We start from the raw sequence: 72,089 nt of genomic DNA, 5'->3' as shown, positions 1-72,089 counted from the left end.
ACATTTGGACTCCTCACAAGATCAGATTAGAACAAAAGAAATTAAACCTACTTTTCCTTCTAGAAAGTCTATTTGCAATTTTCTAATGACAAAAAAAAGCATCAGTTTGGATAGGAAACTGAGAACTAAAATCAGAATACCTGGACTGGAAAAGGAGAATATCACTGACTGACCACATGCTCCAAAAGCAGTTCTAAGAAATCGATTGGTTTTTCAGTTGACTGTGGTGTGCAGTCATTGTTTGTAGTGTCAATATTCTCTTAGCTGAAGAGGGATCTGCAGCAAACTGACACCTAACTCTGGAGACAAATCTTTTTTCTCTTCAGCCAGTTTCTCTTTGCAATAATTAACAACTGTTACTACAGTAAATCCCTTTGGAATTCAAAATGTTCATCAAGAAAAACCCCAAAACCCTGGATACAGAAAAGACTTGACTTCTTGGAGCTCTAGCTTTCATTTTCCTCTCTTATTTGTTCCATGTGAAAACAAAGAGATCTCGGTATAGTTAGGAGAAATGTGAAACTCAGTTTGTGGGAGAACAAAACAGTGATCTCAAGATAACTAAGCAGGCACATCAGCTACAGTCTCAGTTTATTTGAGTGTGAATCATGAGCCTGATGAATGCAAACTGTTGACTCCAAGTGTTCCCTGAGCAGTTCAGAGGTCTCTTTGATCACACAAATTAATATCAAGGGGGCCACTGACTATATTGGTTATAAGTTGTGCCGAATTTTCAAAACTGGGCAAGGGAAGACCTTTAACATCAGGAAAATAAAAGACAAATAGACTCACATGAAAAACAAAAGTCTTTCTCAAAGACTTTTTCCTCTACATTTTTACAATGTATTCAACATCCATCTCTTATTAAGCTATTTGAAGAATGACAAATTTAGAATAACACAGTATGGCAGAAGTGGGCCACCGCTTAATTAAAGATGCATGACCAGTGGGAACCATTTCTGTGTGAAAAGTCATTTTATTTCCAGGGTTCTGGAGAAAGACAATTTTAATGAACATTTGGTTCACAAGCAGCTTAACTGATAGGTGGGCTGTGTCCAAAGACAGTAGATCTGTTAACTGAGACAGTAACAACCAATTTACTGCAAGTGATATTGTGAATACAGGCTAAAAAAACAGATTCCGAAGGACCTAATGGTCCTCATCATGTCAACCAAGAGCATTTGCTTAAGCTGTGCATGAAAAGGTGTCAGTGCCCCAAACTGGACTTGGACCTAACAAGACCTGCCAAGAGGTTGCTCTGATACAGGAGTCTCAGTCTCTCTTCCTGCATCAATTTTCCTCTGCTTGGCACACTAGTACCAAGTGGAATTATATGTCAAATTATAGCCACCAGATTTAGCACAGCAATCCATATTTGCTCCCTCTTTTTGGCCCACTTCATGGAAAGCAAACAGTCACAACCTCCTCACCCCAGAATAACCTGGAGCAATGTCTTCCTGCACACAAGAAATTGCTGGATCCAGACAGCAGTGATAAGAATTTTTTTTATTACTGTCACAATTAAAAAGAAAAGGAAAAAATGGTAAACATCTTTGAAGTCTTTTTCTGTCTTTTCTCTCAGAGTTCACAGTATCTCACTACTCAGCAGCTAATTAGCATCATGTTGAAAAACAGTGCTGTGAGTCAGTGCCAAGTGACAGGGGAGGGGAGAGGGCTGGAGGCTGGTTCAAGCACACACACTCCTTCCTCTGCAGCCTGACCACAGGCACGGGGAAGGGAGGAAACTGACTAAGAGAAAGCATTGTGATTTCTGATTTACTGGCAAGCCACAGACGTGATAATGGCTCTCTCAGTGCTTCTCTCACATCTTTTGCAATACTTTTCAAGCAGGAATTTGGAACTGAAATAATTAAACAACATAATTAGACATTTATTTTAACTCTGTGGGCCAACGTGTTGGCTGAGGCTTTGCAAATGACGAAAACCACAGCTGCCATGTTCAGCTTTGGGAGCAGCTCAGCTGCACTATGTGTCATCAGTTCCCATCCTGCTCTCTTGTTTTAATTAGACTCTCTTGCAGGCAACAAATCAGACTGATATTCTTCCTAAATGCTGCAAGTGCCCAGAGCAAACTGTGAATACTAAGGGAAAAACAAAGAGACAAACTAGATGTTTGTGTTCTCATATATGAGATACAAGAACTTTACCAATACAGCCAAATCTATCAAAAGAGCCACGTTCAAAAGTGGCAAGCTTCTGTTGCAGTAGTGTTACCTCAAAGTTGGTAGGCAGAAATTCTTCTGGCAAAGAGGCTTTCCATGTGCTCAGGCTTGGATTATGTAAGGCCTCTGGCCCAGGTCCTACCTCCACTGTTCCTCCTCCAACATCTCTTCCCACCAAGGGGATAATGCCAGACTATTGCCTGTGGTAGTAGCTAGGAAAGAATAGATGTGGCAATAGGGATGTGTTGTCCATGCCTCTTTCCAGTCTGCTCAGTAAATGCCACAACCCCTTTAATTTTAAAATCCTCCGTTGTCTCACTTTGTACCAAAACAAGGGATCAGATTGACTCCATTTAGTTAAAGTCAACATGAGAAAATAATTTGCCCTTCTTTAGGTAGGAGCACAGGGCACTCCAGACTCTAGAACAGAAACATTCCCCTTTGCTTTATTCATCCCTCTTTCCCCCCTCAAAAAAAAAAATTCTCCCCTGAAGTTAGGGAGATGGGAAATCACCAACCGTATGAAGTTTAACAAAGACAGGTGCTGGATCCTTTGCCTGGGATGGGGTAAGCCTGGATGTATGGATAGAGTGGGGAATGAGATTCTGGAGAGCAGGACCACTTACAGGGGGTCCTCATCAATGAGAAGATGAGTCAGCAGTGCCCTGGCAGCCAGGAGGGCCAAGCCTGTCCTGGGGGGCATCAGGCACAGCATCACCAGCCAGGCAAGGGAGGGGATTGCCCTGCTCTGCTCTGAGCTGGGGCGGCCTCACCTCAGTCCTGTATGCAGTTTTGGGCACGACCATTTGAGAAAGACAGAAAGATTAGATAGAAAGGGAGTGTCCAAAGAAGGGCTACAAATATGGTGAAGGGTCTGAAGAGAAAGCCTTATGAGGAGGTCACTTGGCTTGTTCAGCCTGGAGAAGAGAAGACTGAGGGGGCACCTCTTTGTGCTCTTCAACACCCTCACAAGGGCAAGTGGAGGGGCAGGCACCAATCTCTTTTCTCTAATGACCAGTGACAGCACCCGAGGGAATGGACTGAAGCTGTGTCAGGGGGGTTTACACTGGATTCTAGGAAAAGGTTTTTCATCCAAAGGCTTGTTGGAAGAAGCTTTTGGACAATGTTGTTGAGCACATAGTGTGATTCTTGAGGCTGTCCTGCGCAGGGCCAGGAGCTGGACTCAGTGATATTTGTGGGTCCCTTCCAATTCAGGATATTCTATGATTCTGATTCTTATAAAATTAAAACACTGAATCTTTCTTCTTCAATATTTTCCTCTTCTTGAAGAGGAGTTTTTTGAATCTGTGACCTGTTTCCCATCACCTGTGCTTCCTCATATTGGCCAGTAATTGTATTGCCTGTACTGTAAGTCAAAGGACTTTGTGAATTGCTCACATTTTCCCCTCTCATGATCTGCATCTGCCCACACAGTTCCCAGGAGCACACACACAGCAAAGCATGTTGTGCAAAAGGGACCAAGTGGAGGAAACAGCTGTAACAAATAGAAAAGAGAACTTACTGTGGAAGAAAAAGATGAAGCATGTCAGGGCCTTGGCACTGCATCTTGAGATGAATCTTAGCTCCCACAATTTCTCATCAGCTGCAGATGAGATATTCCTATAACAGGAGGGAAAGGGAGGGGAAACTCACAGTGTCCCAAAGCCCCCCAAAACTTAAGAAACCTATGCTAGTATTATAATAATTGGTTAAATAGTAATGAAATGTTAGTACAGATGTTAGATGTAAATTTCAATATAGATGTTATGTATAGTTATATAGATCTATATATATATTTAGTAATCTATATATGCAATATAAATGTTGTCAAAGATTCAAACTACAACCCCCATGACTAACAGACAACTGAAAGGAATAAATCCAGATCTCAAACATGCAATTATTCCATGCCAGACAGCAGTATATATTTGTTATCACACTATCAAAGTATTCTGAGTGCTGTAGCAGCCACTTTTCTTCAGAAAAAAGAGTTCCAGACATGATGTGAGAAAAAAATCCATTTTAGCAGGTTTCATTCTTTGAAAGAGTTGGGGGACTCTAATCTCTAATGTTTCTAAATTGGCTGAGACATAAAAAGCAGCTTCCACTTTTTTAATTATTTAAATTTTAAAAAAATTTATTCCCAAAGAAAATTATTTTAAGCCATTCTCAAATCAGCAGACCATTCTACATAAAATCTGAGCTACTGGTACACTGCATGAGCCATACAGTAACAAGTTAATTACTGAACAAACTGCACTTTTGAAGGATGATTACAACTGAGGCCCTGAGCATGCACAGAGAAAGATCCTATAATCTGAAATTATCTTGATTGGGAAAAACAGCGGAGAAGTTGCTTTTTTCCTAATGTTGTGGAGGTAAACTGTTTTACTGAGGCAGGAATACACTGTGACAGGGAAATTGGAAAAAAAAAATCTAGTGAAGACTCCCTCTGGAATGTCAATATCTGGGTTTTGAAAATATGGCACTCACATTCATAGTCATTATCATATAAGTAATACAAATTTCATGATCCTAGTTCTGAGATATATGTATTCTAATATAATTCTAAAAGAATGTAAAAGGTTGAAAACAAAATCATCAGAGCTGTGACTGCGTGAATCCACAGATGACAAATTCACAATTCTGGGCATCATCTGATTTTCTTAAGTGAGGGCATGTGAAAAAAATAGCCAATTGTTGGGCTGGGTTGAGGGAACTGAGGGAATAAACACTGCTGGAATAATTGCCTGTTGACATATTGAAAGGCATGTACATGTTTGCCAAGGCAGGCAGCTCCTAGGGATTATGCTTTTCTCTGAAAAGCTATCAGCCTGCAGCATGTATCTGAGTTTACTAAAAGAGGTTTAAGAAAATATGTTGAATTGCAAACAAAAATAGTACCAAGTGCAGGCACAGCTCAAACAGCTGCATTGCAGTAGATGTTTGCTTTGAACATCGTGACAGAACGGCATTCAACAAAACTGTCCAGTGCGTGCGCTCAGAAAGGATGCCAGGATGTTGCCAGCTCTTGTACTCCCACTTACTGCGATGACAAAGCCATGAAGCACAATTGTCAGGCAAAAAGAAGAAATGAAGAACTGTGCCGAGGTGCCTGGAACAAAGGAACATAAAGATTTCTGTGATCATCTTACGTGTCAGCAGACTATAAGGGGAGAAGAGGCACAGGGAAGAGTGAATGAACAGACTGATGAGAGCACTAAATACACACTGAAAGATAAAGGATTGGCACTGCAGAGAGGAAAATCTCTGCACAGCACTGAAAAGAAAGGCTGAGCAATAGATTATAAAAGAATGTAGAAAAACTAAATAATATTTAAAAATAAACTTTGAAAAGCTTGAAAGGTCTTTGGGTCAAAGTCTATATCCTCCTGTGTACCTTACCAAATATGACCGAGGCAGGGTCCCTGGCGCTGCAGCTACATGGCAGACATGGGTGTTAAAGCAATTGTGTTCCTCAGGGCCCCAGGATCTGTCAAATCTCTTGCCAGATATCCCTCTCTAATGAAGCAAAGTGCGCTGAAAAAGATTACAATGAATCCATTTGGTTGGCTGCTTTTAAGTGAATGATAGGAGCTCAGGTTAACAGCTCTTTACATGTTAAAAATTATCTGAGCTAACGGCTACATGCTAAATAGAAGAGGTAGGCAGGGTCCACAGCAGGACTTATCCAACCCAGTTTTTTCCCCAGAAAATTGCATTCAGGAGCCATCAAACTGTGAAAGTACTCAAACCCCTTTGAAAACACCCAAAATCCTCACTGACAGCCTTCTACCCTTCTGCATGTCTGCTTCAGCCTGCCTAATTCAGCATCTAGCTCCCACCCAAGTCTCAAGAGGATGCCAAATTACTCATTCATCCACCAAAGTCTTAAACAGAGACTGTTTGAACAGGTTTCATAATGCCCATAATTCACTCAGGACAAGACACTCTGTGAATACTACTTGCATTGAACTAGTGCAATTACACAGCTTCTCATTCAGAATTGGTGAATATACAAACAAAAATACCTGTACATTCAAGTCTAAGTCTAAGTCTGTATGTCTCTATCATTTATTGAATACAGCCTTTAAGCTAATTTAAAAATGAAAAATATCATGTTCCCATTTGTTGATTTTTTAAAATCTTATGTGATTTGTTTATGTTTATTTTTTTAAAATACAACATGATTTTTTTTTCTTGGAAGGATAGTAATGAAAAAAGCTGATTTTAATTGAGAGCTGGGTTGTTTTGGAGTTCAACATCCTTATTTTCTTTTTTAGAGATTCTGAATTCTCATCTATTTTTTATGGACCCATTAGCTTCTTAAAGCTTAATGGACCTATTTTCTCATTTTCTTACCTTCTTACTCTTGTCCACTTAGTTAATCTAACACCTGATTAGTGTCAACCAAAACAATTCATTATTCTTCTTATAATTTATATGTTGATTTTAATGGTTTCCTCAATACTCTTGCAAATGTCTCCTTTATTTTTTACCTGCCTCTAGTTTTGCATGGAGCTACTTTGCTTGCTTCTTTTTCCACTAAGCTGTCACATCATCCTTAATCATGCTTTCTCCATTATCATCACCCACAAGTTTTGACTCAGAAATCAAAGATCTTCTGTTAAATAGACTGCTATTTCAATCCCTGATGGGTAGATACTTCATTCTCATGACTTTACTCATGCATTTGTATAACCCTCTATTATTATTGTTATATTGTTTCTGTGTAATATTTCTCCATCCTAATACTATTTTTATATAATAAATGCCATTATCTCCTCTTTATTTACTGAGCAAAGGGCCCTTTGTTTTAACTCTGTGTTTGAGGTTGACTGTAATTTTCTTTACCCTACTCATTTTCTGATCCCTAAGGCATTTAACTCGAATCTTGTCTTTCTTTGACTGCTTGAAGGCGATCTAATTCTTCCCAAAACCTGAGAAGTTTACTAATTTAGAAAGATACAGAGTTATTTTGTACAATATTTGAATCACAAATTTCCTGATCTTTTCTTTCTTTCCTTAAGTAAATTCCATACACCTCATTCAAATCAGTTTCTGAGCTTCTTATTTCCATTTGTCTTCAGCTCAGTTTCCTTCATTCATTGTATCTCATAGTTTAGTCTGAGAATTGGACATCTTAATTATAGACCTACTTTTGTTTTCACAAAATTCAAAGAGAACTGACACATGTCAGTTTCATCTCAGGATGTTTTGTATTATCAGAACTTTTTTCACATTTCCAGTGTTTACCACACTATCTCTTGATACAAGTTTATGTTCAACCATATGTTCAGCAGTGAATTATAATATTAGAAAACAGAGGGAAGCCTGAACAGAAGAACATGTGACTACAGACAACCATCTATGTAGTAAACTCCACCTTCATTGGCAATAAAGATCTAACACCTAATCCTAAATATTTGCACCAATAAATATATTTCCAAGAGTATATGATACTAATGCACCCAATCTCTTCTTGTCCCTTATCCCACTGCACAGTGATACCAGTAGTGATGACAGCAGTAGTAATCAACAGTAATAACAGCTGTGACTCCAGTCCTTCACAGCTACCTTTCTTTAAACCAACAGGGTACAGGTTTGCTCCTCATTCTGAAGCATTCATTTTACTGATATTCCACTTTTTACCGTCACACATGGCTTCAATTAATTCACCTGCAGCTTTTGCTTCTTTGACATCACATCTGCTTCATACCACAGCCCATTCCATCATTGCGCTGCTGAAATATTTATTCAGAAAGTTGTGCAGGTGGAGGGCTGGCAAAAAGAGAAGAACAGGACCTTTTAGCTGCACCATCAGAAAATAAGGTAGGACATAACTGGAATTGCCTAGGTGAAACACAGTTTGGATCTCACCACTTGCCTCTACATTCTACATATTAAGACATACTAATTCAACATGGTAAAGCTGAGCTGTGGCACAGTCAAAAACTAAAAGCAATTTTGAGAACATCATAGTCTAAGAGAAGCTTTTGTGAAAGCTATATTTTTATTTTTAAAAAATTAGTATTTTGGTCATTTTATGTACAAATGTAGCCTCTTTATTTTTACCCAAGAAAAATGAATATATGGACCAAGAGTCTGAATGGAATTAGAAAAAAAAACTATGCAGACAAACTGTCAGTCACCAAATTACTCTATGTGACAAAGACTGTTGCAGAAAACCTTTTAACAAAGATGTAAACTCTTAAGAAACACAAGGAGTTATATTCACAAAAATATGAATCAAAATAATAATTTTTAAAACCCACACTTGATTATTTTATTTTTTTTACTGAATGAAGGAAATGCAGCTTATTTTTCTTGAAATATGGACCATAAGAGATCAGCTAATCTAGACACATAGTCAAGGCAGGACTGAAACACTTCTGATACAGGATTTTAAAAAAGAAAAAGCAATAAGAAAAAAACCCATAGACACTCCTGTGCTTGAATACAATAGCAGCCTTTACCCACGTCAAAGATTTTTCCCAATGCCAAAGGTATCTCTCCTTGCCTGAGTGCCAACCCATAAGTTTGAGCTGCTGGACAAACTGCAGAAGACTAAAGGGTAATCTTCTACGGACAGATAATTAAGAGAGCACATAAAGTCAGCAACATGAAAACATAATTAAAATCACTGAAACACAGAGTGGAGTTGAATAAGTGCAGTGGGACACAGTATTGTCTCACATGAATGTCTCTGTTTTGCCCCAGACACAGAGACACTGACCATCTTCTCAGTTTCAAGGCCTGACATAAAAAAATTTCTAGCAAAAACCACTCACTGGTGGACATGGGTCACAAGCACTGGGCTGTTTGATACCACCAGCAGAGAGCCATGAATCCCATAAAAGCTGATAAATCTAAAGGGGTACAGGAATTTAGGTCAGAGCAAGAATCAATTTTCAGTTCTGCCCTGCAAGTAAATTGTTTACTACCCCATACATCTCCAGTGATGCTACTACCTTCACATTTCAAGTTTTCATCAGGTGTATTACTTCACTTAATTGTTCTTAGCTGTTTAAAGGCCTCCAATAGGGATGTTTCACAAGGATTGTCTATACCGGCAATTGCCATTCCTGATATGAAGAAAGGTATAAAGCTTTTTTTCCTGTACTAGCTTGAAGTCAAGAGCATTTAGGGTTTGCTTTTTTTATCCCATACAATTTCCTGTTTGAGGATCATAGAAACTATTAACTTTATGTAATTGTTTCCTTAAATTGCTGTTTTCAATTTGCATAATGTATCATTTAAGTAAAGGTAAAGAAGCATTTCATCTTGATAATTTCTGCCACAGCTGAGATTGCAAAATTGCTTCTTGTTAGAAGGAAATTTTTAAAAAGTGCAATCACTGCAACTTTCCAGATGGCATCTAACATATTTTTCAGTCTGCTGCAATAGTATGTTATAGATATGCTTGCTATTCAGCTCAAGCTAGGAAACATTTTCTCTAGCTGAGGTAGGTCTTTTTGCCCCACGTTTTCATATTCTGTCACATTCCTTGATAATTTCCTGATTTATTAGTTCCATAGCTCTAAACATTTTCTTGTCTACAAAAAATTCTCTTCAAGCTGGACTTACCAAGACACTCTATTTCTCCACTACTAATTTCTTTGCTATTAAATCTGATTAATTCTTTTCTACAGCCTTATCTGAGAATACCATAATTTAGTCAAAATGCCATTCTACATTTATCAGTAACTTCTCCTAACTTCAATTCTCTTCTATTATTAATTGCAAGAACTGATACATGCTGTACCCTATACCTCAGATATACCCATAAGTCGAAATCCTCAAAACATAAAACTTCCCCATGCCTGACACTTCTCTGGAATTAGCCTTTAAATATAGTGTTTCTGGAAATATCAAAGTCATTGTATTGAATAGTTCTGTGAAGGTCAAAATCTGTCAATTGATCTATAAATATGTATTGTTTGTACACATTTACCCACATTCACCTGAGCTTTTGACTCAGCCAAGCATATGAGTCTTATACTTCTGTAAAGTCACTACTTACATGCCTAAACTTTGGCTCAGTGTGGCAATACCAGCACAGACATTCGACTATTTAAATAAATTTAAATTTTAAAAAAATCATTCCTTTATAGGTGATAAAGAACATATAGATCATGGTGACTTAAACAATCCTATTGCTTAAGACTGCAAATCAGACTCAGTGCCTGCCAGAGAGAGAAAAAAAAAAAACAGAGTTAGCCTCAAGCTCTTCACCTGGGTCAGGAATCATTCCTGTGCACCTGAACTCTCCCATTCTCCCTTTGCACTTCAAGGCAAGCAGGGTACAGATCCTTGTTGTATCTGCAGTACAGGGTCACAGGCCTGTGCAGATAGGCAGCAAAGTAAAACAAGATTTGTCCTTGATTCAATCATCTTCCTTTTCTTACATTTCGAATGCTGTATTTCTCTATCTCTCTACCACTTGCAAGTCTGCAAGCTGATGCAACCCCTCACTTGAAATTCTTTCATTAGATCAAGAGCATTAAAATGGGGCATGCATATCCCTACTTGGTTGCTATATTAATCTGTCTTTTTCCATCAGAACTGGACAAAATTTCCAAGTTTTTCATTAAAAAATTGAAAATCTTTGTTTGGTTGACTTGAAAACTTAGATGTTTTAAGGATTTCTTTTTCAATCACTCTTGTTTTCAGGCTTAATTTTAACACCAAAGAAAACAAAAATCTATGGTAATGTCATCTTTCATGACATCTTTCTTGGTCAAAGTAAGCTCTATGACACATTTCAGCTTCAAAGAACTCCAGTGTTTCCTTTATGTTTAATGATTATGACATGGACTCAAGTGATCTGCAAGATCTGCAAGAAGGCAGCAAAATCAGCCACCAGCACACAAGAGTCAGAACAGATTATTGTCAGACCTGAAAGATTACAAAGAGTGCAGAGTTTATCTAGATTGTGTGCACATCAGGCACGTGGTTAATGATTCACGAGGCTATCAGCATTTCTTAGTCTGGGTGGAAAATGCTGTGGGATGTCTCAAGTGAATTGTTGGTGTAGCACTGCTTGGATGCAGTCAGAGACTGTGGAGTTCACATGTGGCAGCACCAGCAAGATCATCTGAGATGTCTGAAATATTAAATAGCTTCATCTCAAACTGAAGGACTGTGTTAGGCTTATTTCCTTGACAATGAAAAGCGTTTGTAAAGAACCAAATTGTAATAATACATGCAATTTTATTTTGAAAGATAGGGACTAATGACGCACAATGCCAGTAATGGTAGCTTAATTTGGCTTCCAGCAAAGATTATGATAACCCTGTGAGGTATTTCTCTGCAAGTGCTTTTAAAAATTTTACTTCCAACAAAAAAGTTTGCTGCATCCCTCCATAGTCCTTTAAGGAGCACAAGAAGTCTTTTCTACCCTGCTGCAGCCTGGTGCACCTATACTATGAGGTTAAACCAGGACTGTGCCTCCTGCTTAGGCCAGCTGGCACTGAGTGATGAGTGATCTCATTTTCTCCTCTTGCCCTCCAGTGAGGACAACTATGTATTGAGAAAACTCCCATCAGGAACTCCCACTTGTGTCCAGAAACCACTTGACTAGCTGATGCAAACCAAAACCACCCCAAAGGCTAGCTAGGTGCTTACCTTCTAGCATGGAGATAGTCAAGAAGAAACAAAATGAAAAATTAAATAAAATTATGTCTTTCACACAATTGACAAGGTTGGAAGACACCTTCAAGATATTCTAGTCCAACTCTCATACCAGCACCACCATAATCACCACTAAACCACAATCCAGGTGTCACATTCAGATGCCTCTGGAGCCGCTCCAGTTACAGTGACTCCACCACCTACCTGGGGAGCTTACTTCAATGTTCAGCCACTCTTTTAATGAAAAAAATGTTTTAATATCTAATCTGAACCTCCCCTAGAGCAACTTAGCCTCATTTCCTCCTGTATTTTCATTTGAGACATGGCAAAAAAGACCAATCCCCACCTCACTACAACCTCCTGTCAGGTAGCTCCCTCAGCCACTCCTCACAGAATTGTGCTCCAGACCCTGCACCAGCTCCATTGCCCATCTTCAGACTCACTCCAGCACCTCAATGTCTTTTCTGAAGGGAAGACCCCAGAACTGAACACAGAACTTGAGGTGTGGCCTCGCCAGAGCCATTTACACAGGAGCAACCTCTTCTGTGGCCAAACTACTTCTAATACAGGCCAGGGTGCCATTGGCCTTCTTGGACACCTCGGCACATCTGGCTCATGTTCAGCCACTGTCAACCAGCATCTCCTGGTCATTCTCACTTGGGCAGCTTTCCTGACACTCTTCCCCCAGCCTGTAGCGCTGCCTGGGGTTGGTGTGACCCAGCTGCTGGATCCAGCACTTGGCCAACCTCATGCAATTGGCCTTGGCCCATGGATCCAGCCTTTCCAGACCCTCTGCAGAGCCTTCATGCCCTCCAGCAGATCAACGCCCCCACCCAACTTGGTGTTGTTTGTGAACTTACTGAGAATGTTCTCAATCCCCTCATCCAAATCATCACTAAAGATACCCAACAGAACCAGCCAAAACACTGATCCCTGAGGAGCACTGCTAGCAACCAGCTGCTGGCTGGATGTAACATCATTCACCACCATCTCTGGGCCCAGCAATCCAGTCAGCTTTTCACACAGTGAGGAGTTTCACTGTCCAAGCTCAGGACTGCAGAGTCTAGCTACTGCACTGGGGGATGCTGTTGGAGAATTTTGCTCAGAAATGGCTTATAGAGTTTTGTTCAGACATGCCATAATCATATACAGCTGATGGAAAAGTAAGAGGCAGCTGTGAGGAGCAAATTCTCACAGCCTGTTTCTGTAAACAGCTAAGTTCTCAGGCAGTCTTCTCATAACAGGCAAACATTCTGTCCTTGGCTGTTTTGGGAACAGACATGAAGGTTTTGAGAACCTTTCATATCAGGGTGAGAACAAAAATCTTGGTTTCAATAACAAACCACAGGTATTGAAAACAAAAGGAGGGGTTGGTGTGTAATCTGTGACCTATCATGAGCTTGGATTTTGCAATATGTATGAGCTTAATTAACACTGTTATAAAATATGCCTGGTGAATCAATAAATGGGAGTTCGATGCTCATCAATCAGATGGTTGTCTCCCTTCGCTATCAACAGGATGCCAGCAAAGGCTTCCAAATTAATATATAAGTGAGGTTTTTTCTCTTCTACAGCAGGTATCTGAGAGGTTTGTCTAGTTGTCTAAACAATTTATTAATAAAGTGCTTTGTGACAAAATTAACATAAACAAATTGTTCTTGCATTTATTCATAACTCAGAAAACTCCTCATAAATGTTATTTACTTCACAGACAATTTCACTCTGATTAACTAAAGCATCCTTCTTCAGGAGAGCACTTGAGCATGTCCTCAAGTTCCACTGAATCCAATTATTAGGTTAGTTGAGGGAATCAGTTACAAAGAGAGATTGGGGTGGAGCACTGGACAAAGAAAAGCAGGAACTAAATAGCCAAGAAGGACAGAAACAGAATATGGGACAAAGCCTAAACAAAAACCAAACAAAGCAAAACCAAACAAAGAAAAGGGCCAAAAACCCAGGACTTGAGATTAAATCTGGTGGCCTTGTGCCACTGTACTTCAGCTCTTGTTGGAATCTGTACCTCACTCTCCAGCAGTTTCAGCACACACAGTAGAAAATGTCTTCTTTACTTCTCTTGTGAGTTTCTTCATGACTCCTGCTAAATTCTTTATTTTATACAACTTTCCCTACAAAATTCTTTAAATAAACATGTTAGTAGCATAGCACAAAGACATTTGTAACCTGAATTAAGTACTTGTGATTTCATCCAAGTTTAAAGACATTCATGTAATATGTATTTACGAATTAGTGAAAAAACCTAAATAATGGTTACAGGCAAATGAAACAGCAATGCATTTGCAAGGACATAATGAATATTCATGGGGGAAAATCCATGACAATGAATTAAGCACATGATTAGTTAATGATTTGGCTGATTTGCTCCATTTAGCATACCCTGCTACTATGATAACAGAAGTAAGAGATGCTATATAATTTACTCAATTAATTTGTCTTTCATGTGAATAAAGAAACAATAAATCAAGGGCTGTGACACAAAAAAATGCTCAGGCTCATTCCCTCTGCTCTCACTTTAAGCCCCTGTAACCTGTCCCTGTCACAGGTCATTTCTTCCCATGATTGAACAACCAGACCAGAGCATGTGCAGGGAGAGAGGCTAGATAATTAACCAAAGACCTATTTTGGAGTTCAGCACATGTTCCTACATGACCAAACTTAAACGTTTTTTCAAGACTTGCATGGCATACTTGTTTAAGAAAAAGACATAAAAATAATGACCCCATTGAGAACAAATTTTTATATTGTTCAAATTATGCCAATATTACCTGAGAATAGAGTTATCTTTTCCTCCCATCCGTTGTCCAGCTTTACTTCCCTGTTACCTGCCTTTCTCTCCTCCTCCTCCCCATTCCTAGGAAAAAAATGGAGGAAGAAAGGCCTTTGCTATGGTATCAGTATGACATGGCATCTGCTTGGGTTCAAGTTTAGACTTTTACTATAGGTGTGGATGGATGCTGGATTTTAGTGGGAGGAACCAGCACATAAAGTGTTGTGCTGGTTTTATTCCAGGGTTTGCAAGGTTCAAAGGAGAAGCTGTTGGTTTTCCTCCTCTGGGATCCCTGACTCCTTATGTTTATTTGAGAGTTAGGATGTCTCAGAAAGGGATTTCAAAGACTAGGATGCTAAAGAGGGACTGTCTGGAGGTGGCTCAAAGGAAAACTGAGAACACAGTATATCCTAATCTTTCTTCAACCACTTCTTTGGGCTTCACGCAGGTTTACAGTGAGATGTGTTTTCTCCAGGTTAAAAACTCTGGGTGGGTTGCTGCTAACAGCATTTTTTTTTCCCCAGGAAACTCTGCAGGTCTCATGTTTCTAGCACACCTTCTCAATTTTTCTCTCTGATGAGAGCATACTTCTTCCTTTCTGGTAGCATTTATATGCACTGGTTTTGCATTCCAGCAGAGAGAGCACTCAATGCCTAAGCACTTAAAAGGCATATCCAGCACAGGAACAAAAATTTTCATATGTAAGTTTTGATGTGCCTACTTACCCAGTTTTGTCCACAGACACTTCAGAGAGAGAACTGAGCAATCCATTAGAGATCAGCTCTTTCCAGACCTTTCTCAGCATGTAGACACATGCATTTTTAACAAATTTCAGAATATACTAGAACAACTTCCCTGTTCATCACCTTTGTAGTATCAAAGTGGTGGCCATTTATTTTCATGTGATTCTATTCACATCCCAGAGAAGACTAATGGTTTGTATTTTAGAATGCATCTTATTGACAACAATGTTTGGAAATAAGGGAAAGATAAAACATGCATCATGTTTTGATTGAAAAAGACCTGACAAGTGGCATGATATGTAGGTGGCCACATGTTTGATAACTAAATATCTTCAGAAGCAACAATATTGGTATCTTAGCTAAAATTATTAAAGCCCAAGATATTGTTAGGATCCTAGGCTCTTAAAATTACAGGAAAGATGCTTCCAGTTAGAAAAATTAAGCAGATTGAACAATTACCCTCCTTGTGTTGTTACATTCATAAACAGTTACAATGTTTTCTTGAATTCAGGGATAGAATTCACCACATTTGCTCTCCAAAGTGGCATTTTTTGTAATCTTATATGATAAGTTTAAAACACAGTAAAAGGGCCTTAAAATAATGCCAGCTGTGCCAGTTCTCAGGCACAGCTTGGAGCCACGCAGAGAGAATGGAAACACATCTCAAATGCCTCTGTGTATAAACACCTCTGGGACCCCAGGGAATCTGGCAGGGCTCTGCTTCTGCATTCCTAAGGCATCCCAGTTTCTCGACCTTCAGCTGTCCATGTACAAAGCACAGCTCACACACACACTGTCACCAAAGCACTGCTGTGCTTTATAGCTCACAATGAATCACATAGCACAGATGCAGTGCTGTTAGAGGAGCTGGAGGTTTAGAAAAAACACAAGCACAACTTCCAGCCTGAACTGACAGACGTAATCCATTTCCATAAAAGCAAAGACTGTTATTAAGGAGGATAAATAGAGGAATTAAAGTCAAATGCATGGTAAAAAAAGAGGCTGGTATATTGCAGTAGCAAAAACAATTCAGACAGGCCCAGACTTGTGCAAATAATCAGGCCTGTTTAACTTCCAGCTAGACACCTCTACCCTTACAAATTATCTCTTTGAGCCCCATATCAACACCACGATAACACCTAGTCACGCCTAGTCACACCTAGTCATAAAGCTGCTGTGGAATTCCAAGGATGGTTGTGTCCCTGGGAAAAAATAGCCTTCCTATTGCCGGAATTGTGTCCATACAACCCACAGAGCATTTGGGCCTCTTCAGCTGAGTCCAGTTCCCTTCAGGGCCAAATCAGAAGGCATTCTAAAACATCCATTCCATCTCTATGTACATGACCTAGTGCTAAGGCTTCCTGGAGGTATAGGTTCCCTAAACAAGGGGTCCAGCAACACTGTGAAAAACGTGCAGGAAGTTATCATCTCCTGAAGCAGCAATGGAATCATACATCTCTTTTATCTTCAGATCCTGGACAGACTCCTGAAGCAAAATACCTTCTATTATGCTTCAAGGGATCCCACAGGTCCTTTCCTTTGCTATAATGGCCCACTGGCTGTGGTTACACACAGGTTACACACAGAGGTTTTTTATGGCAGCTGGGAGCTGACACCTATATACATGTTGTAAAACAGGCAGAAGACATTCAATGTCGTTTATGGGCAAGTGCTCTAATCATTAGCCTTGTAAAGGAAGGATGGAACAACACCTCCATCTGCAATCATTAAAAGAAAAAATCAACAAAACAAAACAAAAAACCAAACGAAAACCACCAAACACCAAAAAAAAAAAAAAAACCCCAGTAGATAAAACACCAGGGAGCTCCAAGTTTTTTGTGTCATTTTGGCAGGCTCTCCCATGCTGTGAACCACACTTCAGAGTAGCTTTTTATTCAGCTTCTTGTTATCTGAAAAAGAAAACACTTCAATGCATTTTTTAATGAATTTCCTGTAGTTTGAAATGAAATTTTCTCAGTTGAGAAAGTAAAAATCTCCACAGAACAAACAGAAAATGTCATTTAAGAAAAATAGCCAAAATTGCAATAATACAGTGAGTACATCTGGACACACTGCCCATCCTAGAATGCCTTTGGCAATTTGTCCCAATAGCTTCACACCTCCTAGGTCTCCAGCAAGTTTCCGTTCACACTATCCATCAGAGCTGACACATAAATTCCATCCAAAGGCTTTCATCAGCATTAAAGCACTTCAGCAATACAGGTAAGTTCTCTATTCCTCTTAGAGACCCTCCAGCACATCTGAAAAACAAGCCTTTGATCTATAATTTCTCTAAATTTTGCTGGCTTAATCACATCAACTCACACCTTCATCTTCCCTCCCCTAACAGCATGAGGGTGCTACCAGCTCCTTCCTGCACTCAGACTGGGATTACCCTCCACCTTGTATTTGGAATTTTTCTTCCAGGCTCACTTGGCTGTGCTGAAGTTGACGCAACTTCTGTCTCTCTGTGCCTGCACTGGCTGCCCTCCTGACATGAAAATTGCTAGCATAAACTATGAAATGTCACATGAGCTACAGCCAGCCTTTTCCCAGATGCTTCTTCACTTTTATCTGGAGCTGTCATCTTGCTGGATTCCTAGAAAAATTTAGTGCTACCATTTCAGACCACTGGACAGGCTGAGCAGGTTTTACCTTTATATACATACCAGGTCAGAGGCTGTTCAGTAGATGAACACTGATATTCTGCATTTGAGAGCAAATGCTGAATTTGGTCCATTTCATTTTGGTCCAAATTCAGCATTTAAGACCATAGTTGATTGTGTCTTCTCCAGGGCCATTCCAAAAGAGCATCCAAATATAAATTTGAGAATACAAACTTGAGACTCAACCCTGCAGAAAGGAAGAAGAGAAAAGGGCAGAAGGCAGTGGTAGGCAAAAAGCCAGAACCTGACTTCCACAACCAAGTCCTCCTCAGCTGTGCTGTTCTCCTAAGAGAAGTACTAAGTACTACATATAAAAGTAAATACATTTAATGGGAATTGAGAGCTCCTATTCCCAGCTCAATATCAAATATTTCATGGGCCCACAGTAAGACCACTCAGACAGAAAACACAGGCTCAATTCCCTTAAACTCAGACTGAAAATATATAAAACAGAAGTCTCATGCTCCTACAACCAGAAATGGATCTAATGCTCTTAAGAAGCACTAATCACACCCAGTACACAAAGAGGTATTAAAAATTAATTTAGGAAGTGTTTTTCACCCTCTCAAGTGAAGTTCCTGATGATTTTCAGCCTTCAGGTTGAATCCATCTTATAATACCAGTAGCCATAGTTCTAAATTACATAAAACCTGACCCCAGCATCCACTGAAACTCTCCTCAGATGCCAAACAGGCCTTGCCATAACCTAACAGCAGAAATCCCTATCTAATCAATGCAAGTGACGTGAGTAAAATGTGAGAGGTGGGGTAGGTAGTATCATGCCATGTAGCATTAAGTGGCAGCAGCAGCATGTATGACTAATTTGTGCTACAGGCTTAGAAATGACAGCCACAGAAGCTAGGAGAAAGGGCTGTAGTCTCCCAAATCTATGATCTAGCTGTGGTTGTCAAACATAGCAGATTTCTTGGCATCAACATCTGTCCCTGAAGCAAGCAGCAATTACAGCACTTTGCAGCACTGCAAGCCATTCTGACAGCTTTCAGCTCAGCCTGCAAAGAGATTTGATGGTCCTGGCCACACTTAGCAAAATAAACTAGGATTCCCCACTCCCTGCTTTGCATGGGCCACTACTCAGACCAAAATGATTTCTCCATACATGCCTCTATACACATATTTGTTGCAAGCTTAGTTAATTTTTGCTGAAACACCAATTTTAAAAGTCTGTGGCTTCTAATGTACAGAAACTTTGCCAGGCCCAAGTAAAGAATAATAGAAAATCACTTTAGGTCATGTTAAGAAATAGAGCAGCTGATGAATGTTCTGTTGGCAGGTAAGGCAAGAAGGAAGTGCTCTCTTGGATTATCTCACAGGAATAAAAAATAAATAAATTAGATAATAAAGTGAGCATTGCTAATCTGTGTATTATTTGTTTCTGCTGCTGTGAGAGAGGCAAGGTAATTCATGTTGCTTTTAGCTTGTTGACATAATGAGATACATCATGGCAATGATACATCAGTAACTGGTCTGCCATCTTAATAAATAATAAAGCAGATTAACATTCATCATATTGCTTATTGCTCATGAAACCCACTTTATCTATTCATATCTAAAACATCAGGTTGATGGAACCATTTAGCTAGCATCAATGTTGCAGCAATCATTTCAGGAGAATCCATATTAAAGAGGTTTACTGTATTCCTTTCTCTTTCTACTTCAGGCCACAATTAGAAAGACAACTGTTTAAGAACTCTCACAATTGTATTTTATTTGACATCAGCAATACACTGGAGTATAATAGGAACAATTTTTTTTGCACAATCTTTCTTGCAAGATGGATTTATTTTCCAAATACATAGATGTTCATAATACAGGAAGGTAACAGTTAAGCTGCACAATAGCAAAACAAGTTGACAGCTATCAAACCACCTTTTAAGTTTGTTAGTATAGTCAGGTGACCAGCATTGAACATATCATTCAAATAATTTAGTTAACCTCTGATTTTTCAAATCTTCCCAGCCACATTGTTCCATGCAACTAAAATGTGCACCAAGAACAGTGTAAAAGAATTCAACAAAAGGCTTCCCTTGCTTTGATTTCCTTTCAGTTTTTCCCCATGTATGAGCCAATACAAAGGGATAAACATCAGAATTTGGAATGGCACAGGAACTCTTGCAACATGCATCCAGGTCAGCCACATGTTGCAGAAGTAGTAAGTTATTGACAGAGAAGATAGAACTTTCCTACAGGGGGTGTTTAAAAAGCATTTTTACTGTGTTTGCTTTAAGTGTATTTTCTGCATGCCACTACTTTTACAGAAAAAAAAATATAAAAGTACTTCCAAAAGCTTCATATATTTCACTGGGAGTCTTCCTTGCAATGTCTAAGCCTAAACCCAGATGTTTTGGTTGCAATGGACAGGGCTTCTCAGGAAAAGAAAAGCTTACAGTAAAACAAAATATCAGTAAATATCACATTTTTTATTTAACTTCTTTTTATTTTCAGCTTAAAATGACACAATATATATGACATATAGCAGAAGCTACACATCACATATAAATATTTTTTTGGGGGGGGGAGGGGTTCCTGATACACAGGTCTTAAACTTCGAATTAGCACAGAAGTTGGTATCTCCCAGTCTGCCCCTCAGCTGTGAATTTGTGAGTAGAAAGAGTGAGAGAAAGGATCTCCATCATTTGGATTTTAACAGCTCATTCAAGTGCCCCAGCAGTTTGGAATATCAGGACTAGCAGAGTGCAAGGGTGGTAGATAAAGGTGAGAAAAAGGTACCCAGGGCAACTTCTAGGTGCCTTATTTACTTACTACCAGCAAGTCAACACTGTGTTTGCATATGGACTTTTAACACACTGTCTCTGCTCTGGATGCCTGCTAGTGATGCAGCACAGAGCACAAGTTAGTCATCCAGAAAATCAGAAACCTGAAAACTTTTGTCTGTTCTACAACTGACCCGTATCTCAAGCAGCCAAACTTGGTTTATGCCACTGCACTAGCACTGGATCTTGAAACCCACCCCTAAATCCTTACTCACCATTCCTTAGGACTCCAGCCCTACTAACACTGTGCCTTCTGCTTGACTGCCAGGGTTTATCTGCCCCTGGCATGGATGCACACCCTCTCCCTGCCCAGATTCTGCTGTCCACCTGGGGTGGAGATGTGATGCATAGAGAGCCTGTGGCCAAAGGGAAGGCGTGGGAATCCCACACCATCCCAGAAACTGCTGCTCCTCACCTCAGCCACTCAGCCACATAGCAAGGGAGCAAAGTCAGGGACAGAACTTGAGCAAACCAAAACAGTGCAAAAGTAGCAGAACACGCCAAAGATTGGTTTAGATTGTTCATTTTGGAAGTTTAGAACAGCTAATGAGAAGCCCTTAAACTCAATTCAACTCTAACATCTTACCTCAGGAAAATGCCTCAGCTGTTCTTATCCAGAACTGGGATACCTTGTCCTGCTGAACAGATTGCTCCACCACTTACAAAAACATGCTCCAAACTCAGCAAGGCCAGCACTGAGTGCTCTCTTAAATGGATTGATATATTGAACCTAAAAATTCCTAGGTCTTCCACAGTTCACCCATGGCATAGCAGAGAGAAATCATGGAAGTGTACAGGGAAGCTGGTTAATTGCATATTTAGTAAGATCAACTTAGAATGTGAAGATCAAAGACAGCCTTTTTTTCACTCACATATCTTTTCTTATCTGATTTCACTATATTTATGTATATGATAGCCAGAGAAGAAGCGAGAAGTAGCATTTTAAAACCTCTCCACAGAATCTTCCCACCTTTTGTTTATATATTGTCTCCACATTGTCCAAAGAGAAAAAATATAATCCATGTATTTATTAAATGGCTACTGAATATCCCACAGCTAAGCTTAACAGAAAATCCACATGCATTTCACCTTACTTTCCTAAGTGAAATGTCTACAAATAAAATTCACATTTTCGGTACAGAGAAAATATTTTTGTATATAAAATGTTTAAAGATTTAACTAAATATCCTCCAAATTAGAGATTTTCTTTGAAAACAAAAGCTATCTTTGTGAGATAATCATAGACAGAAGTTTGCATAGAAGTGTTTCCTACCTTCCTGAAGTTTGCAATGGAGCTTTTGATTTCCATGTCTGCAGGTGAGGAAGCCTCTTTTAAAAAAAAAGTTTAAAAATGAGAAGAATTCAGCTTGATTTTTTTCTTAATAATTATGCAACAAAATGGAAAAACGTGCATAATTATGCAACAAAATAGAGCATCAAAGAGAACCCCCTTTTCCCAGTGTTTAAGTTACAGGAGAGATGGTGGGGGCATAATAAGTAGACCGACAAAAAGTCAGCGCTGCAGTTCTGTCTCTGGGAAGGCCCACAAGCTGCTGACTGTGGGTACTTACCTGGCAGCAGCACTAAGCATCTTCTGTTTCATTACCAGACCTGTATTTGTCACTCCCACCACTCTTCACTTCAGAGCATTTAGCAGATAGGCAAGGAGCAGACAAGGAGCAGAACACCTTGGTGCTCCTCTGGGACCTTCTGTGCTGTTGCTGAGCAGTGCTGACCTGAAGGAAGTTTTCACTCTGCCCTATTTTGTACTCCAAAAAAGCATTTTCCATCTCCCTCCCACTGCTCCAAAGACCCTGTTGCACTACAGGACAGCTTGGATGCACAGCAACATGAGGGCATCCCAGCTGGCAGCAGAAGCTGCCTCACATCTTTTCAGCCTTCTAGCCACAGCACCAGAACCCTTAGGGAAGATTAACTGTGCTGATCCTCGGGCAGGATTTGCAGTTGGAGCTGAATTCCACATTGCACTCAGCTTGCTCCTACGCTGCCTATTTGGAAAAGGGGTTTAGGGGGCATTTTCTTAAGTGGCTTAATCCAATATAAGCTCTGCTCAGCCTCTGAGAGAGGCAGCCACACTCTCCTTACCCTCTGTTTCTGACCACAGACTCCCATCTTCTCCCACACGAGCAGCACAACAGCTCTCATGCACCCACTGTGGGTACACACACACACACACACACCTTTGCCTTTTGTGGATCCAAGCTCTGCAAGTGCCAGCTTGTGAATGTACATTTTCAGACATGGCAACTCTAAATGCAGGTGCAGCCCACACGCTGTAGCACTGACTGGATTATCAGAAATGCTCAGCACCAAACAGCTCCCGTGAATTCAGGTACAAGAATGAAGTCTTCAGATTTAGTAGGAAAGCATAATACTTTTAAAAAAACCTGGTTTTTACTGTAATGAAAGCTGTTTTTTTCACCCACATCCCCTCTAATAACTGAATTAAATCAGAGACAGCATGCTCTCTATTTAGTCTCTTAAACATAAAGCAAGTTAATTCTAAACATTCCAAAGTGCTTCATTACTGAAAATTAAATGTATAGAGCACCAGAAAGATTATTTTTTTTAATGTTACTGTTTACATTTTTGGTTGAGAAATGTTCTAAAACAAAGGGAAGCAGTAAAACTTAATAAAACTCATTCTTTTCCCTTTCCTATTCTGTCTCCTAATTCTTCCTGGCTGACAAAGAAAATACCATTTTTGCAAACAGCTTCAATGGAACACAAATGTTTATAATAGGACATTAGACACTTTTCTTTAATACTTTCTCATTATACTTATAATGAAGGAATAATTATTTCTAGGCTGTTTCCTGCCAGATGCAGTTCTAGTACCTCTAATAGGACATATCTTAAAATAACTGCTTGGTAGCAAGAATTAATTTTTTCATCCATACTCATGTTTTCCCTTCTCTCCTTTTCTCTCTCTTCAAATAACTTCATTGATTTGTGTCTTTCAAAAATTCTGGCCTCTTTTTTTGTTGTTTTTTTTTAGTCCATGACTTGTCATTGATATAATACACAAAATCACCTCTGTGGAGGAAAAATGACCACAGGGGCACAGGAGGTTTGAGACAGCCTGAGAGAGCCTCTGTTTTAATGACAGTGGAGGGAAGGGCAGAATCCTCAGGCTGTGGTTTCACACCATCATTAACCCAGCTCAAAGCATCAATCCAGGCTCTCCACACCCTCCTTTGTACCAGCACTGAGATGGGAGCCAGATCAGACAGACCCCACTACTACCAACCAGCTAAAAGGAAACAAGACAAAATTGGGGGTTTAGCTGGACAAGTTATTTCAGCCTGCTTCCCCACAAACACTGAAATTCTTCCCCACACACAAAGCAAGGCAATAAAGAAGAAGGTGAGAGTGCTACACTCAGTAGTAATGTACACTTATGGTGTAGTCTCAAAAAAAGCTTGCAAAAAGCTCATGGATTCTGCTTGTAGCCTCTCTGGTGCAGACTGCTCCAGAAGATGGCAGAACATAAGCCAGCTCCAATTCAGAAGCCTCTAAGAATAAACATGCCCTGAGTCCTGCCTTGCCCAATGTGCTTCATCAGCCCTTCAAACGTGGGTTAAGTATTCAAGACCAGAATTTTTCACAGGTGGATTATTTTTTACCACAAAAGCACTGCTGGTATTGATTTGCAAAGGCATGTATCTATGAAACAAATATTTTAAAGTGATTGCTCAAGAGCTCTGGTTATCTGAAACACCTCAAATCTCCACCACTCCTCTGGTGATAGAGAATGTTGCCACAAAATAACAAAAAAAATGAAATACATGTACATACAGAATCATCTACTTATGAAAGGTTCATTTGACAACCTGGCACATCCTAACAGAAAAGGAGACTTTCAAGCTTGCAAATATAAAGCATACTGTGACATTACTCTTAGTAATAAGGTTAGATATCTCATATTTCAAAATAACTTTGAAGAAATACTTGTAGACATTCTTTACTTCTGAGACCTCCATCCTCATAGCAATTTTACTTACCATGGAGATGAGCCACCAGCACAAGATGATGATGCAAGACAAAGCAGTACTCAACTAATTTTTTCAATGTATTGAGTTCAGAAGTAGAGCTGAGTGTTTCATACTGTCATCTGCTTCTTCTACCAAACTCCAGTTAAGTCTTTTCCAAGGATGAAAACATATTCACAATCAATGGTTTCCTTTAGTGTTTCTTTATGTCATCAGATCATCCACAGACTGCTGTCAGTTAACAGCAACCTGGATACTGCATTCACAAAAACACTAAGCAAATGTTTTTGTGAATGCAGCAGCAAGATGACCAGCAAGATGACCAGCAGGAAATAACCCAGATTTCATGCTACTTGAAGATTAATTCAGTAATGTCACACTCTTTCTCCAGATCTTTTTCTTGAAAACAGGTATATGAAGACAGTGATAAAAAAAATACCTACCTCACATGGTATTTTCCATCCAGAAAGGTACTCTTTCAATATAGAACTATTAGCAAGTGCATCTTGACTCTACTTCCTTAAAATTCAGGGAAATTATATTATTTCAAGGAATATATATATATATATACACACACACATATATATATACATATATACATATATATATATATATGTATATGTACTCAGGCTGCAACAGCATTAGTATTTTTAAATGCTAGAACTACACTATTTTTTTTAAAACCATTAAAAAATTGATGGGAGTTTGGAGGGTTTTCTAAAAAAGGGAATCACCAAGGCTTTTGTTTTGCCAGTGTTATTTTTATTTTGAAAAAGCCATCATGCTCTCCATTCCTCTTGCACAAGAAAATGAAACTAGAATTATGACCAAAAATATAGTGAACTGCAATGGATACTAACTGGCTTTCTCTGAAATCCTTTCCAGCGGAATAATACAAAAAGCATGAGGAAGTCTAAGAGATACTTTTAGATGCAATAAGTTATGGACTAGAAGACAAAGCTATTTAATTCTGAAATAAATACCTACCAATTTCTAACTCATGTGAAAGCAAATTATATTTTGCAAATTCTATCAATTTTACAATAATTGCATTTTTCATTCCCTCCAGTTAACACAGAATATAACATTAGCAAAGAAAGATCTTTACAGGGTGCTCTGTACTTCGCACTACTCTCACTTGCCTGGGATGTGGCAAAAATTTACTTTCAGTCTGATTTACTCAGAACACACTGAAACTCTCCCCACATTCACATTCTCCAAAATAGCCACATCTTGACTCTGAGAAGAGGCCTACAAATGAGGACGGTACAAATTAACGCATATCAGACGCTTTCAAAATGGCACATTTTTCCTTCCAGTAAACTTCCCTTTTAAAGTAAACTGAAGAAAATTAAAAACACATACTGGTGCCAGTGGATAAAAGTAGAGATTCTTAAAAAAATGTAAACTCACCTTGGAAGCCCACAGTGAAAGAAATGCAGGATCTTGAAAAAAAAAACTAAATAATTTTAAAAGATGCTACTGTCATTTAACTTAATTTTTTTCTTGGATTTTTCCCCATTTTTTGGGGGGTTGGTGTCTGGTGGTTAATACTGATCCCCATAATGCTATTTGCCTCTCAGATTTTCATTGAGTATGAAATTTGTTCATGCAGTCTTGTTCTACCACATATAAATAGAGCAGCAATAAAGCTTATGCTTTATTGCTTTACTCCTGTCAGAGTATGAAGGGAAGCGTCTCCTTTTCTCCCCACTTAGCACTGACCTGCTGCAAACTTACTGCTGTATAGCCCTGAAGTTCTGTAAGATTCTACAACTCTGATCATCCTTGGCTTGATCAATATCATCAGCAGATGTTATACTAAACCTAGGCTTCTCAACACTACAGCTGCTTTTTTCCTAATCTATTTTTCAATATTAGGATTAAATAAAAACAAAGGTGGGTTTTTGTCAGCCATCTGTATTGCAATTCATAACCAGCGCTAGCCACACAGACCCCTTCTATTTTAGTGAGGTCAAGCCCTTATTGGCAAGTCCCAGGAAGGCAAGGAACTCACTAAAATTTCTTTCCTCCTTCCAAGTTAAGCAAAAGTTATAAGAAGTGTGCAAAGTCCATGATCTATTCTGCTACTCAAGCAGAGCTCTGGCAATTCTTGGGATTTGTATGTGTAGTGTGCTGCTATAGCACACTGAAAAAGGGTCTCCTAAGGCATCTGTAGGATCTATGGAAAAATGTCCTGGATGGCCAATGTGTGTCCCTTACAAAGCCTGTGTGTCATTTCTCCCATTCTGGCCTTCCCTACACTTCTAACAGCATGAGGAATATGGAAAGTCAGGCTTTGGATAAATTGGATAAATAGATACCGCATACCCTGACAGTCTCACATGGCACACAGACAATGAGCTACAGCATTAAGGGACACAGAGGCCAAATGACACACAGGAGGTGCACAGTACAGTGGAAGAAGATGGAATTCTGGGCATATAAAAAAGCTGAGTTCATTCAATTTTTGGTAGAAATACTGGTAAATCCTATTAAATACATTTACTTGGTTCCCCCATTTCTGGGTAAGGTCCATTCTGAATGTTGAAGATGATGAGATGCCAAAGGCTACACTTGAACACCCTGTAATCAATAACTCTCAGGTCCTGTTAACAGAAGAGCTCTAATCACATTCCCTATTAAACTATTTACCTCTTTCATTCAATTATCATCCAGTTTACTTGCCTGATGAAAGGGTAATATAGAGTGGATAACTAAGCAGTTTAAAGTCTTTTTTGCCCTTCAAAGACACATGGGAGAAGAAATGCACTACCAACATCCATTTGATAGACACAAGTCCCTTTTAATAGGCAGAAAAACAGATTCCAGTACTGCTGGTGAGCTCCAAGAGTTCAGGTCACCTTGAAGGGCTGGAGGCTAAGCTGGCAACCTTTCTCATCTTCATTATTTTCAGTTGCAGTGAAACCTGTTAACAGTGGGCTCACAATTGACTACAAACCACACGTCAGTTCCTGTAAAGGCAATCTTCCTGAACTAAGTTTTTAACTGTTTTTCTCAAGTGGCTGCATTAGTGGTCAGGGCTGCATCACTGCAATCTGTGGGAGTATTGCTGCTGGTAACAATGTCTCTGAGGAAATATCAGCGGACAACTACCTCTATTTCCTTGTAAAGATTTTTGTCTTTCTCTCCAGTTTCCTTTCCTCGTTGATAGATGTGAACTTATCTGAAGTGTTTAGTTAGTTTTAAACCAGCATGATACTGTCAAAAAAAGATTGTTCAACAAAGCCAATAGAAAAAAAAGAACAAAAACCTAAAAATATAGCTCCTGTAGAGTTCATCTCACTGAACTTCATCTCTAATAAGCTGTTCGGTCACTGAAATGACACCTGCAATGTTCTCCCTTAGGATTTTAGTTAGCAGATTTGGGCTGCTATATTAAGCACATAGCTCCTTTTGTGCTTTCAAGTTATGGTATCACTGGTATATTGCAGTGCTCTTTTTTGTTTTACTGTCTCTGATCATCCAGGGAGATTAAAAATAATTAGGAACAACTGTTAACAATAAATTCCTATTTACATTGTCCACATGTAATTTGGAAAGGTAATTATGGCAATTTCTTCATATGATGCAACATAAAAATGTAGTAAAGTTCAATAAATTAGTCCTAGACTCATCATGATTTTTTTTAATGTACTTCATTTTGAATTTAGGCATGGAAGTTTTGGAACTTTTGGTACTTCAGAAATACACTGGATATTTAAAGTAGGTAACTTTTTCTGTGGTATCATTAAAAATTTCTCCCAAAATGGAAGCATAGAAATAAATACTTGTAGTTTATTATTTTTGCAGTTCTTTTTCCTCCTTTTAAGTCTTTAAACAGAAACTACGAGTGAATTGAAGCAGCAAATTTAGATCAATCTTAGCTTGAACTAGTGTTGATCCCACGGAATGATGCACTAGAAAAAGCTGATTATAAAATCACTATACAGGGATGGGTGGAAAGAACAGACAACTGTTTCTAATGAATTGTTTAAAGTTCTGCCTGTGAGAGAACATCCTTGGTTTTCATCACAGAAAAAAAGCAAAGAGTAATTCATTAACTTCTGGTGCAAATATTAAGTTCTCCACACAGCAGGTCACCATTTTTCATGCTAGACGTATTTTATCACCTGCGCAATTATAAACAATAATTGCCAGAGGTTTCACTTTGTTTATTCTGGTTTAACCAAATAAATAATCCCTTGCATACCATCTTCTATTCCAACAATTTGTAACAATGTGACCTAATTAGAGAGGAAACAGCTACAGCAAATAGCAGTGCATCCAAAGATACAAACTACTGCAGTTGGACATCATGCACGGGTGCTCCATTTCCAGTTCTCCATTATGCCACACAATTTTTTCCTAATGAGTGCTGTAGTCTCAACCATCTTCCAGATGTAGAAGATGAAAAAGGAAAGAACCATACCTGGCCCTTTGAGAGCACCCCTTATGGAAAAGAAAGACTTAGGCAACTGATTATATCACTCCATTATAATAAAAGTTACATAAGACATTTCCACTGCATTCTATCATCTACAGTTCATTATTACACATGAAAGAACCATCTGGGATCCATACTGCACACTGCAGTATCTCTTGCTGGCTATCTCCCAGGTCCCACAAGTTAAAGGTCAGATTCTCAGCCATGAGCTGGCTAAAAGGCTTGGAGAGACAGAGGCACAGTCATAGTTTTACCATTATGGGGCTTTTTACCCTGACTCTTGTCCCAGCATAGTCTAGGGCAGTCTTATGGCTCCCTTTTGTTGCCAGCAGCTTGTGGTCTCCCGAAGTCCCTTGGTCATTCTCTGGGCACAGAACCACTGAACACTCACCTGATCTGCCCTGCAGCACAAGACTTTGACAATAGGCCACCAATCTCCTATCCAGTCAGCTGAAGCTAAGGATTACTCCAGACCCTTTAAAGGCACAGCCAGAGCATAGCTGAGAATTTGGCCCTTGATTCTCACTTGTCACCTGCACAGAAACACTAACCATTTGCCAAGCCAGACAGTTCTGTACAAACATTTCTTTTATTTATTGGCAATTCGTTTTCTATCTGTTCTAGTGAAAATAATGTTTATGATTAGGATTTCTATCAGGTTTAACTATTCAACTCTTTAATAATGTTGCCTGCTTGCATACTGCAATTTGGTAAGAAAAGCACCTATCTATGCCACAGTTTAAAGTGAAAAAATGGATTGTAAATTAACATTTTTAGCCTGGGATCCACCTAGAAAGTTTACTTTCTTATACCACAGCAGTCCTTCTCAAAAAGAGTGTCTTTCATTCACTCAGTGACATGCCACACTCATCCATGCACAGGAAATGGGGCTTTTTTTGCTTAATTTTCAAGCCACTTTTAAAACTGTGTTGAAAATTTAACTTGACACAAACGTTACATAAGGAGGTGGAGGGGGGAATGGAATATGTGTTTAAAGGAAATCAGGAGTGTAACTGAAAAGTATGGGGGGAAAAAACAAAAAACAAACCAAAACCCAAATCATCCAAAGAAAAAGCAAAGAATTTAAATGAAAAGTTGAACATTGTGGTCTGGTCCTCATCTACTACAATTGATGTAATTTAGGAATAAATCCACTCAAGCTGGTCAGCAAGGTCAAAGAAGAATCACCCACTTAAGATCACCTTACCAAACAAGAAAATCCAATTTTGAGAATTACATCAGATTTCAGATTTTACAAGGTTCACTCATTCTTAGTTTGGTGTGAGAATTTCCCAGGTTACAATGCAAAATAATGCTTAGTAAAAATATACGGAGCTCTACAACTCCTTTGCATAACTTTCCTGGAGTTGCACTCTCCCAGGCTGGACTCTCTTCCCTTTTGCTGCTATTGATTTTCTTCCCCCCATTCTGTCGATTTTAATCTAGCAGGGAAAGTCCTTTTCTAGCAAGCACTGTCAAAATATACAGACCTCACACTCAGAGAATGCAATGCTGTGTCCAGACAGCAGTGCTGGGTGCCTCAGGCATTTGTGATAGCCAACATGCATATTCCTAGCAGTCAGATGTGTTCCACTGCACAGCCGTGCACCTCTGCCTCTGATTTCTTTCAGGTGCATGTTCCTTCCAATTGCAAGTTCTGTGCAGCCAGAGTAGCTTAAATCAAGCAAGTGTTGGTTCATTGCTGGCTGAAGGGAGGAAGACCCATTACTGTTACCCATTACTCTGTTAAGAGTTAACAAATTATCCCCAGTAACTCCAGCCTTTAGAACGGGAAAGTACCACACAGCTTTTATAAATAAGAATTACTGACCTTTTTAAATAGTTTCAAAAGAAGAAACTCTGCATCAAATGTGAGTATAATTTAGGAACTACTACATAGCAGCAAAACTACATTAGACTTTCTGATTTTTCCATGGTATCCTTGGATAGATACACCACCCAGTAGACCATGTTAAATGCTCCAAAGGTAACAGGAAATAAAATGCGTGCATATTTGTCTATCTTACTCGTGCCAGAGTGGGAGGTGGGGGGAGGAGGTGGTGTGACAGCAGATGGCTTTGCAGATGCTCCTAATGTATTAGGTGTGGTGGTCTGAATCTGCTCCAGTCTAGATCCAAGCAAGTGCTGAATGGAAGGGGATCCAGCTGTGGCATGCTGGGATACAAATCCAGTTAAAATTGGGGTAGAAGGAGGAGCTGGAGGGGTAGCTCTTGCAGAGGATAATGTCTCCGATGCGTTGATTCGTGTGAAAGGGTTGGGACTTGATGCAGAAAGGGAGTGGGGGGTAATGTCAGAAGACCCCTGAGCTACAGAGGGAGGCTGGACAGAGCTGTGCCTTGTGTCAATTCGGCTCCCACCATCAGCTTCAGACTGTACTGTGGCATTTGTTCTTTTCCTCACATTTGAATTGGCATCTGTACTCTGCAAAGTTACAAAAAAATACTTGTCATTCTTTAAATAAACACTCAAACAAAAGCAATGGAAACTATAATCAAGCACTATCCAAGTAATACTCACAAATATAACCATAGCTGATCCTGAAGAACAAAGATACCAAAAAAATTATGAAAATGGATTTAATACCATATAAAGTGACAAACAAGAATTCCTTTTACCTGTGGCTGGAATACCAGAGTGAAGACATCACACTCCATGTGGTGCAGTACCTATATAAACTGAATACCATGAAGCTAAGGATTCTCAGGCTAGAGTCACACCTTTTTCCAGGCTCAAGCTCAAAACAAGATTCCCCAATGTCACCTCTTTCTCTGATGATATAAAAACATTCTAGATGCAACTTTCCAGCCATGAAGGTTTATTTATTCTATATATCTCCAGAAAAATAACCACCATATACTAGGAACCCTACTCCTCTACAGAAGAGGCTGTTAAAATGCAAGTATTCAGCAAACCAAGTTGCCACATTGCTATTCTTTCAGAAATAAAGCCAGTGCTTTTTCACATCAACCATAGGCAATAAATTAACCAAGCACAACTGAGCCAGGGAATAAATTAGTCTCTCATCAATTACTCCTCTCCGTTCATTAGGTAAGAGAAGTGGTGAATTCTCCATCACTTGGTGTCTTCAGGCAAGTCTGGATGTCTTTCTGAAAGATATTCTTCAACCAAATAGTACTTATTAGGCTGCATGAGAAACCAAAATACAGATAAGGAAGTACAGGAATAGAAAATCCATCAGAATTTAACATTCTGACTTTTGGGAGTAGGACTTGGCTTCTGCCTTTATTCTCTGCACTTAACAGGAAGACTAACATGTCCTGAACTTCCTTCTGGAAAGGTATTTAAAGACTTCTGACCTTCAGCAATGCACCTAAATATGATGTAAAACATATAATACTTTAGATATAATATGTGAATATCTTCTAATTAAGAAACTAACTGATTTCCAGAAGACAAAGACTTGAGGACAGATAGGGTACATAGGTCTAAATACAGACAGGATGAAACAACCACTAGTTATATATAAAAAGTCCTATGTTTTATGCCTCTCTGATGATTCCCAAGCATTGCCCTGCACCATACCAACTGTGCCTTTGGCTCCCCTTCCCTCCAGCCTTCCCAGAGAACCCTGCCAAAGCTCACAGCAGAACTCAAAGGGAGAGAAAGCAGGCAGCAATGTCTTTCCTCCTTCGTCCAACAGCAGCTCTCTCCAGCCAAGTGACAGAGCAGTAACAGAGACTAGGTTAGGTGTTATTCAAGTACTAGCAGTACCTTGAGTAGTGACAAGAGTGACACTGTGTCTGTCTGCTACACCAATTGTGCTTTCACTGTTCTGCTCAAGGAAACCAAGAAATTGAAGCTAAAAAGAAATCTAAAAAAAAAAAACCTTAAAAAAAAAAATCAAATTACTTGATAGTATTCCCATCATGACCAGAATGCTGGTCCCTAATCCTGTTAATTGCAGTACAAATCTGTCACTGGCAATACTGTTGGCCTGAATTTATCTGAAACTGTCACAGCTTTATGCCTGTTCATGTCTGATGTATTTGCCAGCTCACAGTTGATATATCAAATAATCCGTCTTAAATTTCAGTTTTCCTTCCTGCATAGAAGCATGTCAATCCCTTTTATTTATTATTCTGCATCTGCAATCCAAAGAAGCAGAGGACTAGAAGAAACTGGTTTTTCCTAAAGAAACACTAATTTACTGTTTGATAGAGAAGCCCAAGTCACACTTTGGGAAGTGCAGAAGTACACACAGATGTGAAATTTGGATACTTTCATACTAGGGTTGTCAATGACCCAAGAACAGTAAAGCCATTTTCAAGACTGCTAAATTGAAATGATAAAGTACAATCAGGACAGGGGTACATTTACTAGAGACTTAGTAATACCTGGCAGAGTGCTGCATGTCACTTGAAGGCTTGCAAAACTAAGCAGATGGAAGTCATCAATGCTCACTGCCCAAAACAACATCTCTGTGCCATGGAGAAGCTGGCACTAGTCAATGAGAGGAGGTGAGTTTTATCTTTTACATGCAGATCCTTGGACAACCTGGCTTGCTCAAGTGTCACCCACTGTAAAGCTCTCAAGTAGTGCCTAGGAAGCAAAAATTCACAGGCTGGGGCAGGGGTTGCAAAGTAGATCTGCACTGGAACCAAGACATGTCTCAGCTCCTTCCTGTTCTCTACCTACATTAGACAAGTAGCTTAGAAGTGCTGCTGCTGCTGGAGAATGGAATTACCACACCTTCAGTCACTCCACATGCAACCAAAATGAATAGTTCAAAGAGCAATACAATAAATTAGGTGCCATTAATTTACAGAGACACCATTTTATGTTCTTACTCACTTGTACAGTCACCTCTTTCCAATGACCATCTCAGTGTATTTCCCTTTTGTGCACCATCATCTACCGACACAGGTAAGACAGACAGGCAACAGTCAGGCTCCTCACATTCCAGTCATCTCCATTTCTTTTGTACGAACTTGTTTCCATCAATATATCTGCATAATACCTCATCTTCCTCCCCAGTCCAACTGTCATCTAAATGACCAAATCAGACCTGTTGCTATTGTATTCACTACTTATCTTCCATTACGGTCTCTATTCTAGAATAAAATTACCTATACTATTTCAAATGGTCAAAATGTGTGTCTGTGTAAAACCCTACTGGGCATTTGTTTTCTTGTTACTGACACAGGAAACTTCCAACACTTCAGAAACCTTAATTTTAGAGAGAAACACAATTTTCTCATAACATACACAAAAATGTACACATAAAGGCTGAATACAAAACATTATAAGATCTAAAAATAACACAGCATAACAAGCACCAAAAATGTGGGATCATTTTTTTAATTCCCTGGAAACCACCTTCCAATCTCTCAGAGCATGGAAATCAGAAATGGCATTTCTAACATGCTCCACAGACAGTGTATCACAGACACCCGGTTGTTGTTGCACAATGTCATTGTAATAGTTTGTATTTGTGTTCTTGAGCAGAATCTTGCTCTTGAAAGGTACTGAAACACACATGCTTCCTGGAGCACCACAGCCATGCCTTGTCAAAGCTCAGCAGAATGCGCTCTCCTTGTCAGGGTGGCTTCAACAGCACACTGACCATCATTTATCCTTCCCTTGCACTTGTTATACTCAAGATAATATCATGACAATAGTTCCTTCTCCTCATTTAAAGCACTCAGGTATCCCTCCTTGTTGAGTTGTTTGCTTAAAAAATATCTTGCAAAAATTCTTATTACTGGTTTTATACATAGGGCTCTTCTATATTTCTCTATTCAACATTGCAAAGATAACTCAGTTCTTCCTACTAAAATAACATTTCTCCTCTGTACAGAAGCTATCTCACAACTCTACATCATCTGAAGATTAGCGACAAAGTCACTAATAAAAATATCAAAAAAGCCTGATTCTGTAGCAAGCCTCAATGACTCAAATTCTGTTGTAAAACATAGTAAAATACAATGCTCAGTTTGTGTTAGAAAAACATTCCACAGTCATTTCAGTTATGGTATATACCCCTAGTAAAAGGATAATGTGATAATGACAATCTGACCAACAAAATTATAAACGTATGCAAACACTTGCTACCTCCCAAAATCATTTCACTTTATCCTTTTTAAAACAACAGCACAAAACACAAAACTGCCTTTTAGTTTGGAAGCACTGACTAGGTTTGGATGGCAAGGTTTGCATGACATAGGGGCCACAGGGGTGCATTCTGTGAGAAGCTGCCAGAAACTTCCCCTGTGTCTGACAAACATGCACCTGCAGCCCATGGAAGTCCCCATGCCAGAGTATGGAGCAGCCTGGTTTTGAAGGACTGCACTCCATGGAAGGGACCTACACTGCAGCAGCTCATGAAAACTGCAGAGCCTGGGAAGGACTCACACTGGAAAAGTTCATGGAGGACTGTCTGCCCCAGGAGGGTCCTCACACTAGAGGCAAGACAAGAATGTGAAGATTCTTACCCCAGAGGAAGAAGGAGTGGCAGAGATAACTTGTAATGAACTGACTGTAACTAAATCCCATCCCCCTGAACCACTCTAGTGCAGGAGATAAATTCAGGAGTAAAATTAAGCACAGGAAGAAGGCTTCAGAGAAGATATTTTAAAATTTAGTTTTTGTTTTCTCATTACCCTACTCTGCTTTGACTAGTAATGAATTAAACTAATTTTCCCCAAGTTGAGTCTTTTTTGCCCATGATGGTAATTGATGAGGGATCTCTCCTTGTCCTTATCTTGACCTATGAGCTTTTTGTTGTATTTTCTCTACCCTGCTCAGTTTAGGAGAGGAGTGATAGAGCATCTCTGGTGGGCACCTGGTGTTCAGCCAGGGTCAACCCATCACAGGCACAAAAACAAGAAACATAACATGAAAATCAAATAGGAGCCAAATGAAAATTCAAGCCAAGAAAGGAAGGGCTTATCCAAAAGTAAGGATTCTTTTACGAGGGCAAGTCAGGAAAGCACTCAATTGTCCAGAGCCAACAGGACTGCTGTGCTAGTCCAGACGGGGCTCCACAGGAAACACCGAGGGCACATTTTTCACATTCTCACTCTGGATTAATACAGGTTCTGATTTTCTGGAGGTATTTCAGTAAGACTTTTGGGAGACATTTAAAATTGTGTATCTCAGGGATGCAAAATGGGAGCCTGGAAACTACCATAACATCCAGTCTATTCCACTGTGCAGTGCCAGGCTTAATAGATCTGAGAAAGATTGCCTGTCTATAAAACAACAATTTCTGCTTAGGTAAATGCTGCTTCACCTTTTCTTTGAAACAGTCTATCCATCTGATAGGTCCAATCAATTGGTACAACCAATTCCACACACACCAGAAACTCTGATCACCACCAAATCAGAAGTTGTAAGTGATTTGCTCTGATAAATCCCCCTTCAAGAGGAAACTTTCTTGCTATAGATCCTGTCAGGAGAATTCAGCCTCTGAACCTTTACTGGCAGAAACAGTATGGATGAATTTCAAAATTTTCAGTGATTTGAGTGCACAATTTCTGTCTGTGCATAATCAAAGTTCTCAAGAGCTCTGAGAATACATATATTGTCCTAATTGCAAGACATCTTCATTGGCTAAAGCTCTGTGGTTGGCTGGGATACATTAATGTGCACTAATGTATACCTATTTTATTTTTAACAGCCAATATCACAAACAGTGAAAACTAAATTCCAGCCTTCACGGAACTTCAAACATTTATCACCAAAACTTTGATTGTGCCAGAGGTAGATAGGTGAGTGTAGTAAAGCCAAGGAATTGACCAAATATGGGAAAATGTGGAGTAAAGTCTTTTTCAGAAGAGACTCATAATCACTCCTCCTTCCTACCCAAATGAATATTTCCTTAGCGAATACAACTAAAAACTAAAAACCAAAACAAAAAACTTGCTCAGTAAAACAGGTTTAGAAAACTCCCATCCTATGCATAAGCATACTTCACTGAGGAGGAAGGAGGCTGTAAGATAGGACAGGAGGTTCAAATTCAGTCAGACAAATTTTATCACATAGCATGCAATATGCAAAAAGATTTTTTAAGTATTGACTGCTTTAAAAGGCATTCAGATTTTGCTTTAGTTTTAAGTATCACATACTATTTCCCATGCATTTTAACCTTAAAAGAACTAAATTAGTGAAATAATCATTGAATACAAATTCTTCCTATGTGTAATGTCCTGATGCAAGATGCCCTTTTGCTAGTACTAGAACAGAAAGTCCATTTAGCATGAAGGTAAGACATCTATACCAACCTCCTTACAAATATAAGTAAAATGTGGTAATTAATGTTGTATCCTTCCCTTTACCAGTGGATTCAGATGCAATTAACCATGAATAATATAATGAAAGAAGCTTTCAGCATAGCTCAGGATAAATCTATGCAATTTATTGCTTAATACTGTGGCAGATTTGTGGAGTAAGTCTGATGGTCAATTTCTATGACAGAATGTATAGAACAAACAAAAAAAACCCCCTTCAACAAATCTATTACCAAAAATCAACTCACACATCATTTGCTTTTCCATTTAAGCTGAACTTTGATGGATACTGCTGTTTACTACAGCACTAAAATGATGCACAAATATGAGCTGATCTAAATTCTTCAATATTTAACATGGTTTGTACACCATAAACAGCTGCTCACATAATGTGGAAATTCTGAAACTATTTCTAAGCCTATGTAAGCCTCAACTTGAGCCAAAAAAAATAAAGTACCGGATTGTTTTTTATGTATTACCAGTTTTTGACAAGCGAGGCAATTTTGCACTTCAATGAAGTCAAGATTGCAAATTTAGCATGAAGTGAAGTAGCGTGCAGCAGCTGAGCTGAGGTTCAAGGGAAGGGGATCATCAGCACAGCAATATGCAGTACTGAACTGACAAACTTAGTCATCTTGTTACAGAACAAAGAGAGCTGGTAATAACCACACTGCATATTTCCTATGATAAGGCCAACCTAGAATCCATAAAACAAACAAGAACATAATTTAAAAGTCACAAGTCGTGTCCTGGGGAGAATGCAGCAATGATAAAAGTGATTACCAGAACACCAGGGAAGTTAGTCCTTAGGACTGTATTTAAAAACAAAAGCAGTGAGAACACTGCAAGCTGTGAGAAACTCTTCTGTTGGTGCAACATTGTACAGTCAGCTGTTTCATGCAACTCAAGAGCATCTTTCTGTAGACCGTTAGTGCTCTAGATAGCAACTTTAAATCAGTCTCTGTAATTTTAAATTTCTTCACAGTTTTTATGATGGGCACATCTTTTTGAGATGTGAATCCAAAATAAGCAGCTCTTACTGCCTGAGCTAGCAGAGTATCAGTAGTACTCAGCATGGAAAATCCCCTTCTTAGGCTCTCTGATCACCAGGAAGCACAGCCATCATCAACTCTTGAAAAACAGGTGCACATTAAAACTAGAGCCATGTATTGGCAATATAATTCAGATGCATTCCTCTAATCTTCCTCAGGACTCCTTGGAAAACAGCTCAGAAGTTGTGGGGTTGGATATACAGACACTTCTGAAGACCTGTGTCAGGCTCACCCCGTGACAGAGCTTCACAGCATCACTGTGCAAGATCCCAGGGCTGCTTTTGCACTGCTTGTTTACTCAAGTGGAGAGCTCACTGCCGCAGGTCAATACATTTTCTAGTTCACAACAGATCTTTGCCACAGGACATCACCAAAATGGTATCTCTTTCTGGGACTGAGGTAGTACAATACTTAAAGGAGTAAATTCTCTTTTCCCAGGGATAAATGCACAGCAGACTTTACAAGTCACACCACCACCATCTGGTACCAGTTCTAGTGGGAGAGAGAGCTAACACTTCGACATCCAGCAAGCAGCTGTCAAAGCTGGAGAGAAATGCCCTGGGTGGGATCACAGCCTAAATTACATGCCTTTGCAGAAGGAGCCACCCAACTGTATCCAGTGCTTCCAGCTCTGAACTCTTTCCTGAGGCAAGACAGCTAAGACACACTGTAAAAAGACACTCAGGAAAAGACTCTGTCCTCCTCTGCTGTAACCCAGCAACCAGGAGGGGAGCATGGGTTTGATGATCGGAGACCACTTCTCAAATCTGTCTTGACTGTCACAGGGATATCAACACAGCCTTTTCACATCTCAAGTGTTTCCCCACCAGGCCACTGGATATTCTAGCACAAGTGATCATCCTTCCTTCCTGGAGATGTTGCTTTCTCCACACTTCAATCTTGTCCTTCCATTGCAGAGCACGCACAGACAAGCCAGCTCCAGAATCAATTCCTTTCCTTCTCCATGGCCCCACACAAATTATTTAACATAATGAGAGCAGCTTCCATAGAACTTAGTATGCCAAGGACTACTTAGCAGTCTGGCTACTAATTTAATTCTCTAGTATTGAAAAGGCAGGACTCAAGTCTGCTCAGACTCCCACATGGATTTGTCGGAGGCTGTATCTAAGAGGCATACTGGCCACTGAGTTGAAACAGGGTAGGCATCCACCTAAGATGCATGTCAAACATTTAACAAGCAGCAAGTCAGTTTTTTACATGCCTCCCAGGGAAATTTAGTAATTAAGCCTTTCAGGTGACTAATCACCATTTTGCATACTTCATCTCCCTAAGTAAAAAACAAAACCCAAACACAAAATTAACCAGTCAAAAAAAAAATTTCTGAAAATGGAAGCACAATCAAAGCAGTTTTAAAATTGATAACAATTTTAATAGTTTATTCAAATAATCAGGTATGTAACAATGAGGTGTTAGTAGAATGGAATCAAAACTTAACAGCCAATAAACACCTTTATGCTTTTCTGTCAATTTTCCAAGGATACAATTAGTGTCTTTCATGACAGCACAACTAAAACTTCAATGAGAAACAGGTAAATGAATATATAGGAGTGTCAGCAATGTATTATATGAGAGCATGGGCTTCCCAAACTAGGAGAACTCAATTAATCCAAGCAAAACTTCATTCAAAAATTTGAAAGCTTAGAGCAACCAAAGTCTGACATCACTTACTGTTTAGCTGCAACAACAAAATTGTTTGTATGATAATTTAGTAATATTTTACTATTAAAATCTACCATAGTGGTTTTTATCCTTACCAATCCTTCCTGAGAAAACAGTCTGTTCTTCTGGGAGGACATTGTATAGCCTGCCAAATTCACACTATTTGACATTTATCAGGGAAGCAGCATGTTGTCATCAGTGTAAATAATGCTGCTTGTCCCAAATCCCACTGAGTCACCATATTGACCTGCTGCGAGCAAAAGCAAAACTTGGAGGAGAAATCTACCCTGGTTTACTACTATGTTGCAGAGCCAGTCAATCAGAATTTTACTGGAATAATACTAGAGACTTTGGGTTGCTTTACAGAGCCCTGGAATATAGCCAAGTAAAACTCCACCTGCCACAAAATACAATTAATTCTAGTCCCTAGATCTAGCAGTGCAGAGAGCAGTGCAAATTATTTAGAAAGAAAAAACAAAGGGGAGATATAAGAGCCAGCTCAATATCCACTCTGTGCATTTTGCAATCTGAATCATGTGATGGGAAGGGAAAAAAAGAAAGAAGAGCACTCCATTCTATGTTCTACCACTAGACAGGCATAAAAGTGCACAAAAAATAAATTACAAAAACCATGGCAAATTTATGCCAAATAAATCCATCCACTTGTGTGCTGCCTAAAAGCCTTACACATGCAAACATGTGTGCACTGGTGCACACAATTCTTAAAGATTTTATTTATCTTATGACAAAATGAAAGGAACTGAAAACGTAACAATGGTGGGGAACAAACCTATTAGCCTAAGTCATGTCCTAATGAACTGGTGATTTGTGTGACATCTCTGAAAGGAAGAAGAATGGCTGATTAGGAACCAAGGACCTTAGTTATTTTCTGTATCTTTCAAATTTCATCGACCTTAAAGCCATAGTTAAATTTGCTTTAGTAGTTTGCTGAAAGTGCTTTGAACACTCATTTCATTGTAGATTTTCCCAAGCTTCTCAATACTTATTTCTTCTGATTCCAATTTTCCCAGTGTAAAAAATGAAGTCAGACAGAAATCTTACAGACAACTGGAAAATTCAAATGTATTATGGTGTTGTTGGATGCACCAGTATTGAAAACTTTTGTGGAGGGGAAACAAAACTAATACATAAATATAAATACATGAAAAGGTTTCAGCAGAAAATATGAAGAGTCTTGTGTTCAGAGACATCATTTCATACTAACCATTACAGGGAAAACTATAAACTCCCCAACAATTTTCAGTGTAAGGGTTGATGCTGGACAATCTGAAAATTTTATCCCTGTCACCATAAAGAATTGACCTTGACTTGATGTTTCTGAAATCCTACAAGATATTTTTTTGACTATGTAACATTTCCCTCTACAAAAAAAGAATTTTAAAAGGGAGTAAATTGACATTATATCAATAGAAGACCTATCTGAATGCTTGCAACTCGTACTGTCAGAAAAATAACTTATTATTAAACAGAAACATACATTGTATATTCTAATGGAAAAAAATTAAGGAATATGGTTTTTTGGAGCAAGACAATCTTTTTGTTTTTCCAGTAAATCATCACAATGACAGAGAAAGACATTCACGCACATTTTTGGAATTTAAAACAACAGGATATACTATTTTTTAAAATAACTGCATTATGCTTTGGTTTCCAAAAAGAAGCCTTATCCTAATACTGCTTAAATAAAGTCTTCCACAATTTAGAATAAACACTGTTAAGTATTTTAGCATCAGATGAGTAACAGCCAAGTATTATTATTACTCTGTATTTCCTTGTCTACTTTGTGACATTTCATTCTAATACTTACAGGAAATTGAAGAGTGATCAATTATAGTATTTCCTAATAAGGCTTGGAGAAGACAGCACTACAGAAGGATTTTTTGTTATCTACCAGGTGCTGCAACTAAACTCCTGCTTCTTTTTGTGCATATTGACAAAAAAAAAGTCATAACAAACCCAACCTTCCCCCCAAAAAAACATTTCCACTACAATAAGGAACAACTTCATTGTCCGCCTTTACATCCCAACAATTTTGGTCAAGCACCCTGCCCTTTTCTATCTTCACTATAACTGAATTCTGGAATTCAGTGGGGTTTACAATCAAGTTGGGTCAGAATCTAGGCACAAATCCTATACTACATTGCCTACTTCCATTAATTACTCTGCTCACTGTGCAGTAGAGAAATGTCTCTACTTACAGTATAAATTCATTCCACAACCCAAGCATATTAAAGGTAGAGTAATATGAGGTTGTTGAAGAAAGACAAAAATTTTTAATATAGCACTTTAATTTGTGCTATTTAAAAAGAAATATTATGTGACATATTAAACAAAATTTTTACATTTTATGTCTCTTATTTATGCCCAAGTCATATTGTTTGAGCCCATTTTTAGCTTTATATATTATGAATAGTGCCAGTTGATCTGTACAACTGTCTAAGTCTAGTGAACCAAGTAAAAAAAATAAAAACAAACAAAACCCCAAACAAACAAAAACCCAAACAAACAAAAAAATCCCAAAAATAACGAAAGAAACCAAACAAAAAACCCAAACAAACCAAACCAAAAAACCATACAACCAAAACCAATAGCAAAAAAGCCCCAAATTAACACACAACACCCCCCTCCCCCCCCCCCCCCCCAAAAAAACCCCCATGCAAAAACTGCACCAAAAAATAAAGCAGAAAAACAACAGAAGGCAAATAAAATCAAGGAAGCATAAAAAGCCCCATAAAACATTGGACCTGACCATCACAACTAACAAAATATTTCATTAACCATTTTGGATCTACCTTCAGGTATCCAAAAATTGAAACTTCCCACTAAGTCACTGCAACCTTCTCCCAGGTGATTAATCTCTCCTATCTTTCAAGCAGCATTCAGTACAAAATGTGCCAGTTGTGTATGACCTGCACCCACTCTTACCCTATTTAAACCTGATTCTAGCATATCTTGACTGTAAATCATTAACAACAAAAATGTTGACTAATGAAATTAGAGCAGCAGAAAACTGTTGACATGTCAAAGAAATTGTTCAATGGCACAGCAGCTTCCATTTGTATGGTCCTGTACTTATTTAGATGGAACTCTATGCATTTCTCGAGCCTGACTTCCTTCATTAGGATCTGAGTTTTAAATGCCACTGCCCTAAAAAACCCAAACCGTAACACCCTAGGCAGTGGAGAAGTAGTGAAGCAGAAAAAAATGGTCATTATATTTAAAAACTGAAATGATGTCCTAACTGCAGGACTGTTTAAGTCACACAAAGGAGATAGGCTGTGCATGCACATAAGGAGTCCAGAACCAGACCTGTGGTCCAAGTGTTGCCATCAAGACCAAGCTGCTCTTCAAATACTTCAATTCATATATGAGGCAGGAGGGTTTAGCTCCACTTCACTATTGCTGGGACAAAGGAAGCCATTATCCCACTACTCCAAAGAAGGAGCAAAGTAAGTGGTACTACTCTAGGTCTGGTATGTTTTTGGTACCTCTCCAGTACATCTGTGTATTCAAATAGAAGTTTTGTTCCAGAGGCTAAAATTTTCAGTTTCACTTAAAGTGAAACTTTAGACACAAGAGTGTATCTGCTGACATCTCACCATTAATCAACATCAGGGATTAACAACAACAACAACAACAATTGGCACACTAAAAAATGAAGTATCCTACCTATAGCTTCAAGATTGTATGCAGCCCATCAGAACAATTTATCAAGCCCAATCTGTGTTCTGTAAGTCAGGAGTTTGGGGAACAGAGCTGGCCATCAGCCAGATTAATTGCTCTAGATGTCTGGGGGCTGACAAAGGATTTCCACTTTTCTCCCACCCCACCATGTAACTTGAGCTGTGTCCATAAATGACTAAAAGATAAGTATTTCATACCAGAGAAAATATATCTGAATCACACAAAAGCAGCATGCAGGTTGTCCACATGACAACATTTCTCGTAAACTTGCAAGGTGGATTTGAGTCACAAAGCACCCAAGCAAGGAGAGGAGTGTGTGCCTACATGGCAGTGAACAGCTGCACCCCCGAGTTCCCCCATTAGAAGCTACAGGACTTGCTAAGGACAAGATGATATTTAACTGTCTTCAGAATAAAACAAGAAAAATTGATAGTTACAACCTACTTGTGGCTGAGTTTGAAGAAATAATTCCATTCAAAAGGGGTTTTTTTGAGTCTGACCTGATTTTTTCTGAGTTTCACACTTTTAACAAACAGCTGAGGTTGAAGCTCCTGTTACCACTGTTTAGGAGTCTATTTTTTGAAGACTACTTTTCAGTAGCATTCTTCATCTCTCCAAAACTGGGTAGGTCTTTAAAAATAAACTTCATAGGCATACAGTGAAAAGGAAATAGTACAGAAGCATAAAAATAGACTCAGGAATCCAATAACAAACTATAAATCATTCATTTCCATCACACATTGACTTGCAGCAATATTTCTGCTTATACTAACAAAAGCAGTTCAGAACATTTAGGGATAGATTCATTCCTTCTAAACAGAAAGCATTTTAACTTGCTCCCAAAACAAAGAAACCACAGGTAACCAAGGTTTGAGTTACCTCTCTTGGGTTGAGCACATATTTAAGTGCTGTCCTGCTGTGCCTGACAGAAAGTCTGTCCAAGTCCCTCGTGAGCTCCAGGCAGACCTCAAAAAAGCTTGGGTCTTACTCCTGGGATGTCTTCTGCAGAACTGCACTCCTCATTGAAACACATTAAATTTGTATCAAGTTAAAGACAAGAAGAAAGAGTTGAAATAGGGTAGGCAGGGGAAGGAGTATAAAAAATACTGAAGATTACCATGGCTAAAGTCAAATCAAGTGATAAAGAAACACAAACTACATCTGCAGCTATTGCAGGCTTGCTCCTGCTACCCTCAGCTCAGTAAATTAGCTTGATGCCAGGATTTTTTTCTTGGAATTAACACAGTTCAGACTACTTAGCTAGACTCTGAACTGCATTTAGTGCTTACTTTAATCAATGTATTAATCAGAAATACCCATCATGTGGCTCCAAAAAAGTAAATATAATTACATAAGAGAATAACTTAGAAAACCAGATAGCCCACATTTTCTACAGTAAATCTTTAGTTCTAGTGAAGAAATATATCCAAATCATTTTATCATAATGATAAATGATAGGGGTTGCCTTTGATCCAAGACAACTATAAAAGTTGTTTTGACCAAAAAGAGAAAAATAACCCACCATTGAAAAATTCTAATTAGCATGAGTAATATATGAACTTATTCAATACAGAAAACTCACTTTAATTCTCTGGTCAGAAATTGGTCAGATTTACTTGTCATAAAAGGACTTCTAATAATGTGCAATTAATCTTTACCAAAGTTTACTATTAATATGCCTAATTTATAATATCATCAGATAGGAAAATCTTCATATTCTATAGCTAATCCAGTTTCATAACCCAACTTGCTCCCTCATAGAATCCTTCAAGGACAATCCCATCATGTTACTTTAGGGAAAAAAAAAAGATCAAATGAGTGAAACCATACAGTCCATAATACAGAATTAACAGCTCATAAAACAAAACCCTTATTTCAAACTATAATGTCACCATGTTTGTTTTCCTTAAGAACCTCAACAATTTTTCAGGGGACCTACAACAGACAGCATCCCAGTTGCAAAAAAAGTGGGCAGAGACACCTGTATGCCATTTCAAGGTAGGCTAAAATATAGGCTCAAGGCAGGAATCTCCCCTCCCAGTTAGTAGAAGAGCCAAAGCCCTTTGCAAATGGCGAGATATTCAACAGAAAGAACTGTAAGGATTAGGTATTCAGGCATCTTCTTTCCTAATAATCATACACATCCTTTCTGGGCTAAGTGAAAATTTTTAATTTTGCGAGACTGGAAAATTTAGTATTATAGGCAAAGTCTGTTTGAAAAAAAGTTCAGGTTCAATATGCAACTTTTCCTCTAACTCTGGTAATTGTACTGCTACCAACAGAATTTCTACCACAACAGTGCCAGCACAGGAGAGATTTTTTTTTAAATACTACTAAATACTATCATTTATCTATTGAGAAAAAATGTGCAGATTCACATTAAGAAACACTGCTTACAAATTACATACTACAGTCCGGATATTGTCCTGGATTCTTTGTGCACCACAAACTCACCACCAATCTCAGTACCAAGGAAACTGAGATTTCATTATCAGCACTGACTAGACAGTATTTGTGCAGAACAAAAAAAAGCCAGATTCATTATAAGGAATAAATAAATAATTCAATAATAATAATAGTATAATGATTAAAGATAAAATAATACAATAAATAATAATGAGGAATTTTTAAAAATTATAGATTAGTCCTTAGAAGCAAAATATAGCAAGGAGTACTTTACATGTCAGGTTGGAAAGCAGGGTGTAACATCCATGTAAGGTTCTAGAGAATTAAATCCTAGCTTCTGTTCTGCACAGTGGGAGACCAGAAGTAATCCTCCAGTCATAGAAAGGATTGCACAGTAGTTAAGCCTTTATTAACAGTAGCTGTGGGCTCACCTTGCACACCTGTCTTAAAAGAGCAAAGTCTTAAACCTTAGTATAGGCAGAATAAAGGAGAAACTCTTGAAAAAAAATAACAGTTCAAGGTACAATCAACACTATCACTCATTTACATACTCATAACATTAATGTGTAACCCCTTGAGTAGATTGCTCCCTTGAGTGCTTTCAAAATCTCCCAATCTGTGAGAATGATACCACATTTATCCCAGCAGTATTAATTAAGCAGTGGAATAGAACTCTTCACATCTCATTTTATCTACCTTTCAAGTTGAAAAAAGATGTGTGTTCTGTTGTTGCTGTTTTAAAAAAAAAATAATAGCAACAGTAAGAAGAAGAAGAACAATAGGGGAAAAAAAAGGAGAGAAAGAGGAACTTCTCCAAAATGTGTATAAATGGCTAAGCATTACACACTACTAATTTAAAGTAATTCCGTCCATGAATCAAAAGAGTTCTTTGAAGCCTCCATGAGAATAAGTTTTATTAAGCTACCTGAGTAAATGACTGTTTTCCTATTGTTTAAAATAAAATCTAATAAATAAAACTAGGATTAAAATGTTCTTAAGTAATTTATTTTCCTAGGTATCCAAATAAAACCTACCACCAAAAGCAGTATTTACTTTCACTCCTCAGGAGCAGCCAAGATACTCTACTAAACCTCTTGCTGCACAGTCAAGAAGCTTAGCATAAGCTCATAGCACTAATGCCTCTGTGTACAAGGTGAACTTCGTGCTACTATAAACATATTTCTTGGTTCCTGTCTCTTACCAGCAGGAGTGACAAATAACAAACTCTCCAGGAGCATATCTATCCTTCTAAGCAGAAATGGGAGCTAACATAACAACACAGCCAGGAGATTGAAAACAGTATCTACTGTAGGAGAGCAAAGAAGAGGAAGAAAAATGGAAGTGGGTGGACAGCAGCTGCGCAGCGATAGAAAATGGAAGGGGTGGGAAGGCAAAAATGAGAGGATGAATAGGGAAGGAGACAAATGAGATGTGAAAAGAGACAGAAGACAAAATTAACAAGAGTTAGTCTAAAACAGCACTTCTTAAATCCTGGCTCAGCCAAAGGAAATTACAAAGTCAGGCTGACAGGAAGAGTAAGTAAATCACAATGCTGCTGTCAGCGTCTCACTTCTTGAGTGGCGTTGCCAAGAGCCAGTCACGGCTGGGAAGAAATGGCCCCTGCACGGCTGGGACAGGTCCTGCAGTGGCTTTGTTAGCTACATGCCTCATCAACAGCTGCTTCAGACAGTAAGCACCATTTATTGGGAATGGGAGAACAGAAGAATGGGTAATCACAAGTGAGCCCAACTGGAAATGAGATTGAGCCCTTATTAGCTAGTCCACACACTAAAACAACTCCCCCACAAGTCACACCAAATCCAAAGCATTAGGAAAGCAGACAAGCGTTTTGCTAAAGAGAGCCACAAAAACTTATCAGCAATTGAGGTGAACTACTGTGCAAATTAAAATAACATCTATGGTAGACAAAAAGTTTCCATCCAACATTCTTCAAAAATTCCTGAAATTGTAACAGATAAAGAAAGAAATTTCTTGGCAGGCAACACATGCAATCCAAGATCTGTGATGTTTAGAGAAGTGCTCCAAGGTACAGCTGGAGCACTGTATGCTTCAACGTATTTTAATTCATTAAAGACACTAGCCACATAGGATAACCTGATGCCCTTATAATCTGCAATATCTTGGCCTGTATAATCAGTCTATACAGAATCAATGTGGAAAAGGAAAAGGAAACTAAGTTTCCTCAAGATTCCCATCCTAACTGACCTTCATCAAAACACAAACATAGAAGAGACTTCACATATGGATGGACATAATTGCCACCTCACCCCTGAGTTTATTCAATAACCAAATAAGAATTAAATCATGTTTTACAGGTCTTTGTAATTGAATATAGTATAGTATATTAGCCATTAATCTGATGTACAATCTTCATTAGCTCAAAGGGAGCCTAGGAGGAAGATAAAGGCCAATTTATACTGAGAAACACTACCAAAAATGCAGAAAATGTTTGCATAAGCTGGAAACATACCGTGAATGTCTCTTCTGTACTTCTTTTCCTTTGTACTGGAGCAACTGGGAATTCAAGAAGGGACTTGACCGTCTTCCTTTTGGCTCTTTCCATTTGAATGTTAGTGAAATAGTTGACAGCAGCAAACTCAATCAGAGCAGAGAACACAAAGGCAAAGCAAACTGCTATGAACCAGTCCATGGCAGTAGCATAGGATACTTTTGGCAGTGAATGTCTTGCACTGATGCTCAGCGTCGTCATTGTCAACACTGTGGTTATTCCTTTTAAAAAACAAAGCAAAAGAACTGTTGAATCAAAGTAAAACAAGGCAAGAACAGGTAAGGACCTTCAAACAAAGAATTTCAAATCACATATGAGCCGTTCTCTGCTGCTTGTGAGTACGGCATTAAAGTCATGGCAAGCATCACATATCCATGAGCAGCTAAGTCCTAAAACAGCTTACCACTTTTTAAAGGAGCCACAGAAAGCCATGACTTCAGCAGATCATCTACAGCTCACATGAAAAAAAAACACAGAAGCCTTCATTTTATATGTTTTTCACATCAAGTTCAGTTGAATTTTTTACAAGTTATTTTCTAAACATGTGAATAAGATATAAGTTGTTAAATTGGGGAGTACTCCTCAGACTGCAACAAAAACATGACTTCTCCTGTAAACGGCTCTGGATGCCCCCTATTACTCTGCATCTGTGTCTCTGATCACATTTGTAACCCAGGAAACATTTTGGTGCCAAGGAAGAATATTATGCTAAAAACTCTGTTAGTTAAGAAATCATCAGGTTTTTTTACAGCCTTCTGCTACTAGTCAGCCAATGAAATTTAATTAATTTTCATCTTCTGAAATAACAACTTTAATTAAAATGTGTGAAGCATGAACACTAAAGATGGCCATCAAAAGATGGCCACTTCATGGTAGTACTTCGAATGCAAACACATGCCGCATAAAAAACAAATGAATGGAGTCTTTTTTTCTTTTTTCATCCAGAATATCCCATATCATAGAAATGTAAAATCCCAAGTATGCATTGAACACTGCATAAGTCCTACTATGATAACCTCAGTGATGAGTGACTACAAATAGAGATGCCCTTACTCTTATGAAAAGAACACTGTATCCATTCTAATTCAAGATGCAATTTCTATGCTTAGAAGAATTTAAATTCATTATGTTTTTCAATAGATTTCTCACATCCCCATTTGCTAAATGATGGTATTCCATCAAGGTAATATAATAAAAAAGGCTTCACCTACACACTGCCATACAGAGAAATGCTCACAAGTAAATCAGTCCTTCCTTCCAAAGAAGAAAAACAAGAGTAGCAGCCAGGTCATGACAGCTCAAAGGATTTCTCAGAGTTTTCAGGAGGATAAAAAATACAGATGCAAGCTCACAAAACCTTCTTCAGTGGGAAGGTGTTGAAAACCACACCACTGAAAATGTTTAAGTCTGAGAAAAAAAAAAAAAACAAACCCAGGGAAAGTTGGTTATTTGGGTTTTGTTTCCTTCCCTGGATGAGGCCCATCTCTGTTTAGCCCCATCCTTTCTAAGGACCTGAGTAGACCTTTGTCCACTTCAAGCAAAAACTTTGTCTGAATTGTTTCTAAAAACATTTTCTTAATAGATGTAAAAATAGGGTAAAGTAAAATAAATGACCAAACATTAACCAAAAACAAGGAGGTAACCTGACAATATCAATTTACTGACAGTCTTTGTCAGATTTTTCTTTATTAAATCATTCTTCTGCAAGACTTGGAGCTGCCAGTACAACTGTCCCTATTACTCCTGCCAGCATCTAGCAGTCTATAGAGAGGCTTTTAGTAGAGCATTCTCTTCCTGCTTTAGGCAGCTTTTTAAATGTTTTTATCCTATTTCTTTGTTAGGAAACATATTTCCCCTTAGATTCTTGCACTTTGTCTTCCACTGAAGATTTTCTGTTATTTTCACTGTGCCACCTCATTCAAGCTGTATTTTGAAAAGATCGATTTTAATATCTTGTGATCAGTTTGCTTTTTTAATTCATTTTCATGATGGCAGTGGCAGAAAGGAAAGAAAAGCACTAAATATGAAATTACAGTAACAGAATCTAAGCCTTATTCATAGCGAGCTTCCACTAATGACACAGATACCTCCCAACAAGACATTGGAACATCTCACACACTCCAAAACAATTTTTTGTACAAGTATTCTATAAACCTTGAGTTCAAGTACTTTCACTACTATCCACTGGAGGATAAACCTGATCTGGATGTAGACTAAGGACTTGAGTGTATTAGTCAGAGCCAGGTCTTTCCAGTTTTGTTCCCTCAAGCAGGTAGAATCCCTAGAGCTGCGGAGCCATTTGCTACACGTTACCATGCCACCCTTCTGGCTATATATTCCAAGTTTCTCCTCAGAGTCCAAAGATTCACTTAACAACATTCTTCATACATCAACAGCAAGATTCCCCCTGACTTTAAATTATCCCCTTGTTTCTGCAATAGCATGGAATATACTCTGAATTTAAACTATCCCCTTGTTTCTGCAATAGCATGGAGTATACCCCAAGGCACTGAAAAGGCCTATTCTAGTGAGAGTTATTAAAAGAGCAAGTACAAGAAAAAGTTAAAAAAAGGAAATAATTACCAAAAACAGTTCTAGCAGGTACTGATTCCTTATTTATCCAAAATGAAACTTGAGAGAGGATCACGGTCATAATGCATGGGATGTAGGTCTGAATCATAAAATAACCCATTTTCCGTCTCAGATGGAAATAAACTGTCATAACAATATATTCACCTAAAAAAAAAACCAAAAGAAAATATTTTTCTGTGTATAAAATTTGTTTCAGACTCTCAAGTAGGATTGTTTAAGGTGATGCTATTTATGTATCTTTACATTCACAGACAGATATCTTCTTAGAACAAGAATGAATGAAGGTTTGTTTAAAAATCCCAGAAAGAGTAGGTCCTTAGACAGAAGTTGATATCAAAAATGCTATAATACAACTAATACTGAATTACATTTTACAGTATAAGCAGGATTTTAAAAATCCTTTTGACAGCTGTTGAAGATGACAATCCAACAACACAATTTATCTACCTACCACAATATCTGTAACATTGTGGTACCTACCTGCTGAATAAAAAATTAAGAACAATGATACACATCAAATGTTATTCAAGCATCTCAACTTTTTGCTAGATTTATAAGTCAGTCCCACTATGATAATGAAACAAATCATTGAGAAGAATTAAAAATACTCTAAATTTATCTAGAATGTTGTAATTCATATTAAGCAAACAGACCAAAAAAGCAGTTTTACCATAAACACAACAAACTGTCTACAATAAAGCACTACAGAATGAGCCTTTTGGGACACCAAGGAATTCTTTTTTATTAACTCATAATAATCTATATGCTGAGAAGTAAATTTCTAGTGAATTGCAAAATGCCATTTTATCTTTGAGTAAACCATCCATAGAGCAATACATCAAGTATGCTTGCTTTACTGGTTTCATTTTGACTATCTCACAACACCCAAACCTGCTGATGCTTAGAAAACGATTCCAAATTTTAAAAATATTTTGGGAATATGCTTGTTTATCACCACACTGCTCATCAGTGATACTTCAGTCATTTTGGATGCCTGTAGTTGCCATTTGCCTTATTTCTTACAGCACAAATCAGCAGAAATATCTATTGTGACTAATGTATTTGTGCCTACCCTTATCTGGCTAGAGGGTTTTTATGGTTTTAATAACCCATTCTGTATGCTGTACTTCTATCCCAAGCTGTTTGCACCACCAAACAAAGGAAGTCTTTTGCACATAATGTGGATACAGTGCTGAGAAATTACTTCCTCACCCAGGCATCCTCTTGACTCTTCAAACTGCATTTTAAGCAGTGATTAAATGCTCATTTTGTCCCTTGGAGTAATGATCTCATTCTAGCTTTCTGAAAGACTGTCGCAATCTACTGTAATGAATCTGCAAATGTAAATCTCAAGGACAGAAACCTAATTCAGATTTACACCCTCAGCCCTTAATACATACCCTATGACATTCAGTAGAATAAAACGTACAGGAAGAAAAAGAAAAAAGGCTTTGGGCAATGTTACAGGTTAGTTTTACCTCAAGTTGACTTTTACTGATGAGATTCCTACCTGTAATAGATTTTATAGTTTCAGAGGATACCGTATGCCCAAGCAGGTCATACTGAACTAAACTGGAAGACTCCTCAGGAACTTCCACTGACTTCTCAGGTCCTTTTGTCCAGGTATAAATAATTTCACTCTTTGGATAAGCATCTACAACACAGCATCAGTTTGTATAAATAGGAAACTTTTTCTCATGCCTTACTAAGAACCAAAGCCAAAGCTACTGAAACCAAACAGTAAAACATACATGAACAACTTCAGAAGATACCTTTCATGTTAAGTTACCCCCCAAAAAGCCACCCTTGGAGTAGAATAAATAAGAGCTGAGGTAATATGTCAAGTGTCACAGATAAATTCACTTCAAATATGAATGTGAAGACTAAACATAAATTCCTTATGGATCAGCCCTTACTGGGCATGTAAAGTTTATCTTTATTTCAGCAATTTCTAACTATAATTTTACCATTACAATATACTAATATAAAAAAGAAAAGAGTATGTACAAAGAAGATATATTTTGAAGGTTGGGTGCACATTACTTTACAAAAAAAAAAGATGATTATACTAAAAATGGCAACATTTTAAACTTCTGTTTAAAATATTTGCCAGAAACCGTAGGTCAGCAAAGAATTCACAATGGCCCCAAAATAAGCACACACAAAGAAACATTTTACATTTAATTCAAAAGACATGTCTTAGGGCTAGCATTCAATCCCTACACAGTCCAAACTCCTGTTAAAATTGAATCAAATCAGTCTTACATTTGAAATGGTTACACGTTATTTCAAGTTTCACTGTGGGAAACATCAGACTAGTGTTCAGCAATTCCTGCTGAGTGGTGATTCTCTCTGAAGAGCTGTTACTGTGAATGAGCCCCCACTATCAAATCCCCCCTATCATACAGCTGATATCAAAGGCAAATCTTGCAGCACATGGCTTCCACTGATGAAAAACCGTATCAGAGCTGTGTCTTTCATACCTCTGTTCAGGCTGACTATCCAGCTGTATAAGCTAAATTTATGCAATGCAAAATCTCTGAAGGCTCTGCAGCAATTCCTGACTTCAGAGCTCTGGGGTCAAGGAGAACAGATTAATGTCCAGCCATTGGAGGGTCTAAAGCAGAGATGTCAGTGACCAAGAAGGCTTAAAAGAATAACAAGATAGTTAATGGAGTGCACCAACCATTTCCAGGGGGTCTCAGAGGTCTCTGCTTTGGATTCACATCAGGGAACCACGGCTACCCTCTCTAGTTTTTATGCAGCAATCTCAAACTGTTCCTCTATCCAAAATTTGGATATTTTTCAAAAACCTACATCTGACTTCAAAGCAGAAAAGTCATCTGCACTAAGATTTTTCGCACCAGTTAAAAAGTTATTTATTTTGTCTAAACTTGCCATGCAAACTCCTCTTACAGGCCAGCAGATAGACAATTACAAATAGACATCAAATCTCTACACATAACCTACACCTCTTTCTTAAGATGCCAATGTGCTTCCACTATCTGTAGAGAAAGTCAGCTAACCTGCTTCCCTAGGTGTCTTTTACCCGGCTGTTTAAGGTAAGTTTCTCTTCTCCAGACAACCTCTCACTTCACTGAGTATCCAATTCCTCCCCAGGAACCAAGAAAAACAACAAATTTCAAGCAACAGCGTGTCCAGAGTAGTGGGGTTTAACATAATAGCTGAATCACCACCTGCTTTTTAGTTCTCTGGGTTTAATTTTTGAGGTACTAAATTGAAGTATTGAGGAAATTAACAGGAGTTTTTTCTGCATAGAGATTGCATATCAAGACATAACTCTCTAAATTCATAAAGTCTAGTAACTGCTTAAAATTTAATTCTACTATTTAAATTCTGTAGTCACAAGAAATTTGATAATTGCAACTTACAACTCCCAAATTTGAGAGGACAAGCATGACCATCCATGGGAAAATCCACTAATCTCATGGGACACTCTGCACTTATTGTAAGCCTATAATGGAACAAATTAAATAGTCTCTGGTTGCCATTTTGTCTAGGCAGTACAACTTTTGCATACAGTAATTGTAAGAAGTCAAACAAATACATTAGATACCTCATTGTGTACAGGATGGTGCCATTTCTCATTATTCTGAAGAGTTTATTTGGGGCTGTCATATTATGTGCAACAGACTTTTTCCCATTCCTGAAGAAAGTATCAGGAGTCCATACCTTCGAAACCATCAAGTTGTTAAGTCTTAAAATTTCAATAGGGCCATCATATTTTAATCTTTTATCTACCCATGTCTGACGAAAGAAGACATCCATTGTATATTCCTGTATTAAATTGCAGAAAAACAAAGATCACATTTGCATGTGTGTTTCCTGTAAAAGAAGAAATCCCTCAGGAGCAAAGAAATCATTAGAGAAGAAAATCCTAAGTCCACTACAAAAACATCTTTCCACCAATTAAAGTGTCTTGTGTATTTCTTAATAGCTTAATTTCTTACATTAGTCATATCAATAAACTGCTACACATTTAATCATTAAGGAATAATTAACCTAATTAAGTTTCAGGAAGCAGACAACTGAGTTGGAAGTCAAGCATATAACTGGAAACAAAATTATCTCTGACAAGAATTGTCAACAGATTTTTAAAGAAAATATATCCATTGATCAGCTGCTGCTGGCTAAATTGAAAATACCAGGACAAATGATTAGTTCCACTTTAAAGTTAGGAAAGAAAACCCAGCTTCATCTCATGGAAAGTAAGCTTTTAACTGAAGAAAGCTAAGTAAATCTTTTGCCATGCCCACAAAACAGGGATAATAAATTATATAGAGATTTGCATATATATCTACATTTTTTAAAAGTATGTAACTATCCCATTAACTTTCTCAGAAAAGCCACTCAGATGCTCCAAAGAAAACACGCAAACAACTGCAGAACGGCAGACAGAGGCACATCATGAGAAATCAAATGTGAATGAATGGATGAAAGAGTGCATTTCTCATCCCAGGAAGCTAAAGCATTTCACAAAAAAGCTGCCATGTGGCAATGAAAAAGGTCACGTTTAAGTCCTTTCGAGCTTACAGTTTTGATTTTGTTGTTAAGCCAAACAATGTTTTCTGACTAGATTTCAAATTTTTCTGCATAATGTCTCCATTGAAATTACTTGTAAAACCGTAACTATTTGCATTGGCAGGAGGCATGACTACTAGTAATGCATCTTAGGATTGCATATCTTCTTTTCCACAACTGTATCCTCCACTGTGATTTATAGTCAATCCATGAAAAGTGTCTCCTCTAGTGTCATTTCTTGCTGGCAAATTCATAACTCATAAGTAGCAGTTTCTGTTATTAGCTTCTACCTGACAGATTTTGTAATATAAGATCCCAACCATTTTCATTAAATGAAAGCCATTCATAAAATGAAAATGGGTACAAAAACAACTAAAAAGACGTTCTGACCTCCCCTGTACTGAGACCATAGCACGCGTCACTGTTGCAGCAAGTTTTATGAGTGCAGCCACATTCAGATTACATTGGGTCACTAATGGATATATTAACTGAAGAGTATTCCAGAAACAATTCCTGCATCCCTAAATAGCCTCCTAAATCATCCTTAATGAAGAAAGGGGAAATAAACTTTCCTTTTTCAAGTTCCTTACCCATCTTCAGTCCATGTTGTCACTTCTGCCTAGATATATGCTCCAGTACAACTAATAACTTCCCCTGAAAATGAAACCTGAGAGATGACATGCAGCCCTCACTGCAGATTTGAGGCACTTATTACTAGATTTCCTTGGGACCACATTCTTGTACCCCTTGTCACTCTGAAAAGCATCACCCTGCACGTGATAATCAACAAAGGGGTAAGATGCATTTCAACATGAGAGTGCTGTCACAACTGTAACTCTGGAAAAAAATACCTTACTATCACATACCTTTCCATATAATGAAATTAAATCAAGTGCAACACAAAGTGAACAACAGCACTATATGGGAAGAAAATTACTACCCTGAAACTGCTTTTTCCATGAAGAAGTTCAGTTCAACACATATGGCTGCATTGTTTCCATGGGATTTCTTGATTATGTTATAAAAAGATCAACTGCTGCATGATTTAAGGGTGCATCACTGTATTTGAGAAGTTGATGAGAGTTTTGCTGGATTTGACCTTGAAATCAAAAGCCATTCAGCCACAAATAACAGAACATGCAAATGTAATATTTCTCCTCTGTTACTGTTTCATGCATGTGACTTGGACATTTAATTTCTGAATATACTTGTGAAAACTCTTTTCAGACAAACATTTGCTGAGAGTGATGCTTAAAGGAGCACAAAGATCAGCAAAGGGCATTCATCTGAAATGGAAACGTCAACAAGTATTTTTGAAGTGATGTCATTACTATTCACCTGAGCATACCGCAAGTTTCAGAAATGAAAAGCAATTTCAAAGATATTACACATTTTCCCCACAGTAGACTTACTTAGACACTCCCTGCAAGGCTGGATTCTGCCTCTGTGCCGTGAAAATCTGTTTTAAATCCCATGAAGTGAATTTCTTAAGCCAGCCAAAACCCACTGAAAGTGTGACCAGAATCAGGCCTTATGTATCTAATTATAACCTGTAAATTAAGCTGTTACTAATCTTGCCTAATTTGCATGATTGACAGAACAGTACAGATGAAGCATCCACTCCTACTGCAGCTAATGGTTTCTCAGAACCAGGAAATGGCATTTTAATCCCAGAAATACATACCATTTCTACATCAGAAACAGGTCCAAAACTGGTGACATATATATCTGTTTTGACTTCAGTAACAGGACCTAATGTATGAAAAGGAAGTGAGCAAGAAAATTTGAATTTTGCAGGTCAACAATTCCCATAAATGATCCTGGTGTGTGAACAGTTACCACTTTCAGGGTTCTGTGGACGAGCAAGAGCAAAATGCAAACAGAGGTCAATTCAGATAAGTCTCAAATAAGAAGCACTTCTCAATTACCACATAAGTAAATCAAAAGCAGCATTGCCATGCAAATCCCCATTCAGAAAACCAAAGTTGACTCAAGCACTAAGAAAACTGATGCCAAAAAATTAAAAGGCTCACTGAAAACACCATTCTACCTTACAACAAGCACTGAATCCCAGAAATCCACTTTCCTCAAAGCATTTATTACTAATATTTGGACATACAGGCAATAACTGGGCAACAGACATTAGCATGCTATGCACCGAGTAATTTAGTATTGCAGGATCAAGAACTGCATCCACTTCCTGAGATGTACTTAAGTGCTGTAATACTAATATCCAAAACAAAAGTTGGAGGTCTAAGTACCTTTGAGGGTTTGAACCAAGATGCACATTCTGCTACAATGTCTGTCGTGAAAGAACCAAAGATACTTAGGACACTGCCAAAAACAGTGCACTGAACAGAGGTTTTGCACTCTCACAACTGCCTATGGCAAATCAACCACCAGAGAAAGCAGTTTTATTTTAATGTATTATTTCTTTTACTACCTTGAAGTCTTAAATGGGCATTTGCTCTTCCGTACACTCTACATTTCCCCTTAAACCACAGAAAACATGTACTAATTTCACTGGGATTTAGGTCTCTTCCTAATGTAATAATCTAGAAGGCTGTTAATCATGATCCGCTGTTATGACGATTTTGTGATCAAAGCATTAGCAAACAGTTTAATTCAGGTAATTAACTCACATCATAAGTTTGATAAAGAAATCTACCAAAGGTCTTACCAAACGATATCTGTTTGAAAACAAAATGCATCATCTACAAATTCACAACCAGATTCTAAACCCCTACAACTCAAATTACTATAAAGGATAAGTGGCTCAAGTCTGATAAATCAGGTTTTATCATAATATTTGCAATCTAAAAATGAAAGAAGGAAAGATTCAACAGAGTTAGCAGCAGAAGAATGTCCCACTTGAAAAGAAAAAAAATTCTAAAAAATCAGTCTTCACAGATGTCACTTTGAATCAAATGGTAAAAGATAAAAAAAGAAGTAAGCAATGGGAAAATAGGGAAATTGAAGTTCTTGCACCTAGAATAAGTCTCAAGCTGTGAACAAAAAGTAAAAGAGAACCATGCAAAATTTTTTTACTATAGAATTTGCCTATTATTTAGAGATGAAAAGCTAAGAATTTTTCATCTAAATGTCAAAAAGATTACTTTGCTGGAAGCTAGGTTTCTCAGAAGGGCATTTTTTCAAAATAAAAGTAGAAATTCCACTGTACAACAGTTGGTAGCTCAGAGACCCCTGGAAAGTTGTATAGTTTGGCATGTCTGTCTCAAAGAGGCTTTTAAGAAGCAACCACCAAGTTCCAGATTACACACTTTCATACCAGGCCATTTGTTTTGCAATGGGTTACTGCCTGAACATGGAAGCTGCTCCCCTTTCTCCAAATAATAAAGCGTTCATCAGTCAGGGAAATCCACGATCACTCATTTTACTAACCACATGGTCCAATGACATTTCCTGAATATATTGATTTCTGGAGAGCAGAAGAGCTCCAAGAGATTAGAAGTGAAGACATTTATCTACAGTGCTAGAAAATAGCAGAGAAAAGCCCAGTCATACTTGCATGTAGGAATAGACGAGATTCAATTACCAGTGATCTCCCATAAGTACACTTTTAAAATTTATCCAGGGTTGATTTAAATAGATAGATATTTATTTCATTTGATCTTGAAATAGTTCTGCAATCAGTTCTACAGAAGTGAAAAATTCATTTTCCCACATAGCTTTAATAAGAAAATACAGGAATTGGTCTTTGTTACTCAATAATAAGAGAATACTGAATACTGCACTCAGTTCCTGAAGGATTCCCTTTTAGGAACTGAGTTCAATATTCAGTACTCCCTTTTTACTGAGTAACAGAGACAAGTGCCTGAATTCCTTTCAGGAACTGCTTTACTTGTTAGTTCTAAGAAACTAAATAGGAATAGTCCTTAAATAAATCCCAGACCTTTAAGTGCTTTTCCTCTGATGGTATAGTCTTTTCTTTAGCTCACAGAACACTGTAATTTTACAATCATACCAAATTGAGCAAAGGGACAGATTTTCCTACAGGCATGAGCTGCTTCTCCTCAGACATTGATTTCTTTTGTTTTATTAAATGATTACAGCTTCATGGACGATAGGCATTGCAACTGGTTTTTGAAGTTTCTCAGAAAGGGGGAAGCTAATATCAAGAAGCTAATCTCCAAATCACCAAGCCTACAAGTTAATGCTATTTAGAAACACTGCAGCAGCAGCACAAGACTAAAACCATGTTTGAATTGTTTGAATTCACTCTCCAGTAACTGCTATTCTGCCCTCAAATATTTATTAGTATGACCCATGAGAAAGAAGGAAGCAGGAACTCTCAGACAATTATGAGGCCACAAATATATTTCAGTTGCTTGTCCAACATGATGGCAGAAGAGTAACAAAACAGATGTGAAAATCACACCTTATTCCACTAGAAAATGGCAGATGAATGTGTATCTAGAGATACTTTAAACATCATAACAGTTATCCAGCTAGTACAGACATACAAATCCTTGATTTGCAGCCTTTGGCCTTGGCCAAACAGTTCAGTGTCTGGTAGGAGCAAAGACAGTGAAGCTGATTATCTCCTTAATGCTTTCTCTCCAATTGCAGCCCTTTCATGCTCCACGTCTTCCACCTACACTGGCCTTAACAGTTGTGAAGTGACAAATCTTGGATTTTCCAGCACATCCCAGTACTTAATGCCAACCCAGGAGTATCTATGGCGACACCAATACCTACCTCTTATTCTTCTTGTTCTAGAAGAAAACATAGTTGGTAACAATAGCGGGGGTATAAATAGTGAGTCATGCTGCTGCCTCTTTTTTAAACTATTATTAATCGTGGGAATTCCTGTCAACGAGGAGGTGATCTGTAGTCACCTAACCTACTTTTACTGGTGATTTAAGCAGCCCTCCAAAACGAATGTGTTGCACCACTTAATCAACTCAGGCTCTGCAAGCAGAAGATCCTATTAGAATCCTTAACGCTCTATTACTGGCAATAAAATGCAGTGATTTGTAAGAAGGCCAATTAACTTTAAATATGACCATTTGGGCTTACCCCTCAATGGATCTTCACAAAGTATCTATCCACCATAAATCTTCAGGAATGCTGAAGAACTATTTATATCATACTGGTGTGTATTTTTGTGTCAATGAAATAGGAGGAGAGTCCTACACACTGCAGTGGGAACAGTTACGTCTGAATCACTGCTTGCAAGATAATATACTTTAAAGAAGCTCAGGCAGGATTAAAAGCAACCCCTGCAAAAAGCCAGAATAGTTCAGTGTTATAGATGTTACATGTGGGCTGAAGAAGTGATGCCAGGCCCTAACCCTGGGAAGAGGAGTGCAAGAGAGCTCTCCCATGCATTTTATGTCAACATATGGGATGAACTGCAGCACCGCTCCCAGTGAAAGACTTCGGGTTCCATTATCCCTGCGTCTCCATAGGCAACTGTCACTGCAGAGATCCCTGCTGTATGTAAACACTCAAATCCTGAACAAGCTTTCTGTATATTGCAAATTTTGCCATCAAGGGTCCTGCAACTAATCGGAAACATTAACAAACAAGCCTGTAAAAAGGTTTCAACATACAAAGTGCAGTTACGCTGTGCAGTTATTGGTGCTATTATGAGATCAATCCCAGGATATATAAACCACATAAAATCATATTACATCAGTTCCTACGGCTACATTAAAAAAAAAAAAAAGTAGTTGCTACAGATTTTTTTTTAAATATAACTACGTGTGAAAGATTTGGTGTTTTCTCTTTCCAAGTTCTTGCTGCCTGAATAGGGTTGACATTTTTTAAGTGAGGAAAAAAAGAAAAAAAAACCCCATCATATGAAATATGTTCTCTTGTTTCATTCCATCAGAAAGAACAGCTAAGGTCACCTGCTATATGTAAGAATTCTGCTCAGAAGCCAGAAGTAGATAGGGCATTTTTAAAAAATTAATGCAGAACTCAAACACATGGGCTACATTCTCTACCAAAAGACAATACAACAAACACAGCAGCACGCAATAACCTTTGTCTCTATGTATGTTCATCCATCAGCATGTCTGAACCTGAAAAGGGAAAAGTACACCTCCAGAAATTAGGAGACTACTATTTCTTTGCCTATTTATCAGCAAAACATCTCTGCTGAGCCAGCCAATAAGCCTGCTACTGGTGCCAGTTTTCATGATGTGGACACCTGTCTACTAAGAACTGGACTAAGAATATCAGCTAATTTTACACAGATCACTGAACAACAGACAGATGGTAATGACTTCAAGCATTACTAACGGAGGCCAAATTCAAATCTGTCACCTACAGGTATCTAACACCATATCCTGTTAAGCTTTGAGTCATCAACTTTCACCAGCTGAGAAAGAATGGACAACTGCTGGGAAAAAAAAATGACCCACTTCCCTTTTCAATGCTCACTTCAAGTCCATTTGCAATCTAAATAGTAAAAATAAATTATATTATCTATTATGCTGAGCAATGGAACCTTTAAGGTACGCCTGAGTTCCTAGTAAGAGCAAATAATCATGCAGATATTTTTATTTTCTCTAAAAGGAGAAAATTGCCGTTGCACTTCAAATGTATTCTGTGTTTATTTTCTGACTAAAGTCCTGCATAGACAGGAAATGAAACTCTTCAGAAATGCTGTTCATCAGCTGAAGAACACACAGACTAAAGGGGCACAGAATCCTTCTCCTACCCTTCCTAGGGGAGACAATGGCCAATATATTTAATTCTACCAAGTACTCAGCTGTACTACTGAGTTGCACTCAATCACAAGATCATGTGAAAGAACACAAAGGGAGGACAAAAAGAAAAAGGGAAATGGATGAACACAGTCCTATGCCTTCTATTCAGGAGTCAGCAGCGGATGTGGCAATTTCCAAAGAGAAAGCCACAGAGCTAACACCAGTAGTCAATAGTGAGACTCAAAACTTGTGCCAGGTTCTACCTCACACAAATTAACAGAACTCAGGAAGGGAGAGGGCTCCATCTTTCACCAGCTGATGGGCACCCACACCTCAACACATCAGCAGCAGGTTGTGGGTGATGCCACAGCTTGTGGTCAGTGGGTTCCACAGCCAACCTGAGAGCCTGGGGCAGGAGGCAAGTCACACACCACTTATTTTCTTTGGTTGGCCATACAACTGGCCAGTAAAAGCAAGATACCAGAGATCAGATGTTGTCTGAAAGGCACAATTCATTAAAATTAGCAGATACACAGCAGCACACAGTCTTGTCACTCTCATCAGCTTCAGTCTCCTTATTCCTTCCTATATCTCTAAGTCCAGGTTTAAGTGTGATTAGGTACTGTATCATGCCAATTTCAAAGACATCAGCATATTTTTCAAAGTTACTATCCAATACAGGTTTGAATCAGCTCTTGCAGGCCCTTACTAATGTCAAGAGTCACTCAGGTAAAGTCTGAAGCCATGCAAGGGTTTAAAATGGCAAATCAGATCCAGGCTTTTTACTTCAAGTGAATAAGGCTCCTTTCAAAGACTTTGGACTTCTACTGTCAGTTTGAAACTAACGACCAGAAAACAAGGTGATTTTCAGAGAAAATACAGCTTCTGAAATTTAATGTAATATACAAAATTTTAAAAGCAGATGAAAACTGTAGACAGGGTTTACCTAGAAATGCTTCTACTTCAAACTTTTACAGCTGAATCAAAATAGTACTCTGGTAGTACGCTCAAAGTTTTCCAGCAGATGATTTTAATTAATGTCACTACAAGCAGTTTCTGTAAAAACACTGTTTTTATAGAGTGGTTTTGACCACAAAACCTACTTGGATTATAAATTGCATGCAGAAATTCAGGATAAGGGTATAACAAAACATACAGTGTAGGAAATGAACTAACTTCACTTCCATCACACTATTTTGAAACATCATACAGCATTACTTTACTCATTAGTCTCTAAATACCTTCCATCTACCCAAATTCAAAACTCTTATGCATTTAAAGTCTTCCTGACAGCAGTTGCAGGGCTTTTTTCTTTTCCTACATGAAACTGCCCATTCTGCTTTATTTCATTCAATTGCTAGGTGACATTTCTTTGCTACTAAAGAGTAGCAAATCTAGAGAGTTAGATTCTCCCCCTCCCTCAGCTTAATTGAACTTTCACCTAAATGGTCTTTTAGTAACCTTTTTAATAAACACATCTGGTTTTGTTTCTCACACTACCAAACATCGCAGTGCATCTTAAGGTGACAGCAACTTTTTAAGTTTATTGAATTCATTTAATTAAGTGAACTTATGGTTCAAGGTGTCAATGCATATCTACCACCAACAGAAGCTTCCACATATTCCACTGGTGTTCACAACTCTCCTGGGAGACCACGTCGACATTTGTAAGCATGCTGAGGCAATCTGACTTCTCCTCCAAAACTACCAAAAATTGTGCAAATTAATGATAGTATGGAGAATATTGATCCAGTTGTAGGCAATTTCCAAAATCAAACATTTTCTACTTTGCTCCGCGTGTGAATTATCTTCATGTATTTTATTTGTGGTAATGCTGTAACATGCCAGCAAAATTCAGAATTTGGCTACCTCCCCGAGTCTGATTTTAAACATAATTTGTGCCAGAATTAGAAATATTTTCATCAATATCAGTTAGTTCTCTGTGAGGCCTTTTGTTCTTAAAATAAAACCTTCCTTTCATTTCAGGCCCTGTGAAAACTAGATGGTGAATCAGCTTCAAGAAGAAAACAAAAATAAGTATTCTGCTGTTCATCAGAATGTGATGTAGCTTTAACATTCCCAAAACACACTACACTTTCCATCTCTGAATATTCCCATCCCCTCTGACATTTTGTTTGCAATGCTATAAACTAGTGAGTGACCCACTTTCAAGCTACAAATCCCACTTCCGATAAAGATTTATCAGGAAAAAGCCCCAAAATAAAGGTAAAAGTTGATTTTTGTATTCTCTATTTGAATAAATAGTCTGTAGTTATTACTCTGAGCAATGTCAAAAAGTGAAATCTGATCAGTTACAGAAATTTCTTTCTTTGGTTAGTTTTGCTTTTGGTTTTTTTTAATCCAAAGTTGTTCTTCTCAAATCGGGTGTAGATAATTTTCACTGTAAGGAGCTAGGGAGGCAAGCATCATTTTTAAAACCAAAGCATTTTCCTCCATGTTTTACTTAAAAGTTCAAAACTCAAAGATGAGTGGTTAAATCTTAGCCATAGAGATTGCTATGAGGAAGGAAGAAGCAAAATAATATCCATTTTGTGAAATATTGGCCCAGAGATATTTTCCCCAGGCTGAAATCTGAGTTTTTGCTTCCCTCTCTCATTTACTTCAATATTCCCAATGTGAAAGTTCAAGAAGATACAATGAACTTTTTCTCCTTGATTGCGTTTTCTGAAAGTCTTCCACACTTACAGGGGAAAAATACCTACTCTTGCAAAACATCTGGCAAAGGACAACTGCATTAAAATAAAAATCACCATATATTACATATTTAGTGGTTGTTTAATTTTGGAAATCTGATAATGCTCATAAAGCATCTTTTCTAGATGACTAATTACTTGGCATTCAACCTAAAATGATGCCAAACTTAGCACATCTCTTGTACGCGTGCAGAAGTGTCTGTAACCTCTCCACAAAGACTAAATTGCAAAAGACTATCAGTTCCCAATGACTCCTCCGGGTGTTAATAAATTTAGCTTCCTTCTCACTTGATGTGTAAGCTAACTTAAGAAGGCCTCATTTATTCCACACACTCAAAATAATGAGAGTGGTCCATGGGTGCCAGGTGCTGTCCTTTGACAATCACAATCATGCATGTGAGAGCACTGCATATGGCATGTGGGGAATGTGCTGGCATACATGTCAGTGTGGATGGATCACATGTATGGAGAAGGTACTTTCAGAGGAGGAAGAAAGTATTTTGCAACATAAACCTACGCAAGGATCTCATTCAATCCTGTATTGGAAGCAGCCTATAAAAACCTCATTACAGCTCTGAGCATCATGAAAAGGTCTGTAGCATTTTTTAATAAATATTTTAATATTACTTTTAGTTTCAAATTTGTGTTTTTAATACCTTCTTTCCAGATTACAAAATAAACTTTTATTTTGCCTGGATCTTAATGATTTTTGGTTCCAAGACCCTGCACAAAAACATCAAAATCATAAAGAACAGCAAGTCTGGCTGCTTCTTCAGCACCACAAAACTGCATCTTAACAGCCTGGGGAAAGGAAGAGGCCCAAAACCCCCACACGCAGAGCACAGGTGAAGGCAAATTTAAAACCCCGCCACGTCTAATTCCTATACAGCCATCAAGTCTACGACTTCTAAATCAAACCTGGAATTTCAGCAACTGTGGTAAAGAACTGGCACCTGAGCTCTGATTTTCCCTAACTAGGGGAACAGAATCCATCAGACCTAACCTCCTAGGCTGCCAAAAGTACACTTGGTTCTTTTAGGACCCGATCGTGGCATTTACGGGTCAAAACCCGCCAAGACCGAGAGGAATATGGGTGTTAGACAGGTCACTCCGTCCCCACCAAACCAACGCGCACCAGCCTCAGCGCTTATTTTTTCCTCCAGCGCAGCAGCAGCCGCCCGATGCCGGGATGTGGGCAGAGCAGCAAAGCGGGGGCTGAGGCCGGGACCGCCCCAGCGGGGCCCCCGCGGCCGGGACTGCGCAGCACCCCCCGGGCTTTCGGGCCAGCCTCTGCCTCGCCGCCGGCCCCTCCCGGAGGGTTCGGACCCCGCAGCACGGATGGGGACACACCCCCACGTTTTCGGTCAGCAGCGGGTCGGTCCGAGCGGTGAGCGCCGCGTCCCCCGCCCCAGCCCAGCGACCCCCCGCCCGCCGCCGGCACCGCGCCGCCACCGTACCCCCGAATCCCGGTCGCAGCCGGTTGTCATAGCCATCCAGGAGGCTGTTCAGGATGTTGGTAAAATTCTCCGGCCACAATTTCTCCTCTTTTTTGGTCTGCCCTGGCGGCCCGGTGAGACTGCGAGGCAAAGAGGGAGCGGGTGAGCGGAGCCGCCGGAGCCCGAGGGAGCGGCGGCACCGGACCGGCCGCCCGGGTCCCCCGCCGCCGCCGGGCTACTCACCAGGTCGCCAGGCACAGGCAGTGCAGGAGGGCGATGGAGAGACCCGAGGACATGGCGATGGCTGGCTCCTTGGCAGAAACCATCTTTGCATGCCATACTTCACGCCTGGGCACGTTAAACGCCTTGTCCGGGGCGGGGAGGGGGACGCGGGGCCCGGCGGGGGGGCGGCGGCCCCCGGCGGTCCCACATGCGCGGCGCCCCGGTTGCCAAGCGCCCGGCACGGGCGGAGGAGCGGCGAGCGAGTTTCCCCGCACCGTTAACTCTCTCGGGGCAACAGGCGCCGGGGCCCGCCGCTCCCCCCGCGCCCGCCCCCGCCCCGCCCCGCCCGCGGCCCCGCGCTCCGCCCCGCGCTCCCCTCACGGCCCGGCCGGCGGCCGCCGCTGCCTCGGGCGGCGGTGCGGGGGTGCGTGACAGCGCGGGAACGGCGGCCGGGGGCGTCGCGGGGGTGCCCGCGCTGGCGGAGCCCCCGCTCGTCCCGATCGCCCCTGCTCCCCGCGAGGGGAACAAACCCGAGAGCGGGGGCGGGCGGGGCAGAATGATTCCCCAGCGAGGAGGGCTTGGGGGCAGGAGGGTCTCTCCGCTCCGGCAGGAGAGGAGCTGGCAGGAGAGAGGTAGGAAGAGGAGGTGAAGGAAAGCTTTGACTTCAAGGTTAAAACAGAGCGCGCCCAAAACAGATGGAAGCGAGTGGGTTATCCCAGGTTTCTAAAAGCAAAAAAAGCCAGAATAAGGGAATCGTTTCACGTTATATCTGATGGGTTTTTTCTTTTTTCTTTTCTTATCATTCCTATAATTAGGAAACATGATTTGGTGACCCAAAAAAATTCCATTATGCAAGGTCCAAGGGATTCTGAAGAATTACAGTAAAATCCACTCAGAGGTGTTGTTAGTCTGTCACAAGCTATTGGGATGGTTGGGTGGAGGGGGAAGACTGGGGGAAAGGAAGAGAATGGGGTGTGTTCCACACGCAGTAAGTATTGGCAATAAACAACTTGTTCTTCTGATCAAGTGTGCTGCGGAGACAATCTTTGAGGTTTGAAAATCAGTGTGCATGTCAATTTTAATGAGGGTGGTGAAATTCATCGTGCACATAGGGCAGGTATTGTAATTGACTCAATGACTACATGTCTTTTACTCTCAATGCCGACCGTGAAATGTCTTTCTTCATTACTTACTACAGTATCTTTTAGCACTGAAATGCCTGATCATCTGCAAAACCACTGTACATTTGAAATCTTCCTGATTGTACTTCAGAGCTTGCTCCAGCTAGGGTGCCCTTTGCTGTTTCGCTTGAAAAACAATTAAAGCTGTGCTTGAAATCCATTTAGCGTGCTGACGCTGTTTATCTTTCAAAAACTCTGTCTAGGCAGTCAGTTCTGCTTCCAATTTTAAAAGCCCTATTCAGGCCTCTGCAGATTACTAGTCTGCTTCCTGAGATTTTGACAAGGATCCTCATCTCCTGACTGCTTTACAGGATTCTGATCTGACTGCCTTAGTGGAATGACAAATGTGCTGCCAAAACGTCACCGAGGGGGCCGCCTGCCTATGGATGGCGTACACGCCCTGTGCAGTATTTACAAACCTGGACAGCACAGACGGTGCGATGTCACACCAAGGTCACTTCAGCTCTTGTGATGAGGCTCTGTTTAACTCCACACACAGGTGAAAACCAGCACAACAGAGAGAGTCCACTGCTCTGTCTCCGTTATCAATCTGATCAGGAGCAACAGAAGGATGGATGAACAGCTCTTCAGAAGTCTGATTTCACCAGAGTCAGATAAATTTCTCTGGGTTAATCAGCCACTTGGGATCTTCTGTAAAGTGTTGTGATTTGTTTCTCTGGATCAACCTTCTGCACTAGCATGGTCTATGCCAGGGGGATACTGAGAACTCACCTCCAGTAAAGAGAGTGTCAAGTTTTTCTCCCTTGAAATAAAAAGTAGACACTTATTGCAGAATATTGAAAATATTTCCTACTGAGATTATCTTATATAGGGATACATCAGTTAAATTTTGCTGACAGAAGTGAAACTCAAAAAATGAAAGTCAGAACAATAGAGGGTAATTGAGAACTGGGCAGAATCCTGCTGGTTAGTCACAAACTTGGAGCAAAACGTGGCTCTACGGCACTGTCACTTACTGCAGCTGCTGAGGAAGACAACGAACACCCAGGCAGAGCTGGGACGCCCTTGTGTTTAGATTGTTTTAATACCTTCTGTATATGTGTAGACACCTGGGTGAGCTGAAATAGAAAATCTAGTGGTATTCACCAGTAATGATCTCACCACATGAACGTTGTGAGAAATGCTATCACAGAACCCTCTAAAGCCATGCCTGGAGTCAGTAGTTCTGCTACAGCTAGAAATCAAAGAAATTCTCCCTTTCATCAATTCTAGGAACTGAGCTGGTCTTTGAATGATTTCCAAGTTCTTCAGAACAAAGAACAACATTATTGATACTTTTTGTCTCTTCAGTACAGGTACTTCAGTGAGGTAACTGAAGTAACATTCAGTAAAAGTAACATCAGGTTACAAGATTTGTGGACATACCATGCAAGGGCAAGAAATACTCATGGCTTCTAAAAGGACGCTCATGTTGTTTTTTCCAAGAAAATGTAGACATAGTGCCCTCCTGTCATACCAAGCCTGCCTTGGGTTGTATTGATGCAGTATCTGGGTGCCACAGGACTGCATTTACTCCCAACAGGTGCTAAAATTAATGAAAATTCACTTTGTATAAATTCACTTTGTATAAATTTAGAAAATTAATTCTAAAACATCTCAAATTCATGAGTTGTTATAATCTCCCTTAAATCCAGCAATGATTATCAAGAAATCCATCAGATTAATACCAAAACCAGAATGTTGTCCTTGATATCTGAAAAACTGAATCATTTGTAGATTAATGAAGCATTTACAAAACTAGACTTGAAGGAAAAAGGAACTTAAAGCAGTTCAAAATAACAGTAAACATTTCTGTAAGCCACATATAGCCCCTCTGAGTGTTTATTACTTCTGATGTATGCATTGCCCTGGTAAATTTCAATGTTTTCTCAATTACAACTTAAGAGCTATTCTGGGGGTTTTTTTTTTTTTTTGGTAATGTATTTGTAGCATAAACACACAGCAACTCCAGAGGTTCTTCTTTGTCACCAGCAGATGTATGCTGTTTTGAAAAGTACTGCTTCAAATGGTCTTTGATCTCTTCACAGAATATCTGGGTTATATCATCTCTCTAAAATAACTTGATGACTCCAAGAAGGATTTAGTGGTCACAGGCTGGATTGATGGTCCCCAAAAATGTTTGCTGAATTCAGCATTTTCCCAGCTTCTCCAGCTTTTACCATCAATTCTTCCAAGATTTCTCTGAAGAAATCTCACCCATCGGGGACTATTGTAAGAAGGGGACTATTTTTGCCAGGCTCCATATGCTCAGAAAGCACTTGAATTTTTTAAATAGATTTTTTTTTTCTGTCTCTCTACTGATGTATCCTACTAATGATTTTTGATGAAGCAGACATTCTGGCCAAGCCTCAAAAGAAGGTTTATCCAGAGCTATGGATCTTAAGTACAGCTTAATAATTTTTTATTTGTTACAACACAGAGAAGCAGGTTTTCTTATCACCCTTCCCATTTCTACTGTGCCATCAGATTAAGTGGAAATAAAAAGGAAGTCAGTTATTTTCTTGTGTTAATCATTATCTAACCTTTACAGGGTTTGTACTTTTTGGTTTTGCTGCTTTTTCCCCCCTTTGTAAACCATAGGCTCTATCAACACTACAGATTATATAGGCAAATCACAGGTTCCATTCTTTCCCCCAGCAGATTTAATTATTCAGCTGATTTTTTACCTGATTCAGTTTTGGCATCAAATCCATGAAGACAGACAAGCTAGGATTAAAAAGGCCGTGAAAATCTTTAATGCCCAGCTATATGTTGCATAGTTAAAAACCTGTAACTCTTAGAAAAGAGAAGATAAAACTGGGATCACTGCCAAGTATTTCAATGTTTCTTTATCTAAATAGGTAAGTCATTGATTTCTTGGATTTTTTAGTTTCTATCCATATCAGTAGAGTTTCTTACAATCTTGAACCAACAACTTGTCTTCACATACATCCTTTTTAAAAAATCAGGGGTTGAGGATGCATTCTTTGGAAAATGCATACCCTCAATCCCTTTTTTGGCAAATGACCAAGAAAATATACGGATACATTTACTGTACAAACTAAAGGGTCTTTCATTCCCTTCTTCTCCAACATCCACATTGATTGCAGAGATCATGGAAACCTGCATGCCTTAGCTTTATCAAAACTTTGATCTGGAGTTCAGGGAAAGTCTGTACTACCTGTTCAGGGAAGAGTTTTCAATCAGGGAGGATACCAGGATATTGTGGGCCTTGACCACACCTCTAGTGATGTGCTTATGGTTAAGGAATATAGATTTTGGGTCTATTGATTGAAACCTAAGTTCTGCTCTGGGAACACTAAGATAATAAGCTCTTTCTGGGTCTTCTTCCCGTTCCAGCTTCCCCATAGTTCCCTTTCCCGATGTAGTTCTCGAAATTTTCTTTCCAGGTTCCTATTTCAGTATCTGATCACAAAGTTTTTACCTACGCACTTGCCTCTCAAAAGAACTTACAGTCTAGATAAACAAGACTAAGTAAGGACTAGATACAAGAAAGTTCTGTTATTTCTGTTTCTCTGGGAATAGAGACACAAAAAGTGGCAATGCAACACAATGCATGAAATGTAACAGCTTCCAATATAAGAAATTTGCAGCAGAACATGAGCTTAATTCCAGTTTGCTGTGTCCCAGGTCATTTTTCTAGTCACATCCTCACCTGTCTTTTCAGAGCACAGCATAAGCTCTGTGTAAAATTGAACCTCCAGCTGGCCCAGCTTTGCTTCACTTCCATGGCCAGAACTCCTACGAAACTGCAGGAGCTGATGCCGACATGCATTTAGCTGTGTATTTTTTCCTC

The 72,089-nt window shown here is 39.0% G+C and overlaps 1 protein-coding gene across 1 annotated transcript; it reads right to left on the bottom strand.

The window, feature by feature from the left end:
* Positions 1-25,200: 25,200 nt before the first annotated feature.
* On the bottom strand, positions 25,201-67,195 carry GABRA4 (gamma-aminobutyric acid type A receptor subunit alpha4). The gene is made up of 9 exons (XM_058803493.1): positions 67,113-67,195; positions 66,891-67,009; positions 57,724-57,791; positions 55,075-55,295; positions 54,890-54,972; positions 53,008-53,151; positions 51,489-51,641; positions 48,867-49,126; positions 25,201-31,704 (listed from the first exon to the last, which is right to left on the bottom strand). The coding sequence occupies exons 1-9, from the start codon at positions 67,193-67,195 to the stop codon at positions 31,171-31,173; spliced, it is 1,665 nt and encodes a 554-aa protein (XP_058659476.1). The 3' UTR covers positions 25,201-31,170.
* Positions 67,196-72,089: the final 4,894 nt, after the last annotated feature.

This window comes from Ammospiza caudacuta, chromosome 4 (genome assembly GCF_027887145.1).
Source record: "Ammospiza caudacuta isolate bAmmCau1 chromosome 4, bAmmCau1.pri, whole genome shotgun sequence".
Lineage (NCBI taxonomy): Eukaryota > Metazoa > Chordata > Aves > Passeriformes > Passerellidae > Ammospiza > Ammospiza caudacuta.
This window is presented reverse-complemented; position numbering and strand designations above follow the sequence as displayed.

What these genes read in the sequence shown, in the direction of transcription:
- GABRA4 (XM_058803493.1), bottom strand. Translation starts at nt 67,195, where the DNA reads ATGGTTTCTGCCAAGGAGCCAGCCATCGCCATGTCCTCGGGTCTCTCC. An exon ending in GCTGCGACCGGGATTCGGGG is followed by an intron (nt 57,792 to 66,890) that starts GTACGGTGGCGG and finishes TTCATACATTAG; the next exon opens with GTCCTGTTACTGAAGTCAAA. An exon ending in TCCTCTCAAATTTGGGAGTT is followed by an intron (nt 53,152 to 54,889) that starts GTAAGTTGCAAT and finishes GCTGTGTTGTAG; the next exon opens with ATGCTTATCCAAAGAGTGAA.